Here is a 71,156-nt window from a genome sequence, read left to right as displayed (position 1 = left end):
GTATTTTATTTTCACCTACATGATTGTACATAATAATCATATGTTTATGTTTATATATCTTACTTAACTACATATATGTGTGTGTTTCCATTCCTTGTTTTATTTTATTTTATTTTATTTTTTCACCTATTTGTTTGCCTTGTAATAGTCATGTTTATTCATCTTTTATTTAAATATATATACTGTATATGTAGTGTTTCTATTTTTTAATTAAATTTAATTCGATTTAATTCAATTTGATTTAATTTATGTACGCACAAACATACTCAGCCAAAATGCTGATTCCAGTACACTGCAGAAAGAGATTTTGATTGTAAAAGAATACATGCAGTTCCCCTGTGAACCTGCGGTGTCGCTGCTGAGCGGAAGCGCGACCGGAAGCTGTTGTCTCAGTCTCGCGATGTTTTTTGTTTTCATTGATTTGAAACATGGCGTCTGAAGTAGAGGCGGGTAGCGCTGCCGCAACCGAACCGGAGACCGGAGAAGGGTATGTGTGATTGATGCGAAACAGTTGTATTATCTCGAACGTGTAGGGTTTGACTCTGATTATCCGTGAAAATATAAACCACAGAAACGGTCTTGTTTTAGCCATAAGAGCCGTTAAAAGCAGACTGGCTAGCTAACTAGCTAACGTTAGCGATGCACAGACTCACCGACTGAACCATGAAACGTTACAGTTGAGCTGCTTTTTGTAAGAGAAAAAAGGTCTACACAAACAAAACTGACAGTTAAATGTTACTCAGTCTGCCAGCAAACTTATTAAATCTGCGCATAGTTTAATATTTTGTACAAAAACCTAACGCCAGACTCCGTTTGAATAATGTCAAATTTAGCAGCACAATGTATTTATAATAGTAACGGGGAGGCAGGTGAGCACAAACACGTTGACATTAGATATATGCTTCTTTATGCCGAGTTATGTTTTGTTATTTCACTTTTATAAAAAACAAACAAACAAAATAACCAAATTGAAATCCTGTTTGTTGGAAAAAATGCGATTTTTAAATAGAGAAGGGTTTAGATAAGATGCTAACAGAGCGCCTCTCCTTGTTTAGGGAAAGATAAGAATACGTTGACAAGTGATAGATAGGTAACAGGGTTAGAGCTGAAATGATTCATCTGAAACCACTTAAATAACCTATATTTTTCATCTTTTAAGTTAAAATGTATAAATTGTCAGGTTCCAGCTTTTCAAATGTTTTTGCTGTGTCGTACATGATTGTAATCTGAACATTTTTGAGTTGGCTGTTTTACCAGTTGATATGAGCTTTGCTTCTTTATATAGTTAGGTAAATGTGTAGTTATCTGATTCATTTTCTCTGTTGACTTTCAGGGATGCTGCATTTGGGGAAATACCCATGAGCATGGATACTGAATCTTCAAATGGCAAAGAGGGAATGGTAACAGTGTTTGATGTTACTATTATAACTTTGTTTTTACTTTGTGTGTTGCGGAGCTGACTTGTTTTGCTCTCCATAGCTTTGCTGCAAACAACCACAAACAAACTGTTTTCTCTGTGACAGGAGACGGCAGGTGAGGGCTCAGAGGCCGCTGACGCTCTGACGGGATCAGGAGATGAGGAGAGTGGGAGGCAGCTGGGGGAGGTGGAGCTGCAGTGTGCCTTGTGTATGAAGTGGTTCACTGCGGACACGTTTGGCATTGACACTGTGTATGTATAGTCGATCTGTTATTCAGCTGATGATCAGTGAAACATCAGCAGTTGTGTGTCTTTACTGACGGTTTTCATGACGTAATCTTTTCCCTTCTCCTCCTCTACAGGACCTGTCTTCCTTTTATGACCAATTATGTGTTTCACTGCAACGTGTGCCACCACAGCGGTAACACATACTTCCTCAGGAAACAAGCAAGTACGTGTTCGACAATAAACAAGTTACACATGAACAACCTCAGTGTTTTCAATCATTCACTTACTGATGCCGCTGTTTGTGTTCAGACCTGAAGGAGATGTGCCTCACAGCCCTGGCAAACCTCACATGGAGATCCAGGACACAAGACGAGCACCCAAAGACCATGTTCTCTAAAGACAAGGTGGGTGTCGTACAGTTTCACATATGTGTTGGTGCTGATGTGGCCCTGTAAAGCCTAATGGTGCTCTTTTTTAAGACTAAATGATTAATCAAGACAATAACGGAATATTAATCAGTAAGGAAAATAATTGTTAGTTACAGCCCCACTTGGTTTTTAAGATAAAGTCATAAACAGAGGCCAGATTTGTACAAATAGCTAGGAAGTTGTCTCTGTGCATAAATACAGATTAATCCACCATAAAGAGAAAAATTGGGTCGTTTTTACTGTTATGAAATTGATAAATAGTTTCCTTACAAGAAATTCATCTAGAATTATAAATATGTATAAATGAGAAGGAATTCACAAAAAAGAAATATATACATACTAATTTCCCATTTAAGTTGCTATCAGTTACATCAGTTATCAGTTACACACCCTCAGGTTGATGCACTTCACTATATTTTCACACGTCACAATTCTTATTTCTGCCTGAGAGGGAAACCGCCGGTCGAATTCTGCAGATATTAACTTCTAAAGAAGAATACAAACACTTTTGAGTGTGACGAACGTCTGTTGTCATTTGCTTTTTTTCATTTATGCAAATATTTGTCTGTTTTTCTAAATTCTTTGTTGCAGGATATCATACCGTTCATCGACAAGTACTGGGAGTGCATGACGACTCGTCAGAGACCGGGGAAGCTCACCTGGCCCAACAACATAGTGAAGACAATGGTAACGTTGTGGTGTATAGTGGGAAAATAAAGACCAGTAGCTGCTTCATATCTGTCATATAAAAACCAGTGAGAAGAAATGTTGATGTCTCACTCTTCCCTGCTAGTTGCCTCCTTCCGGTGTTTCTGCGGCTCCAACTTTTGACGCCTTTGTGTAACGAGGCCGTAAAAGAAGCACATCCCCACATGGATCAAAAGTAATGTGAAATGAATACTTTTATAGCACAGTAATAACACTTGTTTTATTGTTGTTTTATTTTCCAGAGTAAAGAGCGAGATGTTTTTCTGGTGAAGGAACACCCTGACCCCGGCAGTAAAGACCCAGAGGAGGAGTACCCCAAGTTTGGCCTGTTGGACCAGGTATTTACCCCTCAGCTGTTACATATAGCACAGTGTTGGGAGCGTCTGATGTACAATCCAAAGATCATCTGTTTACATATCTAATGTATAACTTCCGACTCTTCTGTAGGACCTGGGAAACATCGGACCGTCGTACGACACACAGAAACAGACCACTGCCACTCCCACGGCTGGTGGCCTCAATGGTACGAATATAATGATCAAAATCCAAACTAGAAAGAAATGATAGTTTCTACTTGATGAGAGTTTCACATTCTGTTTCAACAAAGGTACGAGGGTGCTCTCACTCCTGTAGTTTGGTTCATTAGGTAAAAAAGTGATTTATTGGAGCTTTTTATTTCTGGTCTGGTTGATGTTCATCAGCGCTGCATGAAGCTGAGTCGGGAAATCAAGTTCTGGTGACTCACTGCACTTTACTGAACCTTCATGTGTTCATTTATCTTCCCAGAGAGCTTCTGGAGAAATAACTGCTTATGAATATTATCAGTAAAGACTGCGACTACACATCGTTTATTTTAAATAGTGATAAACAGACAGAAACGAACAAAAGAGGCATTTATCCTGCAATATTAGAAAAGGATAGTTACTATGTTGTTGTGTTTCATGCTGCGTTAAAACACCTGTTTTTACTCCCTGTCACTGTCTGATGGATCAGGGGAAATCTCTGCAGGGTTATACATATAGGCTATAATAATATTAATCTGTATTTATTGAGCACTTTTCAAAATCTGCGTTACAAAGTGCTGGTCCAGTTGGTAAGTCCTCACCAGAGTTTGATTGACAGCCCAAAAAAACAGATGGTTTATGGAGCTGAACTGAACAGGTCAGGCGTGACAGCACCCAGTTTACCCAGTATAAAGTCCCCACACTGAGAGTAGGAGCTTGACCGTGATGACCCTGGTGACTCTGTGCATTGTGTTCCAGGTGGATCTTCTTTCTCAGGTGACTATGTGGTGTTTTGGCATCTGGAGCTGATCACTGTGTTTCTGTGTCGTAACCCTCTGGATAGAAGTTGGCCCTGAGTTTAGTTTCTAATCAGGAACCCCCCCACCCCCAACCCACACACACACACACACACACACACACACACACACACACACACACACACACACACACACCTCGAACCAAACTCTAGCCAAACTGATCCTCAGTAAAAACATCTTGTGGGCAACTTCATCCACGTCCAGTTGTAACCTCCCTGTCTGCTCTCTGCATCTGTTTGGTGCCCTCCTCCCAAAAAGCTTCACCCCCCCCCCCTCCCTGCCCCCTCCCCCTCCCTTTGATCAGTGAACGTATCTTCCTTGTCTCTGGCTTGCTGCTAATGGATCCTGAAATCCCTAAAAAAAAAAAAATCTCCTCACTGAAATGACTCTCTGCCCTCAGCCTCACCTCACAGGTGAGAGCAGAGAGCCATTGTTGATTTGCCGTTGGCTTTCATCCAACACTAATTAGCCTCCTCCTCCTCCTCCACCTGTGTGTTCATATTTAATTATGATAATTCTGTTCAAATTGAACCAAACTCATTAGATGTAGAAGATAACTCCTGAGACTTCACAGTGGAGCTGAGGACAAAACGGCTTCATGTGATGTTAATGTACCGACTTAACGACTGCAGTCATTAACTAAATCATCCGTGTCAGCGTTAATTAACCAGAGGATGTGGAACAGCTTTGTCTTCCACATGAATTTAATGATTTTAATGTGTTAATTATATTAACAAGCTTCTTTTCTTAAAATATAAACATTAGAAGTGAGTTTCCTTTGTGGCGATTGCACAGCCAGTGCTTCGTTCTGGTTTCTGTACCTGGGAACCAGGTGATTATTATTGTTATTATTAGTTTATTATTAGTATGAATGAAGGATTTTAGACCCTTCTCACGAGGTTTAAACATTATTACATTTACCAGTGTCAACCTCAGCACTGACAGAACAATGTGGCAGGTTCACACTGACGAGGAATCACGAGAGGCTGACAGTGTTTGGAAGATGCCATGCGAACTAATTCCTGCCTTTATTTGTGCCTGCTGTCTCCCTGTGTACACACCACACAGCTAATAACCTGCTTTCACTGTGTGTGTGTGTCTGTGTGTCTGTGTGTGCGTGTGCGTGCGTGCGTGTGTGTGCACGCTCAGTGGCAGTCTTCGAAATCAAAGAGATGGAAGAGGAACAAGTTTGAAGCTATAAAGACGCATTAGTAGTGACTGCACCTCCCGGCAGCAGAGTCTCATTGGTCCTCTCTCCTCCCCCCTGGAGTTCTGCTGGTCCTGTTATCTTATTATTAAGTACACCTAGATAAAACTGACGCAGTGTAACACAACAGCCCTTCAGTGAAGCCCACCTTCATGAAGGTAGGAGGTGTGTTTTAATATGAAGTCTGCTTTCATTCACAGAAATGTGACGGACAAAATATTAGAAACACTTCTCGGTGTAACGGCAGCGTCCACAACGACCAGAGACACTATAAAAACAACACAATAAGAACATCACACACTGAAAACACAACACACTATAAAATGACAATTAACAGGGTTGTTACACACGGGATGAAGGAACATGTGAAGCGGGAAACTCTGAGTCACCGGCCTGAGGGAGGGGCTTCAAACTCAGAGTGAGGAGGGCGATTAGTGCAGAACATTAGATACAAGATTTATAAAATAATGACATCATTTTTCTGTCAGTTTGACCTTCATCAGGACCGATGTGTCCAACTGCATCAGTTCTGACTGACTGTACCTAATAAACTGGTAACGGCGTATATTAACTTTGCCATTGACTGCCTGTGCGTGCGTGTGTGTGTGTGTGTTTTGTGTGTATTCAGTGTGTAATTTGTGTGTAATCTGGAGTGTTTTTATTTTGTTTTGTTTTGTTTTTTATAATTTGAAGGTGCTTTGGCCCCCGGCCCGGGAAAAGGACGAGGAGCCAAACGTAAACAGCAGCAGCAGCAGGAGGGAACAGCTGCAGGGGCCACGAAGAGAACCCGCAGGTACAGGAGCTGTCAGTCCACACACACACCTGCCTGGACCATATGTTTGTGATGCAACCTGAGATGAGCCTCCATGTTTTTTTCAGTAAAGTGCTGCAGCTTGAAGTGAAGTGACATTATGATTTGTCTGTGAGACGTGAGGTATTTTCCTCTTGAGGCGTTGTAGCTTTACGGCTCTGTGTGTAAAATCAGATTTAATTGCTGCGCTCTGGTGCCTGAACTATGTTTGTCATTAAGTGTTGAGACACTATGTGCTGCGAGTGCAGCTTTAATTCCGGCTTTAGTCGAGTGCAGCAGATAGAAAGAGAAGTTTTCTAGGTCACTGACGTCTGCAGGCTTCACAGAGGAGGAAGATACAGCAGAACAAAACAAACCTGTCCTCCTCTTCCTCCTCTTCCTCCTCCTCCTCCCTCGTCGCAGCGACCCTCTGTTCTCGGCCCAGCGTCTGCCTCCTCACGGTTACCCGCTGGAGCACCCCTTTAACAAAGATGGCTACCGTTACATCCTGGCAGAACCGGACCCCCACGCCCCAGACCCGGAGAAGCTGGAGCTGGACTGCTGGGCCGGCAAACCCATACCTGGTGATCTGTACAGGGCCTGTCTGTATGAGAGGGTGCTGCTGGCGTTACATGACAGAGGTACTCACAACCCAGACACACATTTCTTATATTTTCTTCCTTTTTTTGTTAATTTAAGACTTTAAAATATCTGAAAAGTCTTTTTATGAAAGAGCTTAAATTTAAAAAATGAAGCTTAAACCCATGAGAAATCATCATTTGACACTTTCCTGTTGTTTCCAAACAAGCAAATTGAAATTAAAAGTTTAGTTTTAGACGTGTGAATTGTTCTTGTGTCATGGAATTCATAACATTAATGTAAAAAGTGTTAAATCAGATTTCAGGAAGTGTTCGGACACCCTGTTGTTTCTGTGTGCTGTGTAACAAACTGCTGTGTGTTTCACGTGGCAGCGCCTCAGCTGAAGATCTCTGACGACCGTCTGACGGTGACCGGAGAGAAGGGTTACTCCATGGTGCGAGCCTCCCACGGCGTCCGGAAAGGCTCCTGGTACTTCGAGGTCTCTGTCGAGGACATGCCACCGGAGACGGCGGCCCGGCTCGGCTGGTCTCAACCGCTCGGTCAGTGGAGCCGCACGCTCGCACAAACCTCTGAGCTGCTCGGACTAATGTGCTGATCCAACAATGCTTCCAAAGTTTAATTACTCAGCCAGTGTGTTTACCTGCAGTACATTCAGTTTAGAGAAGCACCGAGTGATGAGCCGCTGCGGACGTTGCTACGTTACTTTGAATATTTTCACCACTTTATCTTCCTGTCAAACAGACCTTTACTTTGAAAGTACGGTTTGTGAACCATTGAACAGGAGCACACCTACGCTTATCTCTGTCTGACTGGAACAGCTGATCTGTGGAGTAATACAGTAGTTCAGCGGTTCAGAAACTGTAGTTCCAAAGTAAAGGTTTGTTTGACAGGAAGATAACGTGTGAACATTTTCAAAATAAAGCAACTCTTTAACTTTTCTTAGCTCGTGTCGGGAACAGTCGTTATGTTTTTGGGTTGTATGTGAGTGTGACATCTCCTCGTGGACTCGCAGACGAACTGATTAGATTTTGAAGGTCAAAGGTCACTGACCTCACAAAACATGTTTTTTGGCTGTAACACGCTAATTAATATGCTGATTATGACGCAATTTAACACAGAAAACGATGAAGTAATGACATCATAATGTTCTGTGAAAACACTTAACGCTGTAACTCAGGAACAGAAGGAAAGACTGCCAACATGATTCCTGCAGCTCGGTGGAGGGATACAACCGTGAGGTGGTGATTCTAGTTCAACATGTTTGGCGTCTAGATGCCAACTGAGTAAGAGGCGCTTGTTTTTTTATTCTACAGGATGCAGCTTCACAAACGAACACAGTGTGGGTGGGTGGGTGGGGTGAACGGAGACTTGTTGAATTGTTGAAACATTTCCCCCTCTTTTGACATCACAGGTAACCTGCAGGCGCCTCTGGGTTACGACAAGTTCAGCTACTCGTGGCGCAGTAAGAAGGGCACGCGCTTCCACCAGTCCATAGGAAAGCATTACTCCTCCGGGTACGGTCAGGGAGACACGCTGGGCTTCTTCATAGAGCTGCCTGACGGCACAGAGACGGCCAAGGCTCTGCCCGATACGTACAAGGACAAGGTAACAGCTGAGGGATAACGAGGGCTTCGCCGACCCTACACACGTCGTCGTTCTGACGTCTCTCCTCGAATCTGTTCTGTTCTCAGGCGCTAATCAAGTTCAAGAGCTACCTGTACTTTGAGGAGAAGGACTACGTGGACAAAGCAGAGAAAAGCCTCAAGTCCACCACCCCCAGCAGGGTGAGAGAACCCCCCTCCAGAATAAAATCCTGTTATAAAACGCGGCGCTGTCACCTGCTGTTAATTCGTGGATCCTGTTTTTCAGATGGTATTCTATAAAAACGGAGTGAGCCAAGGTGTTGCATTTGAAAACCTGTTTGAAGGCATGTACTTCCCTGCAATCTCACTCTACAAGAGCTGCACGGTCGGTACATGAACACCTGTCCTGCTTGTGACTTATGAGGCTTCTTAATTTTCTAGTCAGTCCATGTTTCCTCTTCTCTCTCTCTCTCTCTCTCTCTCCCCCTCTCTCTCTTCAGGTGTCAGTTAATTTCGGGCCACATTTTAAACACCCTCCGAAGGACGTCAAGTTCCAGCCGGTGAGAGCTTGAGTATAGATTCACTTCCTGTCACAGATGACTTCACAAACCTCACTCTAACATCTGCTTTCCCTCCCTTCCAGATGAGCGACATGGGCTGGGGAGCTGTGATCGAGCACACGCTGGCTGATATGCTGTACCACGTGGAGACGGAGGTGGACGGACGACGCAGCCCTCCGTGGGAAGGATGAACGCGGCTTGAATCAGTACGCACACGCCCGCCAGTCAAAACACCGTTCCTCCTTCAGACAGTGAAATGAAAACACCACACGCTGCAGTAAAAACCTCTCGGTCCACGGCTGATTCTGACTCCTGCGATATTAGTATTTCCTGACAGGAAGTTAAAACCTAATGAATCTTTTAAAGGATGGCTGCGTATCATCATTTGACTTCCCTCCCTGAACATTTAACAACTGAATCAGCTCATTTTTGGTGCTCTGCTTTGAAATGTGTATATTTTGAAGTTATTGTTCTGTAGAGAACCCGACAGGACGTCCGGTCGTGTTCTGCCTCTGATGTTCTGCGTAGAGTTGCAGCCAATCGAACCCACTTCAACATTTCTGTAGACAACAGTTGATCCTCCACTCTTTAGTGTGTTCTGTCTTTTTTCTAATTTTATTTGTTTTACAACATGTCTTGGTTATTTACTGTTTTATACTCTGGGTTAAATAAAAAAAAAAAATGCTACACGGACAAAGTTGAACTCATTAATGAAACCTGAAAGATTCATGTGTGTGACATTAATCAGTAGTATAGTAGTAAAAATAAAAGTAGTAAAATAAAAGTATGGAATATAATAGATATAAGGACCAAAACCATCTCAGTGTAGTTTTACATCTCCTCTCTCAGGCTTCTCTCTGGAGCTCTAGTAACAACAGGTCGGTGAGCCAATCAGAAGAGAGGAGGCTCTGAGCCTCTCTTCTGATTGGCTGACTGTTTTCTGAGTGATCCAATAAAAATATAGCAGATTTCAGGTAAAAACACTCAGAGAAACCAAATCCTGCAAGGTTTGGATGGTGAGTCCAGGTGGGCGGGGCTTGGTGACTGCTTTGTTGTGACATCACAAAGTTCCAGAAGTCCTGACGGCTGGTTTTAAGGCTCAGTTTCTGAATACAGGCTGTGTGCATTTCTCTGTGGACTGAGGCTTTGATACTTTCACAGTATTAATATAGAAGCTATATTCTATATACTACGGCAGGTTATGGTCATTGTGTGACATGAATTGTGAGCAGTTGCATATTTGTTTTATTTAAAGGATTTCAGATGCCGACAAAAGCAGAAATTAGAGAAGACAATCTTAATATTTATTAACAGATACAAAGTTTTTTGGGAATCACTGGATTAAAAACAGGGTTTATTTATGGCTCATACAACTGGTGAAATTAGTTGCAGTAGCTTCATGTTTCAAGCATTTTGTATCAAAATTCAAGGACTTCAACGAAAATCTACCTGTCTTTAAAATGGATGGAAATGAGAGTTGGTGCGTGTGTGTGTGTAACTGACAGTAAAATGAAACAAGTGCTATAACATGGAGAAAAGTACAAACACAGGGCCGCCTCCGTCAGCTACAGTGGATGGATGCTGGTTGTTTTTAGTGTCTGTGCTGTGACGGTGTTCAGAGGGCGGTGCTGAGCAGCCCTGACTTCATGTAGGTTTCATTGGACACCAAACCCTGTCTGCTGTCGTCTGATGAGTCTGCAGGTTGCTGCTGCAGGAGAGCGAGCAGAGAGAAATATTTCAAGCTTTCATGCAGCTGTATAGACAGTGTCGGCAGCAGTGGACTGTGTTCTTACATGTCGGCGGAAGATTCGGTCCAGCAGGCTGCGTTTGGGGTTCTCGGGGGTCTGGGACCAGTCCAGGTCTGGGGATCGAGACCCGACGGGGCCAAAAATATTCAGCTCCCTGAAACATCCCATCTCTATCATCTACAGGGGAGAGCGTCAGATGTTAAGGCTGTTGTTTCTTTCAGGACAGGTGATGTAACCTGTAACAGGTGATGTAACCTGTGAGTGGACACACCTCATTTTGCCAGCTGTTAGGAACGCTGCCCGTGTTGAACTTGGAGTAGAAGTTGCTGTCGGTGTCGTCCAGGACGACGCCCTTCACTGTGGAGAACTCCTCGATGTCCTGCACATCACTGCAGTACACCTGTCTGGGCTGGAGCAGGAAACAAACCGCAGACCCAAAGCCTCTTTATCACAACGTATGCTTTCTTAACGGAGCATTGTTATGGATTATATTATTATGTATATGTATATAAAAGTTCAAATTAGCTCCGCCTCAAACAGATACAACATTAAAATGCTGGAAAACCACATTTTATAAAAAAGTTTATGAGCCAATAAATCTACAGTTTCTACAGTAATTAAAAAAAAAAGAAATGTTAATCTGCAGAGTTCACAAACTGACACAAAGCAACTCATGGCTTATTATGACCAATCTATATAGACTAAATAAATGCGTTATTAGCTATTAATTAACAAGCTTTAAAGGTTTAGATGTGGCAGTTCTTTCAAGGATGTTTCTCTGGAAATCAGCATCTGCTTACAGACAGAACTTGGTCTATTGTTTCTGTATGATTAGGAACAAATTATATAATAATAATAATTATTATTTTTCTCAAGAAACATCTTCTCAATTATTAGAAAAAGAACCAGAAAGATAAAATGTGACACACCCCTCATCCATCTAAATGTACTTATAACTGTGACAGTTGGTAAATCGTCGGGTTACTTACATCAGGTTTAAACGGCGGCTCGACGAGTCCTGCCTCCAACATCCTGAAGTTGATCTGTTGGAAGAACGGATGTGACTGTACCTCTCCCCCCTTTGCGCCCTGACAGCCCAGCCTCAGCTGCGGGTCTTTAGTCAGCAGCTACAACAGGAAATAAAACCTGTTAATGTCTCAGGTAAAAGAAAGACGTATCGCGTATGTGAAAGTTTTCTTCTGTGATTCCTAAGAACTCACCGAGGAGCAGAGGGCTTTCACCTCCTTGTAGAACTTGTCGTCGTATACCTCCTGCTCCGTATGGATCCTCCTCTCCATCTCTGTGGGGTGAGGATGTTCTCCTCGCACCCTGAACGGCGGTTTCCCTGCCGTCATTTCATAAATGAGACAGCCGAGGCCCCACCAGTCTGCGCTCATCCCGTAGTAGTCGTGGCTGATCACCTCGGGGGCTGAAATCAGGACGTCAATGCTTGAAGATTTTGTTATGTACTTGTAGATATAGCTTGTTTGTTTTATGGCGTGTGCGTGTGGAGGTGATCTTTAGTCGTGCAGGTTTACGTCCCATCAAACACCAGTTTATTTCCCATGAGGCCCCAGTAACGGTAATCTGGGTCAGCAGGTCAGTGAATCCACCACTTGAGTCCAAACTGTAAATAATGTCTCTACAACTAGTGGAAGGATTTGAATCCTAATGTTGGAACTGTGCAGAAAGAATCTAATTCTATCTAATCATCAGCAAAAGCAAATTAAATGATTGTGTGTTTCCATCCTCTGCTGTAATGTGAATATATACACGTCCGGTTACAGTCTCTTCATTGGTCCGTTCACTTTTTCACTTCCTGTATTGATTTGGGAAGAATTCCCACGAGTCAACGAGACTATAAATACGCCAGGTGTCTGCAGCCAGCTGGATAAACTTCAACTGACGACGTCACAGCAACAACATCCTCCTCAGACAAAGTATTTATATCACATGCTTCATGTACGCCGTCATTTATTCTTTGAATGTTTCCATTACACTCTGTCATCACATTTCTTTTCATCAAAACAACTTTTCCATCTCAACGTGCAGAAACTTTAGTGATTTCCCACAGTTTTATGGATGAAACGTGGATGGAAACACACTGAGTGAGGGGAGTCAACAAAATAAGACATAAGAGTTCAACCTGGAGACTTCCTGTTCCACCTCTCTGCTTTACACCCTCTGGCCAATTCCTGCATTTACTGCCCCCATAGAAAAACTCATGGTCCTCTACAGACCAATAATGTGAGTCACATACATACATACCCATATATCCGTGCGTGCCCACCCTGCCCCGCACCAGACTCCCCTCGGACAGCCTCACGGCCAGGCCCAGGTCTGAGATGCGGATGTGTCCTTGGGGGAACAAAAAGAAAAGAAAAGAATCCACTGAACTGGTTTTGTGTTTGAGATTTTTTGCTGTTATGACGCACTTTCCCTTTTCTTCCTTATCAATCCCCCGCCACCCAGTTTTGGTTTTTGGAACCAGTACAGAAAGTGTGTGTTGAGCACGCGGACCGGTGCTCTGTAGTAAGGCTCAGGTATGTTAAACAGGTGGTTCCAAGAACAAAACAGGTGCAGAGGTTTCTTAAAATAGACACCACCACACCTGACTCCCACAGGCTTTCGCTTCCTCAACCCGCCTTTTGTTTGTATCCATGTCAAAATACCATCAGCGCTGCTTCCTCCTCGAGAACAGGTATGCGAGGAATGAATCTGATTGGCTGAGGCATTGTTTGGCAGAACTCAATCTAGACAAATTTTAGAGCTAAAAATATCCTCGTCAGAAGGTGCTGCTACAGATGTCATCATGTTCTGTCTGCGCAGCGTGGAATGCGTTTCTGCAGGTTGTTACTGAAGCGCATCGCAGCTGCTCGTTGTTCTGTTAATACACTGTTAATTGCGGAGGTACGTACCGTTGTCGTCCAGCAGGATGTTTTCTGGTTTCAGATCCCTGGAACATCAAGCACAACATTTGATTCGGTTCCAGGAGAGTGAAGATGTGATGTGTCACATGTTTCCGGTACTGACCTGTACAGTATGGACTTCTGGTGAAGGTGGATTAAACCGCAGCAGACCTCTGCGGCGTAGAAACGGACTCTGCCTCTCTCCAGTCCGGGCACGCCGATGTTGTAAATGTGAAACCTCAAGTCGCCGCCGCTCATCATGGTCAGCACCATGCAGAGCGCGTGCTTGGTCTCATAGGCGTAGGCCAGATTCACCTTGACACAGAGGGGCGAGGTTTAAAGCTTATTATTATTATTATATATATATTAGTAAATAGTTTATATCACAATTTAAAACTTTAAAATTCACTTTAAAAAAAAACATAAGTAAAACATGAGCAGCAGATAAACATTTAGTGAATTGATTATATCACAATCTAATGGAGTTGTACAGAGATATAAGGACATTTTAAGTGTTTAAAATGATTATTATTATATTGTTGTAAGTCTCACCACAAATCGACTGTCCAGCCCCTCCAGTATCTGTTTCTCATTCAGAGCCATGGCCTCTCCCCGCCTCTTCTTCACGTGGGTCTTCTCCAGCTTCTTGCAGGCGTACATCATCCCTGAGGCTCGCACCTGACAAGCCCACACCTGGAGGCGAGACGCAGGGTGATCAAAGACACGCAAACAGATCGGTTTTTTGGGGGACCGGGTGTTTGAAAGCTGAGTGTGTGCAGAGCAACACACACACACACACACACACACACACACACACACACACAGCAAATGAATTGTTAAATTTAAAAGAGTTTAAGTTTTGCATTTCCATTAAAGCTTGAAGAGACAGATTTAAAAAGACGAAGCAGCAGAGGCCGAGATGTCCAGACCTTTATTCTGTAATATGGGACAAGCTCCAACAAATACGGGATGATAGAGAGATAAAGGGATAGGTAGATGGAGGGATAGAGAGATAGGTAGATGGAGGGGTAGGTAGGTAGGTAGGTAGGTAGGGAGATATAGATAGAAAATTCTGAATGTTTTAAACTAAATGATCTTTAAAAACTCCTTTTAATGTCTTTTTTTTTTCTCATATTAAGGCCAAAGCCAATAAGAGGAACTTCTCCGCTGCCAGCAGACCACGTTGTATCGGCCTGTGTGTTTCCTTTCTCAGGCTGATTGCATGTTGGCAGATCACGTCCATCAGATAGACAGCTGGTTAGCGACAGGAAGAATCACAAGGAGCGAGTCAGAGACAGGCGTTTAAACGGGGTCTCTCTCCTTCCTGCAGCAGCAGCAGCAGCTTGTTAACCAGCTAAGAGGAGAATAGATCTGTTGGATGCAGCTCTACAGGTTGTAATGCTGCGTGGGGCGGCGGTCGTTACTGACTGGTTACTGACTGGTTACAAGGAGCTGAAAATAGGGAAATGAAATGTGTGTGAAATGAAGCTGTCGGTATGCAGCCCTGCAGGTCCTTTTGCTTTTATTCGCTCAGGTTTTGCGATTTCGATCTCTGACGACAGATTTAACAGGAACAGCTTTCATCTGAAGAAACCTGAGTTTCTATAACAACAGTAGAAAACACTAAATACCAGACGGGACACTGAAATCCCCCTCCTCTCCAAAGTCGCGTGAGTTAAGATGAAACCAAAACCATCTGGGTTTGAAGTTGCCAGCAGGTGTAGAAGCGAATATGTGTTTTTTTCTTTTATTATTTTGGTGAATTGACTCTTGCAGTAATGTCCATAAGAGACTGGTGTTGTCACTGATGTGATGTGCTGCAGTCTTACCTCTCCAAACCCTCCTTTCCCCAGCAGCCTGTACTGTCTGAACGTCTGCTTGCTGATTGGCTGCCTTCAAGAGAAAGAAGGTTGTTTTCATTCTCAGTGGATCTTTTTTTTTTTTTCCTCCAATACAAATCTGTGAGCTAAATGTGGCACAGAGTCAACAGTAATTGCAGTGGAGTGTATTAAGTACAAGCAGATAAACCAGCTACTCAACCAACCGCTGATCTGTCACACGGTGTGTTTCCTCAGAACACACACATACTGACCTCTCCAACATCTTCCACTGCAGGAAACGGTCAAAGAACATGCTCTCCTGGTACAGGACGAAGGGCTCTCCGCAGAGGTATCTATGCAGGTCTCTGCTCCCATTAAATACAGAGGTTAGACATTATTCCCCGCAAACATATGCACACAGGAGGAGGAGTGTGGAGGGTTTGCACTTACTCCCTGCAGTCATGAAAGACGTCCCCACAGGGATTGAGCTCCAGACTCTGGATGCAGCTCTGTTCATGCCTCAGCACGATGGAGACACGCTGATTGGACTGAGGAAAAACAGCAGCATTTATTACTGCATGTATTTCAATAAAAGTAAAAAAAAAACAATAAGAAAAAAGATCCATAAACGTGAATATTTGTGAAGAAGCGAAGACGTGTGTTTGGACTGTAGTTGTCAGACCTGATTCATGAGGAATCTCTGAATGATGCTGAAGCCAAAATCCCTTCGCTCCTCGTCCGACTTTGTCTCAAAAGTGTCCTAAAGGAGACAAAGAGGAAACGCATCCACATGTAACAGAAATTTAAACGAATATTAAGTTTCGCACTGACCACATCCTGTAACTCAGGACCTCAGGCTCAGAAAACTGCATGTTTGACTAATAATCAGACGTTTAATTACTAAGCCAAATATACAGCAGCCATTACATGTTCACTGCAAAGAAACATGTCTGTTCTTTAACTTTGTCCTGCTCATTATCACCGTACTTCGTCCAAATGTTGGCCACTCTGTCATAGTGTTTCCTTAGTTGTTAATTTGATTACACAGACTGAATATAATTTAAAGGTCTGGTACAGTATAAAGGTAGATGTCCGTGTGTTGTTTGATTCTACATTTTATTTTTGTAAAATGAACCAGTATTTCCTGTGACCATTAGTTGCTCCTTTATCATTTTTTTTAAAATAATTATTTCCTTCTACTTCTTCCCACTCCCTGCTCGTATTGTATTACACACTGAGAACACAGTGTGACTGAACTCCATTCAAAAGCTTTTCCCACCGTTTCTCCCACAGTTGATCCGCTGCTTCGTCCTCTTTAATCGTTCTTTTTGTGTGTTTCTTCTAATTGTTTCCTGCACTTTGACTTTTTTTTTTTAGCTTTAAGTTGCTTTGCTTTTCTTATAGTAGGAATCCTATGAATCATATTTTCAGTTTTGATTGTACCAAAGCATCCTGGAGGGAAATGTAGTTCTGCAGGTCGGGACGACTCCGACAGAAGAGCTGGAACAGCTTCTTGCCAATGGGCTGCTGCACACACAGACTGTGGTAGTCTCGTTCTGACGGAGGAGTTAAAACATGATGTGAAATCACACGACGAACCACATCATCTAATGACTTCAAAGATCTATACACCCATACACACACACACACACACACACACCTATGTTCATGGCCAGGTCCACACACTGACTGATGTGAGGAAAGCGAAGCATCTCTCTCCATTTCCAGCTGCGGCCTTTGCTCCCTCCGCCTGCAGGGACAGACAGACAGACAGTGAAAATAAATCCTTATAGGTTGTAATGTTGTAGAAATACATGACCAAGAGTGATGATGAAAGACTGACACGTCTATCAGCAGGGTGTCATACACACGTGCACGCGTACATGCGCGTCTGGCCCGTCAGGTTTCAGACAAAAGTACGCCCGACTACAGTGAATGAACTATTAATAGCTCTGGGAGCAGGTAGGCAAAGCCTGTGCGACCACATTACTCTGCAACTTACTTTCAAACTTAAATAGCCACAGTGCTGCTCCAAGATCTGATCCATCTGCTCTTCCCCTTTACACAGTTTTACCAACTCACATGTAACAGCACATTGTTATAGGGAGATTTTAGTTCTTCACTTTACTAAGAAATGATAAGTTTCTAATCTCTGCTGTGATTGGCTCTGCTCTGCTTCTGTTCAAACATCCCCAGAGGGTAAATTCACTGAGGGTAAACAGTGACTAAACTCTGACACAGAGTAAAACCAGTGTTGGCATGGATCCATAAGAGATGTCTAAGGAGCTCATCAATCAGTGCACTTGATTTATCTGATCGGTTTTTTTTTTTTATCAGTTTCATCGTTCGTCATCTTAACAACACCTCGTTGTTTATGGAAGTCCTCAGATCACCGACCAAAACACGACTGGAGAAACAGCACCGACACCTGTGATCCTGACAAATATTATTTAATGAAGTGTGGAAGGAAAATTTCAAGTCCAAAAACCGTCTGTGTTATTGATCTAAAACCACATGCTCCACTTGTATTGATAACAACAGGCAGCTCATCCTTTGACATCCTGCTACTTGTCATTTTGTCACATTGGCTCATTAAAAGACCTGAGAAATTAAGTTTTACAAACATTTCTGACATAAATTCATGAGAAATCAACTCTTACCTTCCCTGGCTTTAACCAGAGCACTATTTGCCACCATGCTTTCAATCTCCATGGAGGGGTTTGCGTCTGTTCTAAAAGTTGCCCCTGTCTATTTGTCCCAAAACAGCAAACCGCACATCCAGTCTTCATGCACTGACTGTAATAGAAGCCAGAGCTCATCGGCAGCCACAACAAGCAGCAGCAGTCCAGTTGGTTGAGTTGCAGTCAGTCGTGAGGTGTGTCTAACCTGCAGTGCCTGTGACTCGCTAAATGAATGGAGATGCAGGTGTTTGTACTTTTTGTGTGACTGGTCGCTGGGACGGGACACGTCACAGAGGCGGAACGGACATCGCTCATCACCCAGATGTGAGGATAAACACAGCCTTTTTTAATTTTATTTTTCTACTAGGTATGTCGATTTTTCTATTTTTTATATAAAGCAATTGAATTGAATTTTATTGAATTTTATTCTATTCGTTGTTATTTTTTATTTTCTGCCCAGCTGCTGTAAATGTAATAAATTGATTAATTAAATACTGTAGTTCACAATTTACAATCAACTGTCACTATTTGAAATCAAAAAATAGTTGTGGATGAAGTTAAAGCTGAATTTCTCTGTCACATGTAAGTTTGTTTAATAAAAAGAAGTAGTTGAATCAACAGCAACAGAATCTTTAGTAACAAGTATAATCATTATTCATCATGAGTCCTAATGTGTGTGAGACAGTTCATATTTATTTGCTCCAGTAACAATCTTGACAGTTTGTCACAGCTGCAGTGGAGTCCAGAAGTCATGTGACTGTATGTCTGACATGGGGCAGAGAGTGTAATACGACAGTGAGGGTGAAGGGAACAAGGAAGAGCACAGCTGATCAGACTGAACAATGTTATGGCCACTGGTGTTACATTAAAAAATACTCTATTATCATATAAGAAGAGAAGATCTTCATGTGTGGACACTGCAGGTGGAGGTGCTGCAGGGCCTCCATCATCGCTGCTAGAGGTTGTAGGTGTCCCCAAAGATCCAGACCTTGGCTGGATCGGCATTTTTGCTGGCATTTTTCATTGATGAATGAATTTAACAATTTCATAAAAATGCAAAATAACAAGTGGGGGGATAGCTAGCATTAGCAATTTTTTTAAATTTTTATTGGTGACAAACAGAAGGTGACACAGAACATTTTAACCATGAAGCAGGATAGACAAGTGACAAAGTGTATATAAAGTGACATTTTGTTTGTGATTGTGTATAATAATAATGACAATGATAAATATAATTGTAAAAACAAATGAACGTGTGCACGTACAGTAAATAGAGCTGCCCCCCATTTTCTTTAGCGCTAGCATTAGCAGCTAGCTTGCTGGCTATGTTCATTGATGAATGAATTTAACGATTTATAAGATTATTCTAAATAGTACAATGTAGAAACTTTCTAAATGCACTGTATGTGTAACTGAACAGCCATCTCTAGTTTTCTTTCCCATCAGGGAGTTTCTCCAGGACGAGCTGTGATTCAGGCAGTTTATGTTCTTACAGCTGCTTCAACACCACTGCTGTGTGTGTCCTAAATTCACACACAAATATTAACATTAACATTTGAAACCTTTCTCTCTCTCTCTCCCTGCAGGTGGCGAAGCAGCTCGCTGGTGCTGCCGGGGTCAGCCTTCTGGTTTCCACCTTTGCCACTTCATCCCAGGTACATGTGTGTGTCTCAGAGTATATTGTGTATTATCATTTCATGCAAACATAAAAATCATTTTTGATCCAAAACCTTTTTCCTCAAGCCAGTGCCAAGTACTTCCAAGCTCCTGGCAACACCTGCCAGACAGAGCAGGAGGAAGAGCGAGGTGTCTTCCCTCCCAGAGACCAGGAGAGGCAGCCCAGGTGACAGCTCAAGGCAGCGACGGGGAAGAACACCTCCTGTCCTGGGAAGGAGAGTCTCCAGAGGTGAGATTCACTTCAGATATCACTGTTTCCTCTAATGAATATCAGATCTATATTAACACACACTGCTCTCTGATTATCTTTCAGCTGTCTTCTTGGACTGAACTCGGGCCCTGCAAACTGGGCCAGTGTTAGCCGCCGGGTGGAGGCTGTTTGCAACCGGCTCTGCGTCTTCACCCGGTGGCCACGTGGTCCAGAGGGACCGTGAGGACTCGCTGGTCATCATGTGGCATCAGAGAGGCAGTGCTGGCCGGCCCCAGGTTGATGGCTCAGACCAACATCCAGCCCTTTGAATTAAATTGAGGACTCAGTGGTAAGAGTTTGTCATAAAGTAGAAGGTTGAAAAAAGAAAAATGAAAATACCTCATTGTATTGAATAGTGTACTTTTACAACAGGAACTTTCCCTCCAGTTGCAGCGATTTAATGCTTCTTTCAGTAACAGACTTCTAACTTCTCCATTTCTCTAATTCACCTTTTATTGTTATTAGTTATAATTGATATATTCTATGGCAACAGTTATAAAATTGCTTCTACTTCTCATCTTGACTCCAGCCATGAATCCAGTTTGCACCAGGTGCTTTTATACTTTGTTAGTTTCTGTAAGTGTCTCAAAACCTCTTTCAGCGTGTCGCAGGAGCCGGTCGCCACCAGACAGACGCAGACATCGGTCTTTCTTCTGGACGAGTTCAGTGACCTGCAGAGAGGCGGCACACAAATACATCTCTGCCCCCGAAACGCACGTCTGTGCAGACTGTGGATGTGTTGTGGAGGAGATGGAGCTGGAAGAGAAAGTTTTCACTGTGCTGGGGGCAAGAAAACAAAATGCACGGTGACACATCCAACCCTCCGCCTCCACCTACCCTTCCTCCACCCCTTCCTCCCCCTTTCCCTGATGTGCTGGGGCTCAACACCTATTTGCAGCCAGGAGGAAGTCAGAGTGGAGGCTAGGCGGGTGTCTCCCACTGGGAGCAGCTCCAACCATGATGTATGGACCAGTGGGACAGGAAACCACCGTGCTGCCAGGTCATGGAGGTGCTCACAGCCAGGGACAGGTAAGATGCTAAGTAGATATTAGGGATAGGTACCTGTGTTGATACAGCACTAAACAAAGGCCAAAAGAAATGGTTATGGTTATCCACCTGTGTCACAGGTTCTCTAGATGTGTTTTACTCCACAGATGTCACAACAGTTCATTCACACAGTTACTATATCTAAAACAAACAGAGGGTAAATCCTGACGCCCGGTGGACAGATGACACCACTGCAGTTTGACTAACGGCCTCTTCTGTTCGTGTCTCCAGTTTAACAGGCTGCAGGAACAAGCGTCGACACCCTGAGTCTTCACCGAACGCTGTGAGTAAAACACGTCAACACAGCTGTTGAGCTTCTGTTTGTGTCGTCACACGCAGTCGCTCTATTATCTAATGTGCTGTTTGTCTGGTTGCCCGTTCATTCAGGAGCATTAGGTTTACCAGCACAATGTTGTTGAGTAAAAGACTCTAGGAGACAGTGGACAAATAGAAATATCTCTTTCACAGAAGCCCTAAAAAACTAAACAATGAATCTGTCCTTTCTGTGTGGCTCCACTAACGAATAACCGCGGCCCGGTGCTGGTCCATGACCCGGTGCTGGTCCATGACCCGGTGCTGGTCCATGGCCCGGAGCTGGTCCATGACCCGGTGCTGGTCCATGGCCCGGAGCTGGTCCATGACCCGGTGCTGGTCCATGACCCGGTGCTGGTCCATGGCCTGGAGCTGGTCCATGGCCCTGTGGTTGGGGACCACTGTTGTACAACACTATGAAGGATGAAAAATAATGTAAGTATCAATCAATCAATCAATCAATCAATCAATAAATACATAAATAAATGCTAAATAAAAACATTTTGATGATAAAAAAAGTCAATTTTTACATTTATTTATTTATGCATTTCAAGATTTATTTATTTATATATTCATACATTTATTTATTCATTATTTCTGTGTATATATTTAATTAGGTAGGCGGCCCTTCTGGTTATAGCGGCATGAGCGGTTGTATTTAATTTATTTCTACATTTATTTATTTCTACTTATATTTATACATCTCAGTCAAGGATGTGTTGATGTGTGTGATGTGGCAGTCAACAACACTGCATTGTTTTTATTTACAAAGCCTGAAACGTCTTATTCTTATCTCATATCTTCCAAAGACTATTTGTCCCTTGAGAATCAACACGTTTGGACTGAGATCGGCTTTTCAGTTTTAAGCTCCACACAAGACGAATAACTGCAAAACAGATTCGAATTAGATGATTTAATCCCTTTAATGTGTTTAAATCTCTGTTGGCTGACTCATGGCCGAGTGACTGTGTGAGTCATACTGCTTCTACAGACTCTGTCCTCTGTCGTACGTCCTATTGCTTTTATGGCTTCATTGTTTTTATACATTAAACTATATATTGCTTATCTGTTCAAGATTTTTACTTTTTATTGTATATTTTGTATCAGGGCAAAAACAAAAGAGAGTGAATGACCTGTAAATTCCCTGTAAAATAACGGTTTGAGTTTAAGCATTGTATGACACAGATGCACTCTGGGAGTTTGCATAGCAGAGCCTGGACTCATTAATGTGGACCTGTGTGCATATTTATGTCTGTTAACGTGCTCACCAGGCAGCCTGTAGTTGTGTGTGTGTGTGTGTGTGTGTGTTGCTGTCTGTCAACAGTGGAGGTCACTATCCAAAGAGGAGCAGGACAAATACTCCCAGCAGGCCACGGGAGAGAGGCTGCTCCACAGCCTGCGACACCCCTACTGGTCGGCCAGAGATAACTATGCAGATACACTGGTGTTTACATCACCGCACTGCAGCTGATATCAGATGGACAGGCTGATGTTTGTGTGTTTGTGTGCAGGGCAGAAAGAGGAAGAGAGCTAAAGGTAAGATGGCATCTGTGTGGATGACGTGATGAGAAGCAGACGTCATGTTCGACTGAGATCAGATCAGACTGTTAAACTGTGTTGCAGCGTCGGCGTCTGACCCTGCAGAGGAAGCTGAGCCGGTGAGTGTGACGCCAGTTTACACAGGAGCGAGGGAGGAGGAGCCCACTTCCTCAGCAGCGTACACACACACACACACACACACAGACACACACACACACACACACACACACACACACAGACTGCGGCGTGCCCTCAGGTGGGTGAGATCAGCTCCGCCTCCACCCGCTCGGAGGACGTCAGAGCACAGGCGTCCGCAGTGACGGAGCAGCTCCCTCGCCCTGCAAAGGTCCACATCAACCTACGTCACATTTTCGTGTCTTGTTGACACGTCAGTTCTAATGATAATAATAATAATAATATGATCTTGTGTCGAAGTGCTTGTTTTGTCCTTTTTCCTACAGTAACACTGATTAGACAGGTGTAGTTTCCCATCCCTGCTTCACTGCTTCCTTTCTACACACTCATCAAGGTCTAGTGTTTCTACAGTGAGAGAAACACCAGTAAAAACCCAGTTAAGCCAAAAAAAAAAGGGGGGGGGCTCTGTGACGCCACCAGTGTTCGTTTCATGTGGTGCAATAGCAGATTGGCGGTTTGTTCCCGCCTGGTCACATGAGCGACTCACTCACAGGACCTGGAAACAGTAGTTGTGCTTGTTGCTTATTGGGCCGCATGAGAATCTGAATGAGAAATGAAATGTTGTACATGTGTAGAAAAGATTCGTATTTGTAAAGGAAAATAAAACTAGAATCGGCTCCTGGCTGTTTCCTCCACCAACCAGACGAGTCGCAGGACGTAAGGTCACACTCTCTCCTTTCTGAGTTACTGATAATGGCCAGAAGTGTCTTTGCAGAACATTATGTCACAGTCAAGTCGACCTTTGACCTTTTGGATATAAAACGTAATCATTTAATTTTATCCTTATAGACCGTGGTCAAAAATGTGTTTTGTGAGGTCACAGTGATGAAACTCCCTCCGAGCGTTCCTGACATATCACAATCAGGAGGACGTGAGGTCACAGCGACCTTTGACCTTTGACCACCAAAATCTAATCAGTTCATCCTTGAGTCCCAGTGGACATTAGTGCCAAATCTCAACAAATTCCTTCACCGTGACCTTTGACCTTTGAAATCAAGTTGAATTTAACCCGCCTGTCGTCCGTCATCTTGAAAATGTACTACACCTGTCCTCTGATTGGACCGTCATTGTCCAATCAGAATCAGGTTTGTGTGTTACACTGATCTGTTCTCAGTCTCTCTTGTTAAGATGTTATAATAATCAAGAAAAGGAACATTAATGATAAAGAATTATTAATGCTGCTTTAAAGGTGCAGTAAGTGATTTTTTCTGATTTTACTGCTTCTTAGATTCTGTTCATCGCCTCGTTTTTTTCACGTCTAATTTTCATTGTTTCTTTAGTTTTATTTAACAATTACAACCTTGACACAGTGTAGGTCATGTGAGTGTACCATGTTGTGATGAACGCGTATCCTCAGAGAACATTAAAAAAAGACTCTCCACTCTCCCTTCACATGTTCTTGCAAAATCACATGTGATTCATCGCCTCTGAAACTTGTTTAAAGTCGAGCGACAGACGACGCCACGACTCGACGAGCGATATCACAAAATTTCATTTTAAGCATTTATTATCTGTTTATCTATTTCACTCAAATGTTGCACTATTTTTACGAACCTATAGACTTTGGACACATTTCAAACACCAAAACAAAACAATTCCTGAAGCTTTATTTTCACAAAATATTTGAGGGATTTCAAAAAACTAGGCTTCAATTTTTCAGCATTTTGGGCAAATTCTGTCTTTGCACAGTCTGTGACAAAAAGGAGCCGCATTATAGACAGAGCTGAGATTGTTCTGAAAATAAGTGACATAAAGCACTTGTGTATTATTTTATATGCAAGTTCCCTTTAAAGGTGAATTTAAGAAATCATGTAGAAATCGAGAGAAGGCCCTCAGACCTCAGAGGGTTAATTAACTCCGACCTGTGTGACGACTCAGTGTAGATGAAGGTGAACGTTTTATTTTCGATGACAGTGACACACACACATCACGCTGGAAACACGGGACGCCGTGGGGAAGCTTCAAACCTTATGGTCCCGTACTTCCTTTTTTTTTTTTTTTTTTTTCTTTACAAAATGCCACCATCAGCATTTAGGAAGGAAAGCGCGTGAGGAGCGTCTCGGTCTGTGACGGTGCAGGATACAAAGTCTGTGCTTTTTAAGGCCTGAAATGATCTGAGGGCGAGGAGATTTCACAGCGCAGTCAGATGAGGGGCTGTGGTGGGCCGCCGCTCTGTGGCCTCATGTCCCTTTAATATGTATGAAGCGATCATGTGTACGCTCAGCAAGAGAGGAAGCCTTCATCGCCCAAATTCACCAAATCCATGAATAAAGTTGTGTGAGGAAATAAATATCATCAGTGGTTAAGAGACTTAAAAGTTTTATTTCCTGGAGCCAGGTTTGGCGACATTCATGAGCTTCATTAGACGTGAGCTTCCCCCGCCTCACAGAGACAGCTTTATGCACTTTCACCAGCTGCTGTGGCTGAGAACGACTTTTAGGGTCCGTGATTACGTAACAGCACGCTCAATGTGATCCCGGCCTGAAGGAAAGCCGCCACACACACACACACACACACACACACACACACACACTCTCTCTCCATCAGTCCAACCTGAAACGTCTCAACAGCGACTGGATGGATCGGTGTGAAATCTTGTTCTGACATTCGTGGTGTCCAGATGATGAACCACAATAACTCCGATGACCGACTCGCCGACTCGCCCTCTGCCGCCACCACCACGTGACGTTTGTGGTTTTGAGTGAAATATTTCAACATGTATAGGATGGATTGTCATGTAAAAGTTTTAACGTATATGAATGTTTTCCCCCTCAGGATGAAGTGCGACCCCTGAGCTAATCATCTCCTGCAGGGGTCGCCAATGTTTTCATTCAGAGCCGCCATATTGTTTTCAGGTTGTCCGTCCGTCCGTCCCATTCTCGTGGACGCAATATCTCAGTAACGCAGTAACAGAACTTCTTCAAATTTGGCACAGACGTTCACCAGGACTCGAGGGTGAACTGATTAGATTGTTTTGTGGCTAAAGGTCAAAGGTCAAGGTCAGGGTGACCTCACAAAACATGATTTTCTCCAGAACTCTTCAAGGGAATCCCTTCACATTTTGCCCAAACGTTCACTGGGACTCAACTACAAATTGATTAGACTTGACTTGGTCGTCAAGGTCAAAGGTCAGAAAACACATTTTAGCCATAGCTCATGACTTCACACAGAAATGATTACTACTCTGAGAGCTCCTCATGTCTCTATTACTGTTTACATTTATTCACACATCATCGGGCCCCCACCCTTCACACCAGCCCCCCTGAGGGGATCCGCCTGGCCACTTCTTTAGTCTCTTAAAGACATATTTTTATAGGTGTGCTTTCTCCAGTCTGAACTCATTAATGTTTGAAATATATTATATATAAAGTCATCATTCTGTTTTTTAGCAATAGATTTAATCATTTTAGACTAATTCTTACTGAACCTCATTGTCGTTGTAAAACCTTTACACTGTTTTTAAATCTGTTTATTATCTTTCATTTTTACTGTTCATCAATTTTATCTTTGTAACTGTGTTTTGAAAGGTGCTGTATAAATAAAGATTATTATCATTATATCAAAACTCTCAAACTGATCAAAAAACCAAATCAGATGAATAAGTAAAGATTTATCAAGTCATCAGATCTCAATATCTAAAACTCACATTTTGTTCCGAAAACATCTGAAAGATCTGGAAATGTTTGTGAAGATTCAGTGGGACCTGAACTCAGACATGAAAACACTGCTGCAAATAAACCTCCATGAATGTGATGAGAAACCACAGGAAGAAGAAGCTCCTCAGTCAGTGGTCAGTGATGGTTTTCACTTCGTCCAACGGCTCGTAACAAACAGGAAGTTAAAAATAGATCATTTTCCAAAACGTAAACAAACATGGGCTAAAAAACAAAACAAAATTCCCATCCATGGCGACAGATGTTTCGAGGCTGGTACCACTTTCTGATAAAGCATCGTTTATACTGAGATAAATGGATTTATTAATGGTTAATTAATCAATTACTCAAGCTTTGTAGATGAGCTATTAATAAGCATTAATAAGAATAATTGTTGAAGGACCTTTTGTTAATGATTTGCTAACACTTACCTCCAACCCCAGGTCGCATCATCAGGGTTATTTCCTCAAAGCTCCTCCAGGGGGCGTCACAGCACGGGGCTAAACATAAACCAAACATCTCTACCTGTCCACTGTGAGCATCAATGAAAAGGTTATTATCAGAATTATTATTATTATTATTCAGTGCTGGTTTGAAACCTTTTCACCCTTTCACCATTTTTCTCTTTATCCTTTATTTTTTACTATTTATTATTAGTTTTGTTCGTTTGATTAATTGTCTGAATGTGTGATTTCTGCCTCATCTTGTCCCGTGAACGCAGGTAACCCCCGGCAACAGACAGGTCAGACATCCTGTGTAAACAGGTTGAAAACAGAAAGAGGAAAAAATACAAAATACAGCACCTCGTTTATTGGGCTCTGCGGACCTGACCTGTGCCATCAAGACTGACCTCGCTTTCCTCCACGCCAATATCACGCAGACATGGGAGCCATTCTTCACATGAATCTGAATTTATTTCAGGAAACCCAACGGCAAACAACACCCAATCCTGTTTCCTACACTTAAGGCTAACCTCCAAAATGAAATGCTTCCTATCCAGAGCTGACCTTGGGTATCTCCTCCGTGCTCTCCATCTTCTCTGAACTTTAATGGCGTCTTGGCTTCCTTTGCTGCTTCCTCCTTGTTTTACCCTTCAGATTTGACCGAGTCTTCTCCCGCTCCTTTCCTCTATGTGAGCGCTCGGGGACCACAGCTGACTGCAATAAACAGGGTTATGACACGAGATTGCACTCATTCACAACGATCCACTTCCACTTGCACCGAGAAGGACTGATCTGTCTGTTAAATATGAGGCTACAGCGGGTTAGCTTAGCTTAGCACAAAGTCCTGGAAACAGGGCGACACAGCTAGCCTTGCTCCGTCCTTTACATCACCTGTGAAGCTCATTGATTAACATCTTCTATCTCTTTCGTTTAATCGCTCCAAATCCAAAGTGTAATAACAACAATCCGCCGTGAATGTGTTGGAACTACTTCTTCAAATTGTCCTCCTTCACATCCTCCTCATTTCTCTTTTTCATTCATCCACTAAATACAACTGAAACATTAAAGACAGAATCAAGCTCGTTGTTTTTTTCTCTAATGTATAAAAATTGTTCAAATTCTTCCTGGGTCAGATCCTCCCAGGGTTGTCCTGATGCACGATGATGATGATATTTAATAAAGGAAATATCTGTACTGTGTTAATGATACACGGATGATAATATGATGGCAGATGTTAGGCCTGTGGATCTTTGGTTCATCTGGTTTTCTTTTCATTCTCCATCAAGTGTAATTGTACTTTTTGTACCTTTTTACTCTCTCTTCGCCTCCGTACACTCATCTGAGACGGATTCACAGACACAGACATCGTTATAATCTCGTTATAGTGAAATCTTTTGGCCACCATAGTCATGTAGTGAAAATCTGATACCGTGACAGCTTTAGCTCTGGAGTTTAGTTTCTCTGATTGAAGCTTTTAGATTTTAAGTTTGTCATTATTCTGAACATTTTAGAGCAAAGATTTTAGTCTTTTAAGTTTGCTTTTGTTCTTGGTACCAGGGCTGCATCTCTGTCCAGTACAATGCCTTTATTGTCATTGCACAGTGTACAACGACATAACTACAGACAGGAAGACACATTACAGTCTACATAGATAAATAAAACACAAACATTAAACAGTTGGTTTTACTTACTGACCAGCAGAACTGTGAGTTTTACGTCTTTGTCATTCATTTGTAAACGAGTGTGTGAAACATTGGGATTCACCACAGTTAAAGTAGTTTCTCCTCATTTCTCTTTATGATGGACGACTCTGATGAAGACAATAGGTGGAAAAGTGTGGGATACCACAGTATGTGACCTCTAGATGAATTCCCTCTTCAAGATAACCCGAAACTAAAAAACATCTGGCATATGAGCCCTCTAACTGCTGAGTGCTGAGGTCGGGGACAATGAGAGTTCCTGATCTCACGCTGTTGTGGCGAAAGATTGTCCACGACAAACCATTTCTTTTGGATAATTAGCATTAAGGAGGTCAACTCTGCAAATCAGAGAGTCCACCACATCCCTCTCTAACACGACAATGACCTTCTATCGACCTCAAGACTTTAGCACATCTGGGAGATACACAGCAACAAGCTGGAAATGTGTCGTCACGTTTCAGAAGAGCAGAAAACCCAGCTTTATTCGAATACCATCAGAACTGCGATGGAAACCTGGCTTCAGGTGGAGCTGACGCGGCAGGTGCCACGACATGAAAGCGAAAGAAAGTTAATCAGTGTTTCCATTTCAATTTTGCGTAATATGGATTTGTTGAATAATCTGGAAAACCTCCTCATGTGTCGTTCGTTCACATGTATCCATCACTCTTCTTTTAGGTTGGAAACGCACCTTCTGACTGTTGTCTGAGCAGGAAGTGGACAGTCATGATATAATGTATTTCAGTTGCTATGACTGCAGTGTAGGTGCTGTTCCTTATGGTAATGCATGCAGCAGATGTTCATATAGTGGATATTCATCACCATCCCTGCACACAAGACTCAGTCCAGACTGTTCTGGTCTCTGGTTCCCTGATGGTGGAACAAGCCGAATGCTATCAGAGCAGCAGCTAACTTCTAACTTCTAACCTCGTCTCCTAACACCTCTAACACACTAACATACCTAACCAGCTCTTATCATGCACTTTCCGTGCTCTTCTTTACCTGATCTGAGTCCTGAGAGCAAAGAATCCGAATGAGAAGCCGCTCGTGGCCTTTTACCGCTCCACAGTGGAGCGTGTCTCAACATAAGAGCTCTGCAGAGGGTTATTAACACAGCACAGAAAATCACCAGCTGCTCTCTTCCCTCGCTGCCTGTCCACAAGCTGTTCTCATCCTGGCCACGACCCGTTTGACCCTCTGCCCTCAGGTCATTAAAAACTCAGACCACCAGAGCCATGAACAGTTTCTTTCCCAGGGCCGTTCACTCTCTCACTCAGCACTCAAAATGAAAATAATGCAATGTGCAGGAGTGGCACTTTATATATATTCTACACTATGTTTCTTTTTTTAACTTACATGCACCATCCAGGTGAAGCACTCCTAATTTCATTATATTTCAAATGCAATGATAATAAAGGCTTTTTATTCTATTCTATTCTATTCTATTCTATTCAAAATTCTTCAGCAGCTGATGTCAGGTAAAGTCAACTGAAAACCAGGTTTCCATCAGACAGAAGCAGCTTCATAGACATACAGCAGTCAGAGTCTGGAGGTGTCGGCATGATCTGAGTTGGGTGTCCAACTTCACCGCTGCTTCAAATTACACAAAACAACATACAGCGACAAGTGGAGCTGTCATCTGACTTCAGTGTGACTTCACATGAATTTGCATGGTTTTGGGAGAGAAGTGCACAGTGTGTAGTTTACACACGCCCCTGCAGCGTGAGGGTTTGAGGCGGGGTCTGCACAGTATAAACACAGGCAGCGCACCGGACCTCAGCCTCCTCTCAGTCCATCAACCACCGTCCACGGCTGGACTCTAACACACAGCAGCTCCCAGTCACACCTCAGCCCGGTGGCTCTGCAGACTCAGAGGCAAAACCTCATCATCATCATCATCATCATCAGCAGCAGCAGCAGCAGCAGCAGCAGCAGCAGCAGCAGCAGCAGCAGCCATGCGCATAAATAAATCCAAAGTAGCCATTGGATTTATAGTGGCAGGTGCTCTGACGGTGATCTTTGGAGCGGTTCTTCTGTTTGTGGGGCCAGCGGTGATGAAGGACCAAATCATTAAAGTAAGTCACAGTAGAGTTGTGAAAATAAAGTCTGAAGGTCTTCATTGTCGGATTATTAAAGGAAGAACAGTGTCTTCTTTTTCTTTCTTCTTATCTGCGCAAATGCAAATTATGTCACAGTTTTCTGCACAGTTTTCTTTATTTGCATGTTTATCAGTCTGAGAGCAGCAGATAAAAGCGTGCTGCAGTTTTCTCTGCAGAAAGCGCTGATTACTGCAGCTTCACAGACACGTAAAGCCTTTACTGCCATTTATTCTACATATATAGGCAATCTTTACTGTACCACCTAGAATACAGTCTGTTTCACACATAGACTATACAGTATATGGCGCAGCGATAAAGACAAGCTGGAGTCAACAAAACTGTGTACAGCGCAGCACTCAAAATATCATCTCTCATTTTATTACATTTAATTTTATTTTTATTTTTAAATCATGTTGTTTGTTGATACTGTATCCGTGTTGTTTGGCCTCATCATTGTCCTGTATTGTAAGTTATGTAATTAACTAACTAACTAAAAGTGACAGAACATCAACTGAGCTCATTGTAAGTGAAACTTTGATGTTTGCTAGTCTTTGCAAATTCAATTTCAATTTCAATCATTTTGTTTTAACTTTATATTTTATATTTTGTCTATGTGTACTTTTAGTGAATGTATATCATCTATATGTGTCTGATGTAGGCCTATAATAATATTTCAGTGACTGGGGCTAGTTTACATTTCATATATATTTATGAGTACTTAAACGTTTCATACTTTCAGTACTTTCATTTTTAGTTAATATATATATATTTATTACTTTATTTGGATCACCATTGGCTTCCACACAGTCTTCCAAAAACAAAAACAAAAAAAAACGCTTTATTAATAAAACAGAAAAAACAAAAGAAAATAATTTTAATAAAACTCTACATGTAAAACAATATATTTATAAAAATATATGTAATTTGAATATGTCTTCCACAACCGATATACGATAATATTTTAGTCACAGGGGAAATTTCATATTTTATATATATTTTTATTAGTACTTTAACGTTTCATACTTTCAGTACTTTAACTTTAAGTTAATATATATCATCTCAAAACTTCCTCCACCACTGTTAATGTGTGAAAATCTGTAGTTGAGTGTAGAATGAGTGGGGAACAACAATTCCCAGAATCCTCTGCGCGGCGGAGGCGTGGTCTGCAGACTATAAATACAGCGACAATAGATGTAGGTCAACGTTATCGATCAGAAACACTAATGAGCCGGTGTGAGCGTGGACTGTAAACATTAAAACAACAACGTTAACAGCTGTGACTCCGCCGCGGTCGCTCAGAGTTAGCTAGCCCCGTTTAACCGTCACCATCCGGACGTAAACAAGCTAAACCGGGACATAAACACTAACAGTAACGAGCCATGGCAGTTAATAAAGCTAAAGTCGCGGTCGGGTTCATGGTGGCAGGTGTCCTGACCGTGGTGTTCGGGACGGTTCTTACCTTTGTGGGACCGTTAATCATCGACGACCAGATAGTGAAGGTAAGCGGCGTCCGGACGTGGATATGTAGCATGTTTAAACCTGAGTTTTAATGTGCTGAGTTCGCACTTTCATCTCAGGTGAGGTCTCACAGGAAACCACTGAATGATGACAAGCTAACAAAAGGCTTATAAACAGTAATAACATGTGCTGCTGCTAGCATAAATCAAATATGTGTGGTGAAACGTTGTGTGGCGGGCTCGTAAGGCTCAAACAATACTGGGGAGAAATAAGAATATGATATAATATAATGTGAGTGTTAATGTTATGTGAGGAGGTTTTCTTATGAACAGGTGGACAAAGTTCACATCTCCATTACTTAAATCAAAGTATAGATCCTCCTGGTCAAATATAACTCCAGTACTTGAGTTTTACTTGAGTTAAAGTACTGATTTGATTTAAAATTACTTTTTTATGTGAATACATTGCTGTATATTTCCACAGTGTATTTACAGAACCTAATGACTCTAACTGTAGAGCCTGTAGAATAAAAAGCTTGTAGAATATGATACAAAGCTGACAGAAATATAAACACACAATTAAGTCAACAAAATGATGCTAACTACATGCTGTTTATCTGGGGTTAAACATTTTTGTAGGTAGTGATGGATCTTGGTCGTGTTCAAACACAGAAAACATTTAAAACAAACGAAAGGAATCTTTATTTAAAAATTCTGACAGTGGAGCAGTTGACTGTGATTTGTTTTTCTCTATCAAAATAAAATAAAATAAATTCCTCTGACTAAAAGCTCTGCTTCAAATTAAGAGTACTTCAGAGAAATGTAGTGGAGTCAAAAGTATTTGTCTTTTAAGTGTAGTGGAGTAAAAGTTATAAGTTTCCAAAAAAAACTCAAGTAAAGTACAGATACTGGAACAATATACTTAAGTAAAGTACTCAAGTACTTCCTTACTGTCCACCCCTGCTTATAAAAAAAGATGTTGAAATCTTTGCATAGCATCACTTAACTGAAAATGTACTATTAAATGATGTGTATTATTATTGTAATGTTAATAAAATGTCACATTAGCCCTAGAACTTTTACACATGAGTATTAGTTGATTAATCGATTGATCATTTACTGTTTCCAGCTTCTAAACTGCGAACATGTGTTGTTGTATATAACTGCAAGATGAATAGTTTTAGGTTTTTGGACTGTTAGTCGCACAAAATGATCAGTGAATCAGTTTTAGTCATCATCTGATTGTCTACCTGGTTGTGTGTCTTAATGCATATTTAAAAGCATTTAAGTGATCGCTGTTTATATAAACACATGTCCACTTGTTTGTATGAATACATATCTCAATGTATATTTAAATCGCTGAAAATGTGTATTTGTGCTATTAATATTTATTTTTTGTCATTTATTTTAATTTTTCTGTTCTCAGGTCTCACTTGTAGATGAGATCTTGATCCTAATGTGACTTCCTGATTAAATAAAGTATAGATATCTGTATATCATGTACAACAGATCCACTTATCTCAGTCAGTCTGGTGTTTACATCTAAAAAGATTCAGATTTTCTAAAAGGCACGGAAAGGATGAATGAAAGAGTTTGACTTCTGCTGCGTGCCACAGTGCAAAGGTGCAGTGTGGAAATCAAAATAAAGGTCACGGACACAGTGTGAACCTATATGACAAGATAATGTAATCTATGCATGTTAGTTACAGAATACATGTGACTTTGTTTGGTTCCGACGCTGGTCTCTCAGTGGGAGAACAGTTGAATCTTTAAGTTATTTATGAATGTAAAAATAATTTTTATGTGTACCCATTTAAATTCAATTATATCAGAGCTGAAATGATTCATTGATCAATTACCTCTAATTGTTTCATTCATTTAACCAATTTGTGTTGTCCAGCTTTTTAAACATGAAGATTTAAAGCTTTTTTAATAACAATGATAACAACAACAACAACAACAACAACAATAATGATAATGAACTGAATATCTTGTGTTTTGTACTGTTGATGGGACGAATCGAGCAACTTAAAGACGTATTTTCTGGCATTTTGTGGAAAAATTGTTTATAATTTGAAGGTGAATTGATAATGAAATTAAATGGCGGTTTCATCCCTTTAATCTTAATACATCTTCCCATATTTCTTTATCCCGCTCATGACAGAACACAGTGATCGACCCAAAGAACAGTGTGTCCTACACCATGTGGAAGGACATCCCCGTGCCCTTCTACATGTCCGTCTACTTCTTCAACGTCCTCAACCCCAAGGAGATCCTGAAGGGAGAGAAGCCCATGGTGGAGCAGCGAGGACCTTATGTGTACAGGTAAGCATTTAAATAAACTACATCCAACACCTCCCTGAGAGCACATGCTGAACCATAATCTTTTTTTTTTTTTGCTGTATTGTATTTCCCTATCAGTAAACTTTGTCCTGCAACCTGAAGATGTGTTGCAAGAAGGTCGTCCTCTCTGCTTTGCTCACTTTGTCAAATAGGATCATTTTTCAGAAATATTTAATATATTTTGACCCAATTTCTGAACCATCTGTTGGGTTTTTTATTGTGTCTATTAAAACATGGTCCTGTCTGGCTATAGGCTCCTGCCCTGGTGAAGCGATCTGTACATTTGTCTCTGATTGGCCGGCTTTGTGGAACACTGTGTGCCCCTCTCACAGTATGTGGGTCACTGTGTGCATTCAAACTAATAAACTTTCCTTTATTAACGTGGTGGGATGCAGCCCAAACACTGTTGCATAACTGCACCATATATGTACCAACAGAGGGGGGAAGTATGTTGGTGTGAGAGCATTACTCAGCGTATGCCTCAGCTGCATATGTTGACCTAGTTTGTTGTTTGTTTTGTGAGAGTTCAGATGGATGTGGAGGGAAAAAGGTTCTTGCAGGAGCACAGTGATTTCATAACTGATTCTTGCCTCCTTTGTCACTTTGTCCAGTCGTTCTCATCTTACTGCTGCAGAGGGTTTAAAGGAAAAAGCAATTACAAACTTAAAGGTGCACGCCACAGAGTTTTGCACGAGAGGTTCAGACTCCTCTCAGCGTGTGAGGACAGTTGTGTAATTGTGTCGATGCCGATGGAAATAAAGGACGACTGTGAAAATCATGATTAAGAACGAGCAGACTGAGAAACACGGGTTCATTTTGATTTTGGGGAAGCATGAGACCAGTTTGTTTAATTCACAATCAAACTGTGGCTATTTTGAAGAGCGGGAGAACTCCACAACGCCAAACAGAGCCGAGCTGAGCTTTGCAATGTGGAGACTTGTGTTTTTGCGATTTATCGAAGGCCATTTATAGAAGATGCTTGACGCTGTTTCAAGTGTGATAATCGAATTTGATTTGTACTTTTTTTGGAAGTGTATGTTATGATTTGTCATGAAGCCATCACGGTTATTGTTGAGTCACCAAGGTTACAACTTTAGTTCTCCAGTTTCCGTCTGTGCAAAACATTTTCTCACATCGCTGTCGACTGTGACTCCACACAAAACTACGACAGGACGTGTATTACCGTTTGAATTTCTGCTACGTTTGTGCCTCTGTTACTTTGGTTCAGTATCTCTTCCACTCACTCTGACTTTTTGATTATAAAATTAGAGGGGTTATCTTTCAAAGGAGACCGAAGAGTGAAAAACTGTAGCTTTATTATTTCAGGTTATTTGGGTGTCTGCTAACAGGTTAAACACTCAGTTACACAACGACGGTCTCACTGTGCCACCGTTAATCAAAAAGTGTTTATAAGTACATACTTCATTCTTCCTGGACTTGTATTTGAGTAGCCCATGCTCTAAGGCAGCGTTCCTCAACCACCGGGCCATTATTATTATTATTATTATTATTATTACTAGCGGTTGTTTTGTTTGCATCCATATGTAATTGTTAATATTTGAATAATACGCAGTACAAATCAGTAATCAAATGTGTAAACACTCATTGAACACTTTATTAGAAACACCTGTGCACCGTCATGCAATCAGCCAATCACGTGGCAGCAGATACAGCTCAGGGGCTTCAGGTTAAGCTCAAACGATGTGATCTCAGTGACACACGAAGGCGGGTTTGCGTGTTTCTGAAACAACCGATCTCCGGTCTCCAGACCTGAGTCCAGCCAGACCACCTCTGGGATGTGGCAGGTTGGCAGCTTGACTGTGCGGCTGACAAATGTGCAGAAGTGATGTGATGTAATCGTGTCAACGTGGAGCAGAGCCTCAGGGGAAAAGTTTCCAACATCTGGTGGATCCCAGACACAAAGAACCGAGGCTGTTTGACACTGGGTCGTTCCTCCCTTCGCTCTCACTGTGGTGTTCCTAATCAAGTGCTCACAAAACAGCTGCATGAGAAACAGCAGGGATCCCTTGTTAGAACAGAGCATTGGAAATGTAGAAGCTCTCAAATCAAAATAATAACTCAAATCCTACACTGAAAGCCAGTTCGCTGTTTAAGGCTCTTTAATACAACGTGCAGAAGAGTTTCAGGAGTTTGTATCGATTAAATTCTTTGTTACAGCTGAAAGAATTAGTCAATTAATCAATAAATGAACTGACAGAAAAATGATAAGCTTTTATTTTGATAATTGACTGAATCAGTGAAGTTAGTGTTTACAAGCAAAACTGTTTCAGCTCCAGTTTCAGCTTCTTTGTTTTTATTAATAAAGTGAATATTTTTAGGTTTTCCACTGTTGATTTAAAAGAAGAAAAAACCCCAATCATCTGACATCACTTCGGGCTTCAGGAAATCGGCATTAACGGATTAGTGAGCCAATAATCGCCAGATTAATCTAATTAAAATCATCGTCAGTTGCAGCCCTGTGCTTTGTTAACGAATTGTTATCGTAATTGAAATCACAGGCCAGTATTAACTGCTGTGTTTGGATTGTTACTGATGCAAAACAAACCGTTAAACGCACCAGACAGAATGAAAACTTTCTGTTGTCCAGAAAGACAGTTCGGGTCAGTTGGAGTTTACACGGTACAGTGACACTGTGAGTTATGGGTTGTTCCCATTACAGCTGCACAATTAACTGAAGTATAATCAAAATCGCAATTTGCAATATCGCGAAAAATAATTTTCTAATTTAACAAAATAAACGAAAAGTTCTCAAATGTAAAATGTTGCCTCAAAGAAGTGTTTTAAATCAGGGACGACCTGATAAAGGAATCAGGGTGTCACGGTGGGGCAGTGGTTAGTGCTGTTGCCTCACAGGAAGACGGTTCTCTGTGGGGAGTTTGCATGTTCTCCTCCCACAATCCAAAGACATGTGGGTTAATCTGGCCTGTAGGTGTGAATGGTTGTTTGTTTCTATAGCGTGGCGACCTGTCGAGTACCTCACCTCTCGCCCGATGTCAGCTGGGATTGGCTCCAGCCCGTGACCCTCCGATGATAAGCAGTTTATCAATAAACAGGATAGAGCTGTGTGCTATCAGCGGGGTTGGGTTTGATAACACAGCCCCAGTTCTACTACAGCATTTAGTGAAATGGTTTATTCTCTCGTCCGTCTTATCTGCCTCTTTATCACTTTATCACATTATTAGGGTTCTGTGTACCTTGAACCACAGCTTTTCCTCTCAACGTCTTTCTTTTACAGGAAACGGTGTCAGAAAGACAACATCACATTTCATCCCAACAACACGGTGTCATACAAGGAATACAGAAGATACTACTTCGAACCGTCCATGTCTGCGGGGAACGAGTCCGACATCATCACCATCCCGAACATGTTGGTGCTGGTAAGAAGTCGCCTCCTCTCGCTCAACGCACATCCTCAGCGCCGCTGACTGCTGCTTTGTCACTCCTGTGTGTTTTTCTTCTTCTTTTTTTCCCAGGGTGCAGCGGTGATGATGGAAAACCTGCCTTTCGCCGTGCGTTTAATGATCAGCACCACCTTCAAGACGTTCAAGGAGGGGCCCTTCCTGACCAAGACCGTGGAGGAGCTGATGTGGGGTTACGACAGTAAACTGGTCGAGTTCCTCAACAAATACCTGCCCGGCACGCTGCCCTCGACGGGAAAGTTTGGCCTCTTTGCTGACGTGAGTATTTAAAAACAGAGAATTACGCTCACGGTTGAGTTTTATGACGACAGGGAGACAAGGAGCAAAATAGATGAGCCTCTCTTCTGATTGGCTGACTGTTTTCTGAGTGATCCAATAAAAATAAAGCAGATTTCAGGTAAAAACACTCAGAGAAACCAAATCCTGCAAGGTTTGGATGGTGGGTCCAGGTGGGCGGGGCTTGGTGACTGCTTTGTTGTGACATCACAAAGTTCCAGAAGTCCTGACGGCTGGTTTTAAGGCTCAGTTTCTGAATACAGGCTGTGTGCATTTCTCTGTGGACTGAGGCTTTGATACTTTCACAGTATTAATATAGAAGCTAGACCTGATCTATAATCACACTACACATGGACAGAGACCTTTACACTGGAGGAGCTTTAAATCAGTCAGTCAATCTATAGAAATATAACCAGCGGCAATTTTAATAATTGTTTTTCGACCATAAACAATGAACTTTTTGAGTCTTCTTCAAATATCTGCTGTTTCAGTCAGTGATTAATAAGCTCATGCAGATAAAGAATTGTGTTCACGTTTCTCTTTTTAGTTCAACAACTCCAACACCGGTCTGTTCACCATCTTCACCGGACAGGACGACATCAGGAAGGTTCATAAAGTCGATTCCTGGAACGGCCTGACAGAGGTGAGACGTCAACACGACACCGTCGGTCTTTGCTGCTCCTGTCTGTGTGTGTGTTTGTCCATTCACATCTGACTGTCCTCTCTGTTACCAGCTGAACTACTGGAGGACGCCTCAGTCTAACATGATCAATGGAACAGCTGGACAGATGTGGCCTCCCTTCATGACTAAAGAGACCACTTTGCCTTTCTACAGCCCTGACGCCTGCAGGTGAGACACTTCATTTACTTTGTTCTGGCAGTTCTTTCTCTCACACTTCATTTTGCAAACTTATAAGACCACTTTCCATTCTCCATTCAGATCTATGGAGCTGGTTTACCAGCGTCCTGGTGAGATGAAGGGGATCCCTCTGTATCGATACGTCGCACCCAAGACCCTGTTCGCCAACGGGACAGAGTACGCCCCCAACGAAGGTTTCTGCCCCTGCAGACAGTCCGGCATCCTGAACGTCAGCAGCTGTCGCCACAGTGAGTGTTCACGACAAATAGATCAATGACCTAATCGATGACTATTGCTTTGCTCAAAGATGTTTATCCATAAAATGTAAGATTTTTAACTTACAATCAGGTATTTCTGTTTGATTTAGGACTTAAATGATTGATTTGAATTATGTTTACATTATATTTTCTGGGGTTGGACTCAATGATTTATCAATCGGTTCTTTCAGCACCAATCAATGTTCCCTCTGTAGCTCTAGTGTTTGAATCTGTGACACAAAAACACCAGTTTGAGGATCAACATTAACACAACCTCCATTCATTTTTATTGTGTCTCATTCTGTGTCTATTTTACAGACTCTCCGGTCTTCATCTCTCATCCTCACTTCTTTAATGCTGATCCTGTTCTCCTGGACACTGTGCTGGGCCTCAGTCCCAACGAGGAAGAGCATGGCCTCTTCATCGACATTCACCCGGTCAGTACACACACACACACACACACACACACACTAATATGAAGTGATTGAGTTTGAGAACAGATTGAAACCGCAGCCTTTACTGATGCACTTTAAGTCAGTATCACGTTGTCTTTACAGCGTCATAACTCCGCAATTATTTGAGCTGGTGACGTGAAGTTTTCTCCATGTTAAACTAGAGAATTATCACTTTCTAACGAGCCTCCGTTTGTTCGCGAGAGTCACCGACTTTGTTCGATAAACTAATATCAAAAATTAGAAAAGATTTGGACTTACCTGTTATTTGTTGTTTTATGGGTTACTAACCCTTATTATCCTGCACAGAAGTCTTTATTGAGTGATGGTTAGGGTCAGACATATATAATATAGTATAATTAGCTGAGGCTGTGCTGATTCTGAACATGTGTAGCACTCAGTGAAACTTTTAAAAAAATCACGACTTTATGAGCCAAAACGCAAGGTATGGAAAAACCGAAAAGTCTGAAGAGGTTAACGTGTTTTTATCGTCTGTAACGTCATATATTTGAGTGAAGATGAAGATCTGACAGGCTGCTGAGGACTGGTTTGATCAGATACACTGAACTGTGGAGGACTGCTGGCCTCCCCCCCCCCCCACACCTCCCTCACCCACGACTCTCCAAGGCCTCGCGAAAAAAAAAAAAACTTCTGGCGATGCCTAAACTCTCGCACACGTCAGTTCTTCACAAATATTACATAAGTCCTGGCTCATGTCTTTCCTCTTCTTTTGTGTTCTGTAATAGTTTCCTCCTCCTTAAATGTAATTTAGACTTTGGTTTGAGTTTTTTCCGTGTTATTTCTTTCACAGTCTACATCCAAAATATGAAGCTTTCCAATTGTTTTTTTTCCAACATTTTGTCCCTGAATGTCTTTGGTAAAGATGCAGCTTCATGCCAGAATTAAAAAAAACAAAAAAAAAACAAAGACCGGCTGCAGCCTGTAACGTGATCACACGGTTGAATCAGCACTTCTCTGCAACAGTTTAAAAACAAACCGAACCTGCATGAGGGAGAATTTACTGCAGGACTGTTGTAATAGACTGGAAGGTGTTCCTGATAAAAATCAGTTAAGAATTAATTAATAACATTTCTCCGTAATGGTGGGACCCAACCTTTCACTTACACTTTGATCTGATATTGTTCTGTCTGTGTTTACACCAAGATAACACGACACAAACGTTTTGTAAGTCCTTGATATGTAATCAGTGAGTGTCCAGTCAAGATGGACACCAAGGCCGACAACAGCCGCACTAAAACAATCTGATGACCTGATATCCTGTAAATGCCACTTACTTAACATCCTCTCGTTATATCACAGTGTTTTATCTAAACCGGGGGCCGCAGGTGAGGTAACACACCCGTCCGGGGTTAATGTTGGAACCAATACGTAAAGATTTTAATCATAAGAAATTAGGAAACAAAAGGAAATAATCAAATAAAAATAAAAGATGAAAACAACATGATATCTGCAGTGGAAGGAATGCAAGAAATACAACAGAAAATAAAGTAAAAACACGATGAGTCGACGGCGTTTCCCTGATATTTACCATCAACGTCTGAGCGTCAACTCATACTGTGATTTACATATTAAGAGTTTTAGTTAATGACTGTCACAGGAAAAGTCCCTTTTTTATTAAAATGAACTCGATGACAACGGATTTTATTGCTGTACAGTAACGCAGTAAAAGTGCACTGATGATGATGATGATGATGATGATGATGGTTCCGATAAACTACTCATGTCACTTTGCTGTGACACTGCCACGGTTCAGGTCATTATGCAACCCTGTCAGAGTAAACATTCAGCAGCAGTATATGGTGTCGGCTGTGACCTGCAGTGTCGATAAGCTAATTGGAAATTGGTCTATTTCTCCGTAATTGCGGTTGTTTGTGAGACAAGGGTTGTTAGAAACTTTCTATGGCTGCAATAAAAATCTGGTTTGATAACGACCTTTTTGTTTTTTTTAGCTCATGAAATGCTCGAATGCAGCACGCCTAGATTGATATCAGGTTAAAGATTAAAGGAAATCACTTGGCGATGGATTTAATGCGGTTATCTTGACATGGGTGTGACGTCTCTGCTCTGATTCGTAGAATTTCGAAGCAGTAAATTCACTGTGGCTCAGTTCAACAGTGTGACTTGGTCTGGTTCGACCAGTAGCTTATGGAGGCTAACGTTAGCACACAGACCGCTAAAACTACATTTTACAGTTCACTCTTGTGGGCACTGTTCAGCAAAACTTACACACAGTCAATTTTCTTTTATTGTTTTATTAATTTTCACAATGTTTCACTGCCAGAAAAGGCGAGTTTACAGTGACATGAACTACCAGAGATGCATGGAGCTGATTCTAGTGAAGGTGTCGACTGAAATAAAGTCAGTAAAATCTGATCCCGTCTTTACTGAGCTCCGCTGTCACCTGCAGCACCGCTCTCAGAGTTCAGACGTAGACTTGCTAAACTCGGCCTCTGGTTATCGTTAGCGAAGAGCTGCGTTCTAAATATTCACTCAGGCTGGAGGTTTTGTGATTTGTTACCGATTTTTAAAAAGACAAACGGCGGCAGCAGGTCGCATCAGCCGTCTATAGATAACATTAAAGCCACGAGTCTGTCATCTGGTCGAGCACAGACGAGTTAATCTCTCATTTTATATCATATTCATAAACGTAATATTCTCCAGTATCTTGTGAAAAACAAGGCGTGTTAGATTCGCAGTAGCTGCTCTCCGGCCCGCGGTTCCTCCAGGTGCTCGGCTCTCAGACACAGCGACTGTCACAGGAAGCTGCGGTCTGTAACTCGAAGCTCAGGCAGCCACAAGTGCTTTTCTTTCTTCTGATATATCTGGAGACTTCTCGCCAAATCTACCGTGAAAACTAGACTGACATTTTACCAAAGTTAAATAAAGACAAACAAAAAGCTACAAAAAGAGGTAATAAGTCTTCCTTGTAACTGTTCACGTCTCATTAAAGTCTGTTGTGACAAGCGTAAACTCCCAGTGGCTCATATACAATGTCCATGCTCGCCAGTGTTGTCAGTAACTCTCCAACAGGATTTCACGCATAACTTCAGGCCTTCAAAATAAAAGTGCTATTGCTTATTCTAACTGTAGGAGCCACATTTTACTTCCAGGTATTGTGCAGATGTTATGTTACTGTAAGAAATTAAATTTGTTATTATAATTGAGTTCAGCCAACAGAACATGGAGTCTCGCCCACTGTTGTTCTCTTCGTTCCCCTTCACCGCTCCTGAAGGTCGGCCGAGCTCAGGCGCTTCAGGTAGAGCGCGATCAATCCTGCCGTCCAAACTCGCCTCGAGGCTCCAGGTGTTAGACGCGCCCCTTATTGTCAGGATGGGATGTGGAGGTTGTTTATCCTTTTTAATATTGAATCCTTTTGTTTATTCCAAATAAATTCCCAATCATGAAATTGGTCTTCCAAAAGTAAACAAGTTTTATAGTGTGTAAACAATATAATGACAACAGTTACAATGGACTGTTTGTGTCTGTAAACAGAGGAAACGCTGCCTCTTAAAGAGCTTATTCATCAGTTTAAATGTGAATATCCTGTTGTATGAAGGGAACATTCAGTTTGTTTTTCCTCTTTCTTGCTCCTTTATGAAGCTAATTGTTTTCTAACAGTCCAGTTTTATTGATGTGGAACTGTTTATTTTTGAGGGAATTTTCTCAATTTCTACATTATTTCTAATTTATTTCCTTTTCGTTGCGGAGAACTGTGCAGAGACATAATTTGGCCCGAATGCTGAAAAAATTGAAGCCTGGTTTTTGAGATCTGATAGAGAAAATAAACCTTTACGAATCGTTTTGGGGCTTGAAATGTGTTTATTCTATAGTTTCTTAAAGATAGTGAGTGAAATAGCAGATGGATGGATAATAAATGCTTAAAATTTTGTAAATCTTGCCCAGTTTATATGTAATATGGTGATGTCGTGGTGTTGACTATCACTCTACTTTAACCACATTTCAGAGGCTGTGAGTGATGTGTGATGTTTTTCCAAGCATACGTCAGAGAAAGTGGAGAGTCTTCAGATTCTAACAACATTTAAACCATCTGTCTGCGCTTTCCTGTCGCAAAGATATTAATACAAACATCCGTGGACATCAGAGGGTTAACGTTTCATCAGTTAATGTTCACCGCAGGGTGTGAAAACAGCGTCCTGCAGAGTGACAACGGTATAGAAGAGAACAAGTGTACCATCAAAAGATAAAGGCCGAGCGTGTCAGTCACGCGTCGGCCTCTTGCCGTTTGCCGACAGCTGCAGTCGTCTTCCTGTCCTCCCGACTGCAGCTCCATATTAACTTTTTATCAGAGCCACATGTCCACAGCTGAAATCTGCTTCACGGACTCACAGAGCGGGAAAAAAAAAAGAAAGTCCCTCACAGAAGAATCAGAGTGAAAATCACCACCATGCTGTGTTTGCATTAACATTTTTCTATTTTGAATATTGACTTCACGACCCAAAACTTTTACCCCCGCTGCTTTTAACAGGCCTCCGAACGACCACGGGGCAACTACTGAAAGTCCCTGAATTCACATGTGAAGCAACCGGGCACTGGGAGGAATTTTTTTTTTTTTTAGTCGTGTCAAATTCATAAACAAGACGCCAAGATTTTTGTGTTCAGCTCGGGATGGGGGCATTTTAAGAAAGAAAACCAAACAATGACTTTATTCTTTACAGCTGCTTCAAATCAAACAAATTGCTGAGCAGTTTCATAAGGGGCGGGGCAGAGAGGATGTTTGATTGGACATGGGTAACGAGAGAGAGGGATTTGAAGGGACACACAAACTAAACCTGACGATTTCAACAGATTTATGGCGATTTCAGATAAAAAATCTGCTTTTCACAGAAATAGAAACCGAGCGAGGATGCGAACGTGCAGGAGCGGGGTGAAAAGAATCATTTCTGCACTGTCAAAATAAAGCAACTAAAATGACTGTTGTAGATGTAAATGTGCTTCTAAAACTTCACATCAAAATACACCGAGATAAATGATGTAAGATATAAATATGTCGGATATAAAAATGAATGCAGAAATTCTCTGAGCAGAAAGAAAAGTCGTGAAAGCGTGTTATTTATCAGCCGCAGTCCTTCAGGAGAACAGACTCTCAACATCTGTTTGCCTTTTTTTTCTCTTCTTCAGAAACAATTGTAGGTTTAACTGGAGCCTGTCACCACTTAATTAAAACCCGGAGCTCTGACCAGATCACTGGATGCTGACATTAACAGGGAGGTTTCCTTTTGGGGATGTTGGACGTTCTGATTTTTATTGCTGCTGCCATCAGCTCCTCATGTTAATCTCCTCATTAAGACCTCAGCGGGAGCCAGGGCAGAGGACCAGAGACGGCCACGGTCACGTCTCTCTTTTTCCTTTTTTTTCAGTTTCCTGTTTTTCAAACTAAAAGCTCTCATCTACTGTATCATCATCTTCCTCTGTCTCTGTGTCTTCTCTCTGTCTAAGACTCTAAAGATCCTCAGACCTACATAAAGGATGCACTGTATATATGCATCCTACATATTTGTGGACAGTGCGCAAACACTGTGTTTATCACATGAAGGCCTGACGTTGCCGTGCGCTCACAGCATCCAGGCCCAGATATATTTTGACAGACTCACTTTATTTGCCTGTTTTCCAGCTGCCTCATATCTTTATCTGCAGGGGAACTTCAATTACGTTTGTTAGGCAACAAAAAGAAATCACTTTAATTTAGAAAAACAACAGCCTGTGGTGAGTTAGCACGCTCCTCGGGGACCTCAGTGGTAGCTACGACCTGGCGCTGACGGGCTCTGGTTGGTGTTTTTTCTGTGTGAAGACGTCTCAGGGATGTACGTGTCGTGATTATAGAGCAGCCGTGGCTGCCGGTCGTCCGCATGTCCTTGGGCGAGACACCGAACGTGAAGTGGCTCCTGATGGATGTCTGCGTGAATCTGTGAATGAGTGAGAGGCAAACTGTGAAGTGCTTTGTGAATCAAGGTAGAAAAGAGTAAGATAAGTGCAGAATATTTACCATCAGCTCAGAAACACGTCTATAAGTCTGATTTGTACTTTATAAAATAAAGAACATACAGTTTTATATACAAATCAGATTAAATCTTGCAGATCAAATACATTTTAGTTCATTAAAAAGTAGATTTTAGTATGTGTTAAGTGTTTTTAGTTCTTTATCAAACTTTTCCAGTGTTCAACAGACACTGTTTAACCCCAGCCAGCAACATGGCAGACTATTATTTTAGACTAGAGGCTCGACACAAGTATAAACTGATCAACTTGTTAAACTTTGGTGCTGCAGTTATGAGGATTTTCCATCTCCTACAAGATGAAAATGTTGTGTGTGTGTGTGTGTGTGTGTGTGTGTGTGTGTGTGTGTGTGTGTGTGTGTGGGTGGGGGGGGCATTTCATTTCCTGCAGGTTCGTACAGTAAACTGTTGATTTCCGGCTCTCGCTCGCCGGAGGTTACCAAACATGAGAGTCCAGGATTTGTGCAGTTGAAGGGCCAAATGCCTGAGGAAACGTTACGGCATGAAAGAGAACGGTTGTGAAAGATTTCCGAGCCAAATATACCAGAATCAATTGTCATCCAACATTAAATAGGAGACGGCGGAGCAACTGAAGTGGATGAATTTTTTAGGTTTGATGATAATCATGAGTCAGAGTGGAGCCATCCTCTGCTGAAACAAACATTTTGGTCGCCAGGAGACAGTCTGAGGAAAAGCAGAGACATTTGGTGAATCTAAACCTCCGCTGCCAAACTGCAGAAAACACACCCTGGGTAATTAGTGACTTTGGTTTCGCGGGGTCCGAGCTGGGGGTCTGGACCGGGCTGCATCACAGTTTGTTCTGCCAGAGAAAAACACACAAAAGCCTGAGTAACAGGGACCTGCCAGTGTGATGCAACTGGACATGGCCTTGGACAAACTCGCACGTGACGCAGACTTTTGGTCTCAAACTGTTGTTGACTCCTTTTTTAAAAATGTGGATTTTCTCATAATTGACAGTTTTGTTCTCTGGCTGCTTCTCTGAAGGTTTCTCCTCAGTTAACCTGCAGTGGGATTGTGGGTATTAACCTCCCACTGTCTGCTTCCCCGGCCTGTTACCGTTTTCAAAAGCCTCCACTTTTGTTGAAGGTGATCAACCGTCACACAGTCGACACACGTCCTTCCTGTTTTTTTCTCTTCGCTCACCTCCTCACGTACAAATGTTCCACCACGACAAGTTCCCCTGCAGAGTGTGAGCGCACCAAGACGGCTGTGATTGGTTTAAAGAAATGCAAACAACCCAGACGAGCTTCAGTAGATACACCCAGCTACATCTAATTCAGTCTAATACAACAGTCCTGTGATGAATCCATAGACTGTAAATAAAGATGGACGTCGCCTCTGTGACGTCACCCACAGGTTTCTGAGGAGCGGTATTGAAGCTGATCCACCGTTGCCATCTTGTTTCTATTATTTTGTCCAGATCATTTCCGTCATGGACGCCTGGCTGAACGACAGAAACGATTCTCTAACACGGCACAGTTTGCCCACATCCTCCAAAATGATCATACAGCTGAATCTAACATCTCTGAAACTGAAACTTAATGTTGGTTGGATTTATCCCAGATCGATTAAACTGCATTAGTTCTTGGCTACGACTTTCCAACTGGGTATATGTGGGGAATGTATAATCTTCATGTTCTGGATCTGGCCCCTTAGCTCAAATTAGATCATAATGCTGCATTATACAACAACGCGGTGAGCTCAGAGACCTCACGTTAACCCCTGTCCAACACCGTCTCCGAGTCCAGCATCAGTGCCTGACCTCACTAATGCTCCTGAGTAAATCCCTGCAGGATCCAAAAGACAAGGTCTGCCGGTCCAGACCGAAATATCTCAACAACTATCGGATGGGTTGCGATGAAAATTTTGCACAGACGCATTGTTTTCACTCTTACATCTCTGAATAATTCCTATAAAATCATCCCTGAAAGATGGACCCCAAAAGAATCATTCACACATGAGGATTTCCTTCATTTGTCTGGTTATATGGGAACATTTCTTTTAACAGTTGGCTGGAGATTTAATGTTCCAATTCTCTAGTTGAGGCATAATTGTCACTCATTTACAAAGAGGACATTAAAGCAGTTTTTATTCCTCATTTGAGATTTGTGTGTTTTGTGTGTGTGTGTGTGTGTGTGTGTGTTTGTGTGTGTGTGTCTGCAGCAAACAGGTGTCCCCCTGAACGTGTCCATCCGTCTGCAGCTCAACCTCTACATGAAGAGAGTGTCAGGAATTACGTAAGGAAATGATCCCCTGAAGTATTATTATGACATTAACAGTTGTCATGTATTGTGTTTTTATATCTGTTCATTATGACATATGAAAGGCTTGTGAATGTTTCCTGCTTTTCTTATGTAGCCTTGGAGTTTGAAGTGTTCTTGTCCTTGCAGAGAAACGGGAAAGATTTCGGAGGTGGTGATGCCCATGATCTGGTTTGAGGAGGTGAGCTGTCACGTTCACTGTCGCATGTTATTGTCATTTCTCAGACGACTTGTGACTTGTTTTTGTTAATGTGCATGTGTCTGGAGCAGGAAATGGTTCCTGCCTCTCCGTTCCCAGTGTCACCAGCGAGTCGTCACTATTTCCCCTGTTCTGTGTAACTGTCTCCTCAGCGGCTTTGACTCGGTTTTACCGAGAATTTGCAAAAACACAAAATGTTCTGCTCATAAGTTTGGAAACAGAAAACAAACTGAAAACATCTGCATCAAGCTGGGTGAGAGGGAAGGTTTCAACAGAGCATCACAAACATGCACAGTGCATGTTCATCATTGATCTTTAATCACTATTATAGTGTAAAATTATCAAATTATAATGTTAAAACAGGATTAGAGGATTATAAAAGCAACAGGAAGAAAATGTGCAGCTTTTGAAGGAGTGTGTTTGACTTTTGAAAAGTTTAACTGTATTTATTAAATATGATGTAACATAGTTTCTGTTCTGTATCGACCACAGAGATATTTAATAGATATATTTCTTTCTTGTTATATTTACAATAGATATTTACATCATAAAGAAATAGTGGTGTTAGTTAGTTAGTCAGTTTAATTCATTATCATTTCTGAAATTTTCTGTGCCAACAGTCAGACAAATACAAATATATGTCAATTATCAAAAGCAAAACTGCAGTTTGAGAAAGCTGAGTATGATTTAAGATCAGGATGATTGATCAGAAAAGATAAGATTTCCTTTATCAGTCCCACAGTGGAGAAATCTGCAGTATTACAGCAGCTAAATGGAAAGTACAAAGAAAGACAAACTGCAAAAAGATAATACCAATACTTAAAATAAGATGAATAATGAAACATGTACGATTTAGATACTTAGATTTAACAAAAACACGGGTAGTTAGTTAGAGCAGACTGTGAGTTAAAAAGTAAACAACAGGCTGCCACTCCTGTCGTGATGCGCTGATGAGTAAGAATTAACGCTGATGGAAAAGCTTTAACTATTTAATCAACTTCAGTTTAGCTTAATCTACGATCCATAATTGATTAGTTGATAATATTTTGTGTCAATAATTGTTGGATAAACGTTGATGGAGTGATGGGGACGACGTTCACTTTCAAAATTGTACAGGAGGCTGCGGAGACGCTGGAAACCTTTTTATTCCCACTGCAACATCAAAACAAAAGAAACTGCATGTGTTTTTGCTCAGCTGTTAAATATTTTGTGTTTTTTAAAAGTAAGAAGTTAAAAGTCAGTTGGGCCCTTTGTGTCTTTGCCCCCCCCCCCCCCCCTCAGAGCGGGTATATCGACGGCCCCATCGTCAACACCTTCCACACCAACCTGGTCGTTCTACCTGCGGTGATGGAGTACATGCAGTACGGCTTCATCGCGCTCGGCCTGGCAACGATAGTCATCGCCGCGCTGGTGCGTCACAGAGTGAAGGTAACGCTTCCACACAGCATGAAGAGTCTGAAGCTTTAACTGCATGTAGCATGTCGCACAGCTGCGCATGTTCTCCCACAAAACAGACGTTAAAAGGAGCAGGAGGGAGTGAGGACGCACTGACTGACATTCACTCACACCTCCCATATTTTATGGGTCTAATCTGCCCCCCCCCACCCCACCCCTCCCACAGTGAACTATAGAGGGACACTTGCTAATCAATACTTTCAGTCTTTAGACTCGTCAATGAAACAAATTGTATCGTGCATTCAACACGTGTGCAGGAAACCGTCGACGTATCTCCATCATCAGACGTCAGAGAGATAATCACTCATCTAGTTGTGGAACTTGCTTCCAAAAGTCTCACAATTAAGAATTAAAATGTAAAGAACATAAACAGAAAATGTGAATTAGAGCAACAAATAAATTCATATTTACGTTTTTGTTCAAAGAGCAAAGAGAATTCAGCTTCTACAGTTTATTAATGTTGTGTAAATACTTTTTTTAGCCTGATATCGTCCTGTAAAGATTCAACATTCAACTTAATCCTTCTCCTTAAAATGAAAGTTTGTATTAAATCCTCATTTTTAGATTATTACAACTTGGCTCTATAAGTAAATATCATTGCTGATCCCACAGAAAGACCAAAACCAACACTTTCCTACTGAAGACTTGAATCATTAAAACACTTCACAAATACATAATTTATCTTTGGAATGTCTCAGTAATTTTCCTAAAACAGCTGCATTTGTTAGGGACTATTTTCAGTGGCGGATTAATCCACATTTGGTGCTGTAGAGAGGAATAAGATATATCAGGTTTTGATAAACACACAGTACCTGTTAGTAGTGAGATATATTACGTGGGATTTGTTGACAATAAGGAAAATATAGAATATTATCACAGTTATCCTTTAATATCGACAATAAAATGCTGTTATTGATCATTAGCAGTTTTATAACCTTCACTTAAAGCACCTCATCGCAGCCGCTCTCGCTCCTCTGCTGTTTATATAACACCTGTACAACACCAACACTTTCTGTAACAACACCGAGTCTTCTTTAAGATGAGATGAAATATGAACGTCTCTGAGGAAACTTGAGATAAAAAATATAAAACATGTCGTCTGTGATGCTGCATAGAGAACATTAAAGGAGCAGTTTGACATTTTCAGAAATGCACATGTTGCACTTTCTTGCCAAGAGTTAAACGGGTGTGTGTGTGTGTGTGTGTGTGTGTGTGTGTTAGTTAAGCTCCGCTAAGCATAAATAAACATGAGAAGAAACAGATCAATATTTGGTGTTTGCACATAAAAACTTGGAGCTTGGAAATGTCAGTGTGCGACAGACTCTCCTCCTCCGAGCTTCACATTTTAGCATCTTCTCATCTCTGGACAAAAAAGTGAAAATATGTGTTTCTGAAAAATGTCAAACTCTTCTTCAGACGAATCAAAGGTGCTGCACATGTCAACATCACCATCATCAGCCTGTGTGTGTGTGTGTGTGTGTGTGTGTGTGTGTGTGTGTGTGTTATGAAACACACTGGTTTTATAATGCCATAAAGCAGGCAGTCAGAGTTAATGAGTACATGTGTGTGTTTCCAGCCGGTGATCTGTTGACATCTCTGTATCAGCGCTCTTTGTTTTAATGCTCCGCTGTTTGTTCAGAGGTTTAAATGTCAGAGAAGTGGTTTTCAGTTTTCAGAGCGCTGGCAGGTTTTCATATTGGTTCTGGATGTTCTGTGTTCACAGAGGTCTCATTTAAACGCCACTCTGACCTCCACCGTGGTGGCGAATCCCGGGGTTTGTAAAACCGCCACGTTCTCGAACAGTTTTCAATCAGCTTGATCCAAATTACTGCAACAAAATCTGATCCTTGATTTCACTCTGTCAAAATCACCTGGACCTGTGGAATACAGCTGATGATCGACTGATCAGTGCAGCAAGAATATATTTGATTTATTTCCTTTACATTCTTTAATATATTTTGTTTTGCAGTTACTTTGACGTCCTCTCAGCTAAAGCTAGTGATTATTTGATCGACCAAAAATGACTTTTTAAGTAAAGATTCGCTGGTTTCAGCCTCAAATGTGAGAGAGAAATGTTTTTTTGTTTTTTTTACTTTTTACTTTTTGTGACATTTTAGTGGCTGAAGTGATTAATTGATCACAACTGAGAGATTAATTGATAATGAAAATAATCGTTAGCTAAAAGTAAACCTTATGAAATTTCTAACTATGTTTTTGCATCTTACATGGACATGTTTGTTTTCAGTAGGACCAGAAGTGTTTCACATTTAAAACTAGCTCCTAGCTAAACTAGCACGTCGACCAGCTGCATCAGTAAGATGCTGTTTATCCAGTGATGCATCGTTTCATCACTGAGTGATTTGATGCAGATTCAGAATGATCTCAAGTGACTTCACTCCAAACGCAGTGGAAACGAGTTCACTCCAAACCTTGACTGAGATTTTACATCTTGGATATCACCCGAACCTTATGTCTGACTGTTTTAATCACCTAATTTATAGAAGCCAATTAGCCGAACAGTCTGTGCTACATCAAAGGGATAATCTGCGTAAAAGCTAATTAGTCCATCTCTTCTGTTTTGGGGAATCATAGAAAGAAAAAGCCTCTGCCTCCATGATGGAGCAGATCTTTATCCTCAGGAATGTGTTGATGCTTCTCTTATCTTTTCTGTTGCATGATAATCAGTTAATTCAAAGAGCTGTGGAGGTAAACGAACCAAACGCCTCCACCTTTAACTGTATGACACACAATTAACCAATCGCACCTCCTTATAATTAACTGCATGGTCGAACGAATCGCCACCAGAAAATGACTCTCCGCATGAAAACTCACATCTCTGCACGTCCGCAGTTTAAAATAAAAACCCGATGCTGCCGGTCTCTCCTGCGTTAACGCCTCCAATCGCACCGGCAGCTGATTGTCTCTGTGTTCTCTGATTGGCTGACGTGTAAGACAGTGTGTGGTCGTCTTCTAGGCTTCCGATAAAGAGCCGGTAAAAGGCTCGCACGGCCATGACACACAGGAGAAACACATCATGAGTAACTAAGGTGGGTTCACACACTCGGGCATAACACACACGTTTAAATGTACCGGTTTGTGCTGAAGCTCTGGAGATGACCACGGGGATATTTGTGATGCAGACATGTCGTGGTCCCAGAGACAAGAACTTAAAATCATCAGCCTTCATTTTTGTTTTTATTCCTGTTTTTAATTTAAAGGCTGCTTCATGACTTCACCACTCACGTCACTGCTTTCTGTAAAAGAGTAAAACCAGTTATTTGGACTGAGGTTTTATGAAGTGTCACAGTGTGCAGGCAGAAAAGAGACGGAGAAAACTTAAATAACAGAGAAAGTCTATAAGTTTCTCTAAACTGTGAAACTTTTATAATGACTCAAAACATTTTTACATTTGGGAAAACAAAAAAAAGGATTGTCACTGACATAAAATTGGACAGATGCTCCAAATGAAACAGGATTTGGTTTGTTTCCATTGGCAAACACAAGAAGTAAATTTGGCTTCTGTCTCTTTATTGAGATTGGAAAAGTTCCTGCACAGTCCTGCCTGCAGCCACTGGCTGTCTGCATGTCGAATATGTCGTGAATACGTGCGCAGAGTGAAGCCAGAACCAGTTTAACCAGTGATCAGTCAAACATCTGATATGTGCCTGTGGGTGGACGAGCTCACACGCATCTGAGCGGGTGTGAAAACAGTAACCGGATCAAAACAATCGCACCGAGACCCTTCGTGGGACGCGGCCTCGGTCCGGTCCCGAGCAGGTGAACTCACAAGTTTGAGCTTTGAGTTCCTGCAACCTGCAACCCGTCCCGCCAGACAATCTGACCAATCAGAGGAGGGAACGGTCTCACCTGGTTTGTAATGATGCATTTTGGGTTCACTTGATTTTTTTTTCTCTGTGTGAAAACGAACCGAACCTACAAGTTTACAAACTCACCACCTGAGTCGGACCAGAGCAGAAAATCCTACAACAAATCCAAACAAACTGAGGCAAATTTTCCGTTGGTTTATGGGTAATAACAGAGTCCTGTCTCCCACCTGCTCACCAAGGTCACTATGAACTTTATCTAAAGCCAAGTCCTGTCCTGATCAAGCAGCTCAGATTCACCATCCTCTCACTGTTGTTACGTCTCTGTTCAGTTTTCCTGTTTTTCCGACCAGTTGCCTTTTTTTTTTTTAAACATTCACACACCGGTCGTCCTCGCTGGAGCGTCCAAACTCACAGGACATGATTACAGGGGCGTTTCTTTTCTTTAATGTATTTTGCATATGGACATCTACAGTGTGTGTATGTGTGGGAGTGTAACGGACTGGAAGAACGCCTCGTTATGTTTCCCCCCTCGCTCAGAGGTGATTGGGTTTATACGACATCCATTAACTGATAATGACTCAAATCGACAGCGTGTTAGTCCGTCTGTCTGTGGCTCTCAGAGCTGAGCTCGCTGGTTTCTACTGAAGACATGAATCATTTAAAAACTCACCAACATATAGTTTCATTTCCAGTCTTAAAACAGCTGATCGATGTAGTTTTTACCAAACGAACGAGAGGAAATGTTGTCGTCAGGTGTGTCAGAGTCTTACTTGTTATTAGGGATCAATTCTTGGAAGGTTTTGGTCTTTAAATGTGATTTCATTCATAATAAGAACCAGACTTGTTGTTTAAATGCTGATACCAGTGAGTGGCACTGTAAGTACAGTATTGCTGCTGTTTAATATAGTTAGAAATAAGATTTTAGAATGGTGTGTCATTATAATACAGGTCAGAACATGAAGTAAAATAATCTGTTCTGTGAGGGCATCAGTTCTGCTTCATGTCTGATGTCTCATTGTGTGCATTTGTGATTTATTGTTAGTCTTAGGGCGAGTCTCGGTGTCCACCCTCACAGACTGACAAAATCTGCTTTCACCACATCTGATTATTAGTTTCTTTACAAACGGAGCGGCTTGTTCCACGTGGGAAGTAGAAAATGACAATATCGTGTATAAATTGTCACATAATTGTTTTAAGACGCCGGGTCCTCTTGCTCTTTCCCTCTCACAGAAACACGCCCATCCTGAAAACCTCTACATGTGTGACGTGTGTGTGTGTGTGTGTGTGTGTGTGTGAGTGAGTGTGTGAGTGTGAGTGAACTGAAAAGCAAAATAAGTGAGTTTATCCGTGTTTAGAGGCGGTAACTGAAGATGGAGGTCAGAGTTCAGAAAAAAGAAACGGGATCGGACGCACTGTCTGACTTGTTGCCGTCGCAGCCTCTCGCACTCGATCGATGAAGACTGAGGGTTCAGGACTCGGGCCTCACGATACGTTCCACACTACTACGTCTTTGTTTTAAAACTTGTCTCTTTTGCTGCGTTTCCCTCCTCCCGTCTGCTGGACTCGTTTTATTTAGAAAACTCTGGGGCTGCGTCCACACGACGACGTTTTCATTTTGAAACTGTGTTTTCAAACAAAAACGATGTTCGTCCTGAAAACACAGACGTACATGACCAATCACGTACACTGAGCATGTGCGAGCCGGTGTAAACAGGAAGTAGATTGTCTCCTCTGAAGGAGGAACAGCAAAGACAGTTGTAGCGTTAAAACAGAGAGTGTAAGTGAACAACAGCTGCAAAGACAAGAAGGTCAGTAACTCTGTCATTCATTCTCATGTTGTATCACCACTGGTAGTCCAGGCTGATGACAGCCAATCAGGAGAGACCATGAGTGTGACCTCATCGTTTCTAAACGTCTCAGTTTCTGTCCGTCCAGATACAACACCACCCCAGAGTTTTCAAAATAAAACACAACCCCAGAGTTTTCAAAATAAAACACAACCACAGAGTTTTCAAGAGTCTCACTTTTTGGCGCTTGAAGCACAAAGAGATGAACTTTGAAAGAAAAATGTAGTAGTGTGGACGGAGCCTAAATCTGTGAGGGTTCAGCACTTGTTGGGATTGGGTCTCTGTCTGACAGCGCTCAGCTGCAGTTTGTCCTGATGACACTTCACTTCCTAACAGCCTCTTCCTTCTGCTCCCGACAGATTAATAAACGTGGAGGTGGCTCCCCATCAACCCCAAGCACTACGACCGAAGAGAGAGACCCTCTACTGCAAGATGAAATAAATTCACACACACACACACACACACCACGGTTGTCGTGACGACCGACATCATTCCAGTATCTTGAACTGAAGCGCTGCCACAAGCCGCTCTGCTCTGAATACACTAATGAGACTTGTGCAGCAGCGACGCCATGTTGTTGTTTTTGTTTTTTTGTTTTTTGTACTTGACTGTAAAGTTGATGAAACCCTCGGCCTCAGACGTGTTCACTGTCACTGTGTTTGTGTCGAGGCTGTCGGGTTGAGACTGTGTGTCTCTCTGAGGCAGAGCGAGTGAAGACGCTGAAAAACACTTTTTGTACAAACCACTACCAAACAAAAAAGAAGAAAAAGAAAAACTGTATTTCCAGTTACATGCGACAGTTCGATCTCGTCGTCGGGAGCAACAGTCGACAGTTACCATGGAAATGTTTCTGCATTAACAACAAGGGAACGAACAGGCAGAACAGCTCCGTCTCTGTCTTAACGACTGACTGACTCTGTACAGTATTTTACCGATGTGCCTTCATGAAGAGGGAAACTTCTCGCCGTCTACTTCGACCTGCAGCTCCTTGGATTTCAAGGATCACAAATTAGTATGTGTTGTAGCGGAGAAACACTCCTCTGACAATCAGCGACTCCTGTTTGTGAAACTACTGTCCTCTGTAAAGGTGTGAATGTTGATGTTAATGACGCCTCCTTATTATGAATATAGAAAAAGTGAATGAATTAAGAGAAAGTTTGAGGTAATTAAATGTGCCATTTGAGATTCTAATCATCAGTGTTGTGTGACGGTGTCTCACTGTGACAGGATCTTTGTGAAATATATATAAAATAAGAATGACGAGTCTGAGAATGTGAATTCAGTCGAGTTCTCAGAGACCTTGAGTGTCAGTGTCCAGATTCCTCTTAGAAGCAGTGACTTTAATTTGACATGATGTCTGACTGAAACTTGCTGTCGGTGACTCTGACACACATTAAATGATTGAATTTGATTTTCTCTGAATCTGTTTGTAAAAAAAAAAAAACAAGAACATGTTTTTTCTCACTGTTGAGCTTCAGGGACAGAGTCCACAGAGAAATGCACACAGCCTGTATTCAGAAACTGAGCCTTAAAACGGGCCGTCAGGACTTCTGGAACTTTATGATGTCACAACAAAGCAGTCACCAAGCCCCGCCCACCTGGACCCACCATCCAAACCTTTACAGGATTTGGTTTCTCTGAGTGTTTTTACCTGAAATCTGCTATATTTTTATTGGATCACTCAGAAAACAGTCAGCCAATCAGAAGAGAGGCTCAGAGCCTCCTCTCTTCTGATTGGCTCACCGACCTGTTGTAACTAGAGCTCCAGAGAGAAGCCTGAGAGAGGAGATGTAAAACTACACTGAGATGGTTTTTGGTTCTTAAAACCACAAATATATCTTCTTATGGATCAACACTTCAAAATAAAACACAGGAAGTTCCTGTCCAACTCATTTGCATATTTATAGATTCTGGATTTCTGAAAGAGGGAGAACGATGTTGAAACTCTATATCAGACAGGAAAGCAGATTGTTTTCAGAACTTGTCTGAAGATCTTTTAAACGGGACTCAGTGACTCGCTCGTTCCCACATTTTAATTCCCTCTTTCAGTGGGAGGGAAAAGATCAAAACCACCAGCAGGATGATATTTTAATGCCCAACTACATAAGACTCCATGTTTTCTACCTCCTGACTGTCAGAGCTCAAAGCACCTGCTGCTGATTACAGCCTCAGATCCACTGGCTCAGACCGAGTCCTGTTATATCATTACCTCCGCCGAGAAGGTTAAGTTTTCACCCGTGTCTGTTTGTTTATCAGAAGGATTACGTAAAAAATACTGAACCGATTTCCAACGAACTTGCTGGAAGGATGAGACGTGGTCCAGGGACGAACCCAGTGAGTTGTGGTGCAGATCCCTGAATTGTTTTTAACACTTTTCCCTTTAACACGTTTTCATCATTTTCTCAGGAAATAATATTTGGATGTTGATGTAACAAATCAGACAGAGATCTACGAGTTTGTAATAATCCAGATCCACATTACAGTACACATACATAAGCTGTACTTATTATTTTCAAATATGTTTTATCGAGCCAAAGAAAGTTATAAACTGTAAAACTCTTTTTCATAGTAAGAAAGGATTATAAAATGATATTCGCAGGATTGTCTTTGGAATTTGAACGTTATCCAAGAAAGGAAAGGAGAGGAAACACACTAAATAAATAAATAAATGATTACAAATAATAAATGGAAATTGACAAAAAATAAAAATGTGTCAGTGCTGAATAAAAAATAAAGGAGAAAAGATCATTAACAGCGAGTTACAGTGCACATAGCAGCGGCAGCATTTAGGAATCATTACATCAGTATTTCTTTCAACATGTAAAAGCAGTTGGGACGCAGACTACTTCCTTTTCCCTTTGTGTTCTTCTATTATAGGAACCAGACTGAAGCGTGGAGGACCGTGTGGCCTTGGTGCCGGCCTAGTTGTAAAAGGACTCTTTGGGTTTTGCATGGCTGCTCAGACAGAACAGGAAGACATCACCTTGGATTACAGACGTCAGGTTATCATGCTGTGGATAACAGGAGGCTCTCCGTGCACACAGTCAACATGCAGCAGGAGCTCTCCGACGGTGGATACTGACTCATCACACCGGTTTTACAGCTCGACCCCGTTGACTCTGAACTCATTTTACACATCACATTAAACTGTGGACGCTTTGTGAGGAAGTATAAGAACAAAATCCAACCACGAACACTTTGATATCTCTCTGAAAAGATGCAGCTAAACTTTTTCCCACATTAAATACGTCTGCACTGATCAGTCAGTGTCACAGGTTACTGTCAGGCTTCAGTTCCAGTGAGGTCACGTTACCCACACACTTTCACCTGTCACCTGTCTCCCTGGGTGTGTGTGTGTGTGTGTGTGTGTGTGTATGTGTGTGTGTGTGTGTGTGTGTGTGTGTGTGTGTGAGAGAGCAGAGGAATTTGACCTCGTTATCTGTAACAGCCTTTATCTTCAGTGATAATTACTTCAGTTCTTCTCAGCAAAAAACGCACCAGGGTCGTAAGTCAAAGTCTGTCTGCATGTTGCCTCTGAGCTTGTTATATATTTGATATTGAACCACACATTTTTTAACAAGACAAATACGTTCAATAAGGTTTGTTAAATGATTTTGTGTTTTAATATTTGAATTTCTTGTTTTAAAGCTCCATATTTTCTTCTTTTTCTGTGTTTTATTTTGAAGTGTTGATCCATAAGAAGATATATTTGTGTAGTTTTACATCTCCTCTCTCAGGCTTCTCTCTGGAGCTCTAGTTACAACAGGTCGGTGAGCCAATCAGAAGAGAGGAGGCTCTGAGCCTCTCTTCTGATTGGCTGACTGTTTTCTGAGTGATCCAATAAAAATATAGCAGATTTCAGGTAAAAACACTCAGAGAAACCAAATCCTGCAAGGTTTGGATGGTGGGTCCAGGTGGGCGGGGCTTGGTGACTGCTTTGTTGTGACATCACAAAGTTCCAGAAGTCCTGACGGCTGGTTTTAAGGCTCAGTTTCTGAATACAGGCTGTGTGCATTTCTCTGTGGACTGAGGCTTTGATACTTTCACAGTATTAATATAGAAGCTAGAGCTGATCTATAATCACACTACACATGGACACAGACCTTTACACTGGAGGAGCTTTAACTAGACGTCCTTGTTTCGTTAATTTTCTCAGAGATTTGGACACGTTTTCAATGAACAGAGTTTCTAAGGCAGTGGAATCATGTTTAAGAAATAATTTACTAAAGCTTTATATCAGTTATAAGATGTTAGTGAGAACAATATTTGAGTTTCCAGATAGCAAAACCTCTCTGGCTGGTGCTCATCCTCTCACTAATCACTTAAAGTTACAGTTTAGTTGTTGCACAAAAGACCTTCGCTACCATAGTTGCAAAGATTCGGATAAAAAAACACGAGGATAACAGTTATCACAAGCGCTAATGGCAGAAAATCAACAGTCTCCATGGAAACAGTAGAATTTTACCGCTGTAAAATCTCTTTCACTGCTGTAAATTTCTTTCACCGCTGTAAATTTCTTAACTTTTTCCTCGACTAAGGAAACCCTTTAAGCGATTCTGTGCAACACCCTTAAGTAACTCCCTCAGCAAAGCCATAAGACATCACTAACGTTTAAAACCCACATTCAAAATCACACATTTGAGCTTTAAAGTCTCTTATAAGGTCAGTAAAGTAAAGTAAAGTAAAGTAAAGTAAAGTCTGAATCTGAGGCAGCTTCTGCAGGAAAAGTGAAAGGAGAAGCGTCGTGATAAACTGCATCAGGTGGTTTGAGACTCGACTAAAACTGCTCTGGTCTCAGTTTTCGTGCCTTTGTGTTGATTTCACAACGTCACTGCTTAACCGCCTTCAGGAGATCTGCAGCGATCTTCATTCCTTCAGACCTCAAACGCCTCATGTGGGTTTGATGTTATTGTAATTTAAATGCACAACAACACAGACGCCCTGCAGTGTTGTCAGCATCAGTGAGAAACTCTGTTTTGGCATTTTATCTGAGAAGAGAATCTAACAGCTGTCACCCTCAGGTGTCGCCGTGAAGATGAATGAGCTTTGCATGTGGGAGTTAAGTAGATGCTGTGTTCAGGGACATCCCATCACCTGTAGGAGTTTTTTCACTCTTCCTTTAATGTGTGTTTGCTCATTCATTCTGTTTAACCTCTGCACTCATACACAAATGTAATATATATACATATGTTGAATTTCCATATATGAAATATAAATGTGAAAATTACATATGAAACCCATTAGAAATTGGACCAGTTTCATATACTGACATACGAATATATCTAGCCTTTACAAATATATACATTTATGTACATATGCTTATATTGTAGAAATACCCAGTCTGTCAGTATATGTTGAGATTATAAACAGTAAAGTCCAAAAGTTTGAGACCTTTTTCCCAGAATCTGAAGTTAAACATGTTTAAAATTAATGAGAAATTAATAAGAAAAACTTACAGATTTTTTTAAAAATGTACTTTGTTTTAATAAACTTGCATGAATAAATCAAATATATAATGTTAACATAATTTTTACATAGAAAACAGATGGATTCAATGTAAAAATTCATCACATAGATTTTTTCATATACACACTTCATATATTCATATATCCAGAGGATGTATATATGTGATAATAACATATACATATACATATATATATATATATATATATATAGGAGACATATATGGCAACATCACTCTTGATATAGGGACATATATGTCATACATTACATGTCTGTGTGGGCAGTTCAGGACTGAAAAGCCAGGTGGAGCTGAACACACGGTGAAGCAGCATCTTGTCTTTTTCTCTTTTCCAAACAATGAAAGGATGAAGATCGTCCGTGGAGCTGAAGAGCACAGAGGAAAATAACTGGCACCACACGGCTGAGTTTACACTGAGGATGTCCGAGCCTGTTTCCCCTCCGCTCCCACAAAACAGCTTCAGGAAATCAAATCATATTCTGCGCTGTGGTTCAGCAGTTCAAGGAAACATTAGATATGTCTTTACATTTACTGTCAGTCAATCTGAGATCTATAAATTTGTAAGATTGGCTCATGAAGCAAACTAGAAAACAAAGAAACTTTATTTATAAAGTGATTTACAGGAAGAAGAAAACAGGTCAGAGCGATGAACAGGTAGCCTGGACGTTGTTTTAGGGTCTAGTCTAAAGGTAGATGTCCATGTGTTGTTTCGTTATAAAGCAGATCTAGGTTCTATATTAAATTAAATCAAATGTCCTTATATGTGCAGAAACCTTTATTATAATGTGCCATGATCTATCAGCTGGTGTTGTCTCAGTCAGTGTCGTGTTCGCTCTGACGCGCCGTCACATTTAGTTTTCAGGCTCCGTTTCTGTTCGTCACAGTTAAGTTGCAGAAAATGTTGAAAATATCAGAGAAAAACAGAAAGACTTCATTATTCATCAAATATAATATTGTGTGTAAGGATCATGAACAGATTAGGGGACATCGGGCCCCTGGGCAAAACATGTAAAAGCCCCCCCCCCCCATCCCTCTGAAAGAGACTTTTTGTCCCTTTGTAGTCATTAGTCTTTGCAGCCTTTTTACATCTATCTTTACTTATTTCAAGTGTCTCTGTGGTTGTTGTGTCTATTTTTACTCAGTGTGTCTCTGTGGTTGTTTCATTTAGCCTTCCTGTTTGGTTTTCTCTGTAACAATAAACCCATTCAGTAATCCACCCATACAGACACTTTCCCTGGCTCTGTGTTGTCAGACACAAGGACTGAATAATCACCTTTGATTAAATGATCATTTCTCCTCTTTTATTTCGGGCAGATGAATGAGAGTCAAACTTTCACTCACTGTGCAAAGTCAAAGTCAAACATACAACAATAAGAAAACACGTTCAGTCGAGGGAAGTCGTGAAAACAAAAAAATAAACGCATAAAAAAGTTAAATAAATCATGTTCATTCATTTAGTTCTGCTTCAGTGTTGTGTCGACATGTTTTCTGTCTGGGCTCTGCTGCCCCCAAGTGGCCGAAAATCCACTCAGTTCATGCAGGTTTAAACGACTTCATACAAACACTCAAAATTACAGTTTAATAACATTTTTTTTTTTAATCATCATAAATCTTCAAATGCTTTTAAAATTTTTTTTAATTGATTTCTGCCCCCCCCCAACACAAGATGATGACGTTTCATTTAATAAATCAAATTATACTGTGTATTGTTAACATATATGGTTGCATCATGTTATATCATATAAAAAAATCGCCATATAGATATTTTAAATAAATGTACATATACAAATTTTACTATGAGTGTTTCATGTATGTTATAAACGTATATCTTCACATATCCAGAGGATGTATACATGTATGTATATCACTCTTGGTGTAGGGGCATACATGTCATATATTACATTTCCATATGGGCAGGTTCCTATTGATGCAAGTAAAGACACTTGAATCTGTAGCATTGATTCTTTGGGACTGATTTGTCCCTTACAGCTGATGTCAATCAACACAACGCAGAACATTCCCATTTCCAGTGTGAACAGGAAGTGAAGTTCTTCCTCATTGAAACGCATACAGTCAATAGTACTGACCAATTTTACACCATCTGTTATTACACTGAACCAATACATGACAGGAAGTCCTTTTACATCAAAACATTTGGTCCCCACACGTTCAGTTCTTCTTGCATAATGAGACAGAGCAGTTGACCAGGTAAAACCGTCCAGTAAACTTTATGTGGACATTCTTTGACTGGATCTGTGCAGCTGTTGTCTGCGAGGCTGAAATAGCATCATTCCTCCCCAGTGACGAACCCCCCCCACCCCCCCACCCCACAAGTCCTTAGTCTGTAAACAGAGAGATGGGTGAAGCTGCTCATGTTTTCCTATCCTTTTCTTTCCTCCACCACTTCATGAGTCCTTCTATATGTGTCTTCCCTGCCCGCGTCCCGTCCTCTATATTTAGCTGGCCTGTGACCTGGCTGCTGCAGAGTGAACCCTGCTCCACACATTGTCAAAACACGGGGCTAATCCTGTCCAACAGGTGCTACATCCCCCCTCCACACACACACACACACACACACACACACACACTCTCTGAGGATGCCTCCCTATTTCCACACAACACAAACACAGCGTCACGATGTCAACTGGACGTGACACTGTTGCCAAGGGAAGCCGAGGGCCGCGCTTTCCAAAACCAGCCCCGAGAATGCTGGGAGGTCAAGTGTCGGCGCCACGCTCATGCTGGACGATGGTACGTAGCAGCGCGAGGTCTGCTGCAGTGTTTCTGCCGCTTCTATCAGGCCTCTGACGTTCACGTCTGTGGTGTCGAGCATCTCATGACATCCTCTGGGTTTTGATGCACTTGGCAAGGCGGTCAGAACAAAATATCTCGGCTAGCTGCTGGACGTGATGTGTACAGGAGTGGAGATGTCTTTGCACCTCGCCACTGCCAGGTTTCCACGTGTAGGCACTGTATTTCCACACCGCAGTATGACACTCCTGATGGTGTTTGGTCTACTGTGAGGAGGGCTCTCGGTAAACGTCTCAGAGCCTGAGCTGTTGGACGTCACCTCCGAGTGGTTCGGGATGTGAGGGGCCCAGGACGGCAGCTTTGCCCTCTTTTGCTCCATTACAGGATGGTGCGGCGGTGGAAACGACCGTCTCCACCCGACTGGCTTTGTACATGCTCGCCTGAAAACAGATGATAAGTTATAGATAGATTCACAAAACAATCCTTTGAGCACCCTTATTTTCTTATATACTTATTTATGGTTCATATTTTCACACGCATGAGGTGCACACAACGCTATCTCAGGTAGCACTGGCTAAGGTTGCAGGAGCGTGAACGCCACCCAAATCCAATACACATCAGAACAGAGATGCTAACATTAGCTGCTACAGTGCTGCGTCAAGAGCACCCTCACAAAATGTAGTTAGTTAGCTAACAAAATACTCCTTGGCTTTGGAAGCAATGCCACGTTAGCATTAGTAGTTTAGCTAGTAAGCTAGTTAGCTGGGCATGCTAATGTTTGTAGACTTGACATTTGTAAATATGCTAATAACTAAGAATCCAGCCTTAGCCTAGAAATAGCTGCAGCACCACCACCTCCCCTACTTCTGAAACTACTTCCAAATTATTTTTCTTTGAGTTGAAAATGAATTTCTGGTGGAGCGTTACGTGATGAAATGGGAACTGTAGTCCTTTGTGTGCTGACAGAGCTCACTACAGCAGCTGCTGTAGTGAGGCTGGAAAGTAAACCTCAGGAACTCGCTTCATTTGGTCTGAACGACTGATGAAAGAAATGTTGAATGAGAGCTTGCACTGAGTCACAGACGCCGTTGGAACACACCTGTGTTTGCAGGTAACGTGGTGATTTGAGCTCCAGCTCCTCCTTGGCGACGGTGGGGGCACACCAACAGAACGCCTGCTGGAAACCCGCTCTGAACCTGCAGAGTGGGAGACAAACATTTCATAACAGGGTGGATTAAACAAGCAGACGGGATTATAGACACAAATACAGATTACCTGCCACGTGAGCAAAATCGCCTACACGACTCCCAGACAACCACACAGGACAGGAAGCTGGCCATTTCTGACAGGAAACTACTCGAGCAGACTTCTCACCTGCTGTTGAGGCAGTAGTAGATGATGGGGTTGTACATGGTGGAGCTCATGGCCAGCCACATGACGGCCAGGTAGACCTGCTGGATGTAGCGCTGCTCGAACAGATCGGGGAAGAACTGGTGCAGCAGGAAGTAGATGTGATAGGGCAGCCAGCAGACAGCGAACGTACACACCACCACGATCATCATCTTCACCACCTGCCACAGGAAGTCACAGGGGCGCAGGGTGGGTTTAAAATAATCTGTTTATTTTTTGTTTTCATGCGGGGGATTAAAAAGCCATCAAATTACATGATAGTGTCTCGGTGACGGCGCTCGGCCGCGGAGGCTGAAACAGACGTGGCGGTAGTTTGTGTGTGTTTGCGTCACCTTGCGTTTGGCAATGAGCTGCTCTTTGTAGTGTTCAGACGAGTCTCCGGGAATCTCGCTCGCCCAGAGGGTGATGCCCACAGTCGTGTACGCACATCCCATGATGCAAAGCGGCAGGAAGTAGATCAGCAGTGTCACACACACATAGTATCTACAGGAAACATGAAAAATTAGGAAAAATAATAAGTAAGAACTTTATTTTGCACCTTTTTCCAACCTTGACGGAGGGTCTGGAAGGTGTGTGACTGAGGCAGCAGGGATGATGATAAGATGCTAATTTTGGAAGCAAATTTATCAAATGCCCTTTTTTCCTCTTTTAGCTCCACAGATATTTCCTGATGGACTCGACCAGACACGAGGACCCACCTCAGACAGATTCGTCACCTGGACAGGATCATTTCAGCTGCAGGGTCTATATTTTCTTTCTTCTAAATGCACCTCAGAGGGGAAGGATTATTGCTCTGGTTCAGACGTGGTGCAGCAGGAATCCTGAGCTAACCTAATTAACCACAAGGGTGTGATGCTGCTGGGTATATGAAGTGGAACAAGCATGAAATAATAAGATTAGACCAGTTCTGACATTCTGGGCATCAAATAGTTGAAGTAACGACTCCCAAAATAACTGCATTTTTAAGGGTTTGACCCTCAGTGAGATGAACGAGCAGCCAGAACCAGACAGTGCGCTGAAGCGTCGCCAGGTTCAGCTCAACGAGTAACTGAAAGGTGAGTTTATTTATAAAGTCATGTCACTTGTCTGTGTGTTCATGTTTACACTCACATCTTCTTGCAGTCCACACTGGTGTAGTCGGGCCAGTCGATGTAGCAGACCGTGCGTCCAGGCAGCAGGGCTGTAGACGAGTAGTAGTACTGAGGGAAGGCGAGAAGCAGAGCCAGCATCCAGATCACAGCGATCACCACACGGGTCTCTGTAGAAGACAACCTCTGCTGCAGGGGGTGGATGATAGCCATGTATCTACGAACACAAACAGCACTGTGTCCAGTAGTATATCACACTTTATATCATATGTAGATGTTAAACATGCAGCAAAGGGCCACAGGTTGGATTCAAACCTGAGCCGCAGCAGTGAGGACTAAGACTTTATGGTACGTGTCAGGTGAACTTAGGATGCTAAATGAACTGTTAAAACATCTGCATGATTGCATCGTGTATGTTAACGTGCCGATGTTTTTATCTCAAGGTATCTCTGTGTATGTTCAGCCTCACAGAGACTCTTCTCACGGCTGCAGACTCTTACTCTTGGTGAGAACTGTGAGGAGTGAAAAAAGCCTTTATATTCAATAAGGTGTCGGCTACTGTTTATTACACCAGCAGTGTGAGGGATCCTCTAAGGCGCCTACGTAGCCTTAAGCTACACACTCTCATTTAGATTTCAGTGCTGTGGTGGAGAGTCGTAAAGATCTGTGTGTGGGACATCAGATGCTGCAGTTTAAAATGGATTATACACACACACACACACACACACACACCTGTCCAGGGCTATGGCCGTCATGGAGTAAATGCTGGCAAATATGGCGGCGATAGGGAAGAAGTTGTGGAAGCGGCAGTAAACCACACCAAAGTACCACTCGTTGTGAACGGCGTAGGCAAAGTTGATCACTGTGTTGAAAGCTGACATGGCGGCTTCAGCGAAGGCCAGGTTCACCTGCAGAAGTAACAGAATGACTGAGTTAACGTTAAGTCTCAGTCAGTAGACCAGGAGTTAAACATAACTATGTGTCAAACTCTGGATGCGTGATTTTCTCCCTGCAAACACATATTCAAATTTCCACTGAGCCGCTGCCTCCGCGCAGAGCTGCAGAGAGAGGAGGCTTTTTCCTGCCACAACACATTTTGTGATCTTGCAACTGAAATGAAATTACACAACATGAATACCTCCCTCCGATAATGAGGATCAGTCCGACATCACACATTAAATCTACTGGTACCCTGAACAAACAGCAACAACCTAAAACATCTGATTCGTTGGGGTCAGACCTGGGAGGAAACTCAGGGCACAAACCTCCCTTCTCCCTCTCTGCTGTATGAATGCAGGAGAGGAGAGGGCTCGTCCTGACCGACAGTAAACACACAGTTCACCTCTGATGTACAGCAAAGGCGTTCACTGTATTTTTGAAATTAGTCATTGAATCAAGTGGATGATCAACACAACACTCAACGCCTGTCACATGTGAGAGTTTGATGCTTTCTTCTGTCAAACATGACAGTAAACGAGACGTCACCTCAGTCTGCGGCTCTAAAATCATAAATTCATTGTATTTGCATCCGTTTATGCAAATAAGAAAATTCTGCTCTAACTATGCACAAATCTGGGTCAGATTTTCTGATATTTTATTTTATTTAATGATCAGGAAAACAACTGTTGTATGAACTGATACTGAAAATAATCGTTAAGTTAAATCCTGAGGTAAGTAGAGTCCATGTTAAAAATGATGCACTGATTTTCACAATTAGCGGATTATATATTATATTATATCACCTGTGTTCTCCAAACTGATGACAATGTGTTTTTATTGTATGAGTCAAGAGAGTTTGAATGATTCATTTAATTCACAGAATATTTAATATTTTTAATTAATTTCGTATTAAACCAGTCAGGCGATGGAATTGATCTATTTGGTGTCCAAGCACATAGAAAAAGTATGTATCATCTTCTCTGTATAATCAGTTGTCATGGATACACCTGATACTTGTCTTATAGTAATCTTAGTAATCCATTTTAGAGGTGAGAAACATTGAATGTCATCCTTCAGTATTTCCTAGAGGCAACAGTTAAAAAAAGTTTAATTTTTTTTTAATTATTATTGTCTATAACACACAGTAGACTCACGGTGTTTACCAGAAAGTAGTTGGTGACGGTCCTCATGCGTTTATGGGCCAGAATAATCCAGATAACCACCACGTTACCGACCACAGACACCGCCACCATGCTGCAGTACGCCACAGCCCACAGTGTGATCTGCCACAGCGGCTGGACGAACTGGTTGAAGCCGTCGCTGCAGTTCACGGAGACGCCCGTCCCGTTACAGTCGGTGCCGTTGTAGAGAGGGTCCATCTTCTGGGCATCAGACTGGTTCCGTGAGCTGGATGTTTAAAAAAAAAAGAAAAGAAAAAAAGGTTATATCCTGTTACTGGGAGTGATTTCTCTCTGGAGGGAAAAGAAGAAGTCCGTGTGAAAATGTAGATAAGAGCAGGTCGCGCACGTGTTGTGGTGGAAGCGTCTTTACGCACCGTGAAACCGCGCGCTCCGGAGGACATCACCGCACCAGAGCGCACAACGCAGCTCAGCAACCATTGACGTTCTCCTCCACCCCCCTCCACCCCCCCCCTCTCCCTGCACTGTTCACTCCCCCGTCACACACACTCACACTCACACACACACACACACACACACACACACACACACACACACACACCCCTGTAAACACACCAATCTGACTAGTCTTGGTGTTGTCTGGTCGATATCATCCATCCTGTAATTCAGCAGAACTTTTCTGGACCCCTGATACGACCTCGGCAGGATTAGACCTCAGTCGCTCTGATGATATTGGCTTATATAATGTGATGTGTTGTAATTTCCAAACAGTATAAGAACAATTATAGTTATTATATTTATATTAATTGGTTTATAAGACATAGTCTATAGATAATAAATAATAATTTATTAGTATATGTGTCCACAATTCTATTCTATAAAAGATAAAACAGCTATAATCATTAATATGAAATGTAAATAATGTACTTATAATAATTCTTTTTGATTTATTGTGTTAAACGTATTATTTTATTAGCTATATTACTATTATTTTATTTTTTATAAATGCTTTTTCTTCCGTATCTATGACTACTGCAACTAATTCCATTTGATGATCAAGGCTGAAAGCTCTGCAAGAAACCTAATAAGTGGACATTGAGTTGAGAATTTCTTGTTCAGTTTGTGTTCATTAGTTCTGAGACAGTTTTAAACCCTCATGTGATTTATACATCAGTTAATAAGTGTTTTGTTACAGTCAAAAAATTGCAGTTTATGAACTTTTGAACTTCTTTACTCAAGTTTATGGATTTTTTGTTTTTCTGGACTTCCTGTTTGCTGGTTTACTCTTTCCTGCGTGTCCCATGATAATACATCTATGGCGTCAGGCGAGCAATTCTTACAGAACTGAATGGGCGCCATTTTTTAGATTCGGCATCCAGGACAAAGCGGCAAAACTCGCCAGAATACCGGCTCTCTCGGCCCAGGCTCGGCCCAGTCTTTCTCAACATACTCCTACAAATAACAGCGTAATAAAAGCACACTGGGGAACAAACAATCAAACAACAACAAACAAACAAAACCGCTCACCTGTGACAATTGCGGAAGTCGGTTGAGCAGGAAGGGACGAGGAAGAAACAGAGTGGTAATGAGCAGAATACGCGCCATTTTTTCTTTTAAATACGGACGTCAAAAAAGCAAGATGGCCGCGGTGAACCGGTAACTGGCTCTGAGAACAGTCCGCGACCATTAAGTAAAAATACTCGGACCGGATCTCCTCCTCTTCATCAAGCCGGTTTCCAGCCTCAGCAAACGGTACCGGAGGTAAGTCCGCCAGCCTTTAATCTATCAGAGAGAGTATTTGATTGGGAAGATGGCTCACTTGCATGGTAAAAATGAATAACTTAAACACTGATTCTTGTTGTTTTGTTTGGGACGATGGTGACTCAGTACAAATGTGAGACGACGAATAAAATAACTGATTTTTTGTTGTAGCTGAATCATTGAAAAGTTATATTTTTGTTGAACAATATCACTGGTTAGTTAACCCAAAGACACTGTGACAGAGCAGACAACTGCGTTAAACTAGGAGCTCAGAGTTCCCACACAGTGTGTGACACTGAAGTTCGGCAGCTAGCTTACCGGCTGGGCTCAGGTCCCTTTCCTGACAGCTAGCTTACCCGGCGCTAGCTTGCTTGCTCCCCGCCAGCAGGCGGCAAGCTCCATATGTGTCTGGACAGTTTCATGGAGTAGATGAGTGGTGTACCAAAAATAGCAAAGCAATAATGTTGTATTAAAAATGATAATCATGTAAAATTAGTTTTAAATACGCACTTAAGGGCTACATGCTAAACTGCTGAGGCTTAAAGCTAACAGGTCTCAGGTAAAACGTCAACATTGTCACCAGCTGATGATTCATTCTTTAATAAATTAATGAATTGATCATTTAAAATGCCCTTTACCTTTTAATAACTACATTTTAGCGTGCTATGAATCGCTAATAAATGATGGATACAGTGTCCAGAAGTTATCAAATACAAAAGCTGGACACAAATTTTCCACCAGTCTTTTTTGTTTTTTTGGAAATTGCTTCATGGATTTGTGTATTTTGATTTCATGCTTCAACATTCGATCCATTCTTGTTCAAATTATGTCAATTTAAATTCTAAATGGCCCAACATGCATCCAGAGCTCAAAACAGCAGCTCTGTTTGTCTTGTGAATTAAAAGCTCGATGAGATCAGGTCACACAGTCACTAGATTGTGAATG

At 41.8% G+C, this 71,156-nt stretch overlaps 4 protein-coding genes across 7 annotated transcripts; 2 read left to right on the top strand and 2 right to left on the bottom strand.

Annotated features, from left to right (window-relative positions):
- The first annotated feature begins 426 nt into the window (after nt 1-426).
- Nucleotides 427-9,513, top strand: ash2l (ASH2 like histone lysine methyltransferase complex subunit). The gene is made up of 17 exons (XM_022769557.1): nt 427-487; nt 1,334-1,400; nt 1,524-1,669; nt 1,780-1,868; nt 1,955-2,049; nt 2,665-2,760; nt 3,024-3,119; nt 3,229-3,304; nt 4,044-4,061; nt 6,003-6,102; nt 6,523-6,740; nt 7,071-7,238; nt 8,111-8,304; nt 8,391-8,483; nt 8,569-8,667; nt 8,783-8,842; nt 8,926-9,513. Exons 1-17 carry the CDS (start codon nt 429-431, stop codon nt 9,031-9,033), a joined length of 1,782 nt encoding a protein of 593 aa, XP_022625278.1. The 5' UTR covers nt 427-428; the 3' UTR covers nt 9,034-9,513.
- An 897-nt stretch (nt 9,514-10,410) lies between these two features.
- LOC111239654 (G protein-coupled receptor kinase 5-like) lies at nt 10,411-18,199 on the bottom strand. Its single transcript, XM_022769546.1, has 16 exons — nt 17,980-18,199; nt 16,980-17,069; nt 16,763-16,875; nt 16,002-16,079; nt 15,770-15,867; nt 15,592-15,684; nt 15,329-15,392; nt 14,052-14,192; nt 13,624-13,814; nt 13,509-13,546; nt 12,859-12,948; nt 11,811-12,019; nt 11,580-11,717; nt 10,862-10,999; nt 10,636-10,767; nt 10,411-10,550 (listed from the first exon to the last, which is right to left on the bottom strand). Exons 1-16 carry the CDS (start codon nt 18,029-18,031, stop codon nt 10,458-10,460), a joined length of 1,758 nt encoding a protein of 585 aa, XP_022625267.1. The 5' UTR covers nt 18,032-18,199; the 3' UTR covers nt 10,411-10,457.
- Nucleotides 18,200-30,746: 12,547 nt separating this feature from the next.
- scarb1 (scavenger receptor class B member 1) lies at nt 30,747-57,052 on the top strand. Of its 4 annotated transcripts, none has more exons than XM_022769554.1 (14): nt 30,747-30,888; nt 34,534-34,694; nt 37,969-38,110; nt 38,207-38,410; nt 38,976-39,071; nt 39,163-39,278; nt 39,369-39,535; nt 39,863-39,981; nt 48,216-48,289; nt 48,443-48,494; nt 49,794-49,940; nt 51,691-51,741; nt 52,942-53,014; nt 56,001-56,088. In XM_022769554.1, the coding sequence occupies exons 1-13, from the start codon at nt 30,769-30,771 to the stop codon at nt 53,011-53,013; spliced, it is 1,521 nt and encodes a 506-aa protein (XP_022625275.1). In that variant the 5' UTR covers nt 30,747-30,768; the 3' UTR covers nt 53,014; nt 56,001-56,088. The 4 variants fall into 4 exon arrangements, with proteins under 4 accessions (XP_022625275.1, XP_022625274.1, XP_022625277.1 ...); XM_022769553.1 differs by lacking the exon at nt 30,747-30,888 and adding an exon at nt 32,148-32,411; XM_022769556.1 differs by lacking the exons at nt 30,747-30,888; nt 51,691-51,741 and adding an exon at nt 32,148-32,411.
- Nucleotides 57,053-64,167: 7,115 nt separating this feature from the next.
- Nucleotides 64,168-68,690, bottom strand: LOC111239669 (substance-P receptor-like). The gene is made up of 7 exons (XM_022769565.1): nt 68,475-68,690; nt 67,105-67,280; nt 66,395-66,589; nt 65,617-65,767; nt 65,249-65,445; nt 64,974-65,070; nt 64,168-64,314 (listed from the first exon to the last, which is right to left on the bottom strand). The coding sequence occupies exons 1-7, from the start codon at nt 68,688-68,690 to the stop codon at nt 64,168-64,170; spliced, it is 1,179 nt and encodes a 392-aa protein (XP_022625286.1).
- Nucleotides 68,691-71,156: the final 2,466 nt, after the last annotated feature.

The sequence above is a fragment of the Seriola dumerili genome, unplaced genomic scaffold, assembly GCF_002260705.1.
Source record: "Seriola dumerili isolate Sdu_G_001 unplaced genomic scaffold, Sdu_1.0 BDQW01003649.1, whole genome shotgun sequence".
Taxonomy (NCBI): domain Eukaryota; kingdom Metazoa; phylum Chordata; class Actinopteri; order Carangiformes; family Carangidae; genus Seriola; species Seriola dumerili.
Note: the sequence above shows the minus strand (reverse complement) of the source record. Positions and strands in the feature narration are given on the sequence as shown.

Coding starts and splice junctions, on each gene's coding strand:
- ash2l (XM_022769557.1), top strand. CDS start 429: ATGGCGTCTGAAGTAGAGGCGGGTAGCGCTGCCGCAACCGAACCGGAG. Junction 3,120..3,228: donor AGTTTGGCCTGTTGGACCAG/GTATTTACCCCT, acceptor ACTCTTCTGTAG/GACCTGGGAAACATCGGACC. Junction 8,668..8,782: donor CACTCTACAAGAGCTGCACG/GTCGGTACATGA, acceptor CTCTCTCTTCAG/GTGTCAGTTAATTTCGGGCC.
- LOC111239654 (XM_022769546.1), bottom strand. CDS start 18,031: ATGGAGATTGAAAGCATGGTGGCAAATAGTGCTCTGGTTAAAGCCAGG. Junction 12,949..13,508: donor CATCCTGCTGGACGACAACG/GTACGTACCTCC, acceptor TGTTCCCCCAAG/GACACATCCGCATCTCAGAC. Junction 10,551..10,635: donor ACCGAATCTTCCGCCGACAT/GTAAGAACACAG, acceptor GCTCTCCTGCAG/CAGCAACCTGCAGACTCATC.
- scarb1 (XM_022769554.1), top strand. CDS start 30,769: ATGCGCATAAATAAATCCAAAGTAGCCATTGGATTTATAGTGGCAGGT. Junction 34,695..37,968: donor CGAGGACCTTATGTGTACAG/GTAAGCATTTAA, acceptor TTTCTTTTACAG/GAAACGGTGTCAGAAAGACA. Junction 39,536..39,862: donor CGTCAGCAGCTGTCGCCACA/GTGAGTGTTCAC, acceptor TCTATTTTACAG/ACTCTCCGGTCTTCATCTCT.
- LOC111239669 (XM_022769565.1), bottom strand. CDS start 68,690: ATGGACCCTCTCTACAACGGCACCGACTGTAACGGGACGGGCGTCTCC. Junction 65,768..66,394: donor AGTGTGGACTGCAAGAAGAT/GTGAGTGTAAAC, acceptor TGTTTCCTGTAG/ATACTATGTGTGTGTGACAC. Junction 64,315..64,973: donor CACGTTACCTGCAAACACAG/GTGTGTTCCAAC, acceptor ATCTGTTTTCAG/GCGAGCATGTACAAAGCCAG.